General features: G+C 48.8%; 1 long non-coding RNA gene across 1 annotated transcript; it reads left to right on the plus strand.

The window, feature by feature from the left end:
• Positions 1-8,191: 8,191 nt before the first annotated feature.
• On the plus strand, positions 8,192-22,912 carry LOC113875120. The gene is made up of 4 exons (XR_003506173.1): positions 8,192-8,431; positions 17,819-18,014; positions 19,275-19,438; positions 21,944-22,912. It is a non-coding gene; the product is annotated as an uncharacterized LOC113875120 (long non-coding RNA).
• Positions 22,913-72,089: the final 49,177 nt, after the last annotated feature.

A 72,089-nucleotide genomic window follows, 5' to 3' on the forward strand; every position in this document is an offset into this window, starting at 1 on the left:
CATAAAATATCTCTGCAACCACTAATCTGACTGGGGCTAAAAGAACAGCATTAGGTTGTGGGGAGAGTGTGGGGTGGGGACTGCATCTCCTCTGCAGGGAGAGTAAGTGGGCACTTTCTGGGGGTGACTTAGCAACGCCGACCCAAGTCCCTGCAATTACACCTCACCTTTGACAGTAAAACCATGCCTAGCAATTTGTCCTTCCAAAATGTGAACAGAGACAGGTATGCAAGGAGATTGTAGTGTTGTTTCAGGATGGGGTGGGGACCCCTTTTTTATCAGATATGTGTATATGTGTTTGAGTGGGCGGTGTGTGTATGTGGGGGGCGTATTGAGTGTGGAGGTATGTTGTATGTGCTTGCACACACATGTGGTGTGTGTGATTGTGTGTGCGCATACCTGTGTGCCTCCCTCTCATGGTGAGGACCTGACTGATTCAGCAGGAGTGGGCAGCGCTGCCAGGTAAGCAGGGGAAATGCTGGTTTGCACAGATCACCAAATCTGCTTTGCAGAAAGGAAGGCCAGAGTCAGAGGCCGTGAGGCCCCAGCGCACCATCTCGGGGTCAAAGCCTGATGTTTGGGTTGATCTGGGTTCTTCTGAGCACAGAGGATGGGCGCCATGCCTGGGCTGTGTGGAAGTGACCTCATCTGAAGCCTCCCATGCCCTGAGTAGGTACGGCTGGAGATCGGGAGCCAGGGTCCAACCATGACAGCCTGGAGGGGTCGTCGGGCCGTGGAGACGTGAAGCCTGGTCTGAAAGTGGACTCACCTCTCAGGCGGCCTGTGTTCAGGCGCATTGCTCACGTCTCCGTAATCCTGGGCTCAGGCTGCCCAGCGCCTCTCAAGGGCCCCCTGACACGAGCATCCCCCCACCCCACCCTCCCTGTGCTGCCATCATGCAGTCTATGTCTATCCCAGGGTGGCTGTGACCGCCCCCCACACAGGTCATCTGAGTGCAGAAGCCCTAGCCTTGCCTGAGGAGCCATGGGGGCCCCAGCACCAGCAGAGGGGGCCCAGCCCCTCACTGAACCAGATACAGACCCCGCCACCCCCCCCCCAACCCAACCCTACGCCCACCACTGCTCGACCCTCAGAAGCTGGAGACGCAGCCTCAGTCACACAGAACATCGGATCCAGCGCGGAGGGAAGAGCTGGTGACTGTGCACAGCAGAGGGGATCTGAGTAGATGGCGGGGGCCCCCAGCTCCCTGGAGGAAGAGGCAGAACAGGGGACCCTGACAGGTGAAGAAGGTAAGGGTCATCCCAGGAGGGCTCAGTGAGGACGGGTGCTACGTGGGGTCAGGGAACCTTCTGGTACCAGAACAGGCTGGAGCAGATGAGCCTCCACAAGAAAGGGATAAGGGGCGTTCGGGACAAGGTAGGGAAGCCAGACATGTGAGGCCCATGGCAGGGCTTGAATGTGTCCTGGATGGGAGGGGCACGTTCTAATCATGAAAGATCAGGCTTTCTGCGGTGCAGCAGGTGGTCCAGGGGGCGGGGAGCAGAGTGAGAGCTCATCAAAGGAGGAGAAACCTGGGCGTTTTCTGTGTGGCTGGGGAGTGTTCCACGGAGAGGTTGGACTTGCAGGAGAGCTAAGAGAGGGTGGAGGTGCTGCCAGAGGGTGGGGCTTCCGAAGCCAGGAGGAGTCTCCCTGGCAGGGGACGCTGGGTGGCCCCCCAGTAGAGGAAGGAGGCAAGGGCAGGGCTGGGTTTGGTGGCAGGAACTGCGGGGGTTGTGCTTCAGGTTTCTCCCTGGAAGAGGTGCACACTCATGTCCAGGAAGAAGGGGCGGAGGGGGGCCTTGTTGTTCTCCTGGGGATTCGGGTGACCCGGAGCCTAGACCGGGAGCAGGGGTAGGGGGAAGACATGGCTTCTCCTCTGAAGCCTCTGCACTGCCTTCCAGGGGCCTTACTGAAGTGGGAGAACGAGATGGGGGGCAGCCTGGGGCCCAGTGGCCTCTGACTGCAGTGGGCTGAATGGCAGCCCCCCAAAGGCATGTCCACGTGCCAACCCCGGGGGCCTGTGGTGACAACTTCTGGAGACAGATTCTTTGCAGATGGAGTGAGGATCTTGAGATGAATCATCTTGGGTTAGGGTGGGCCTTGCAGCTGCAGCAACTCCCTAAGAGAGGAGAGAAAGCGGGACGGGGCCCACAGGAGGGAGGCCAGGAGAGTCCAGAGCAGAGACCAGAGTGTGTGGTGCAAAGACCCAGGACCACGCCCACTCCAGAAACACTCAGAGCCCCGGGAGGAACCAGCCCTCTGACACCCAGGTCTTGGCTTTGAAGATGAGAGGATAAAACTCCGGTGGTTTTCAGCCCTCAGGAAACACGTATGCAGACTTTAAAACACGCTTCAAATATAAACAGTAACAGTTGACATCAGAATAAATGAAGGAAGTCTTGTTTTCCTGTATAGTCTATGGTGGTCCCTGCCATCATGAGATTAGACAGGGAATGTCTGCAGGGGTGGGAGGAGGGGAGTGACTTTATTTCATTTGATTTTTTTTTTGGTTGTGCTGGGTCTTCCTTGCTGCATGAGGGCTTTCTCTACTTGTGGCAAGCGGGAGCTGCTCTCTAGTTATGCTGTGCGGGCTTCTTATTGCAGTGGCTTCTCTTGTTGCAGAGCACAGGCTCTAGGCACTCGGGCTTCAGTGGTTGTGGCACAGGCGCTTAATTGCTCCAGAGCACGTGGAATCCTCCCAAAGCAGGGATCAAACTCATATTCCCTATTGGCGGGTGGATTCTCATCCACTGTACCACCAGGGAAGTCCCTCACTTGGTGTTTATATGGTCCTCGCTAGCGCCAGGGATTCACAAATCTCATGGCTGGCCAATTGTGGCCCCAGTGTTGTCAGAGCTTCCAAAGTTTTCAAGAAAACTAGAAGTTTCGAATTCCACGTGGAATTTCTCAATGTTTAAGTGTCAGCAAGAAGCAGCATGTGTTTAAATGCTGGGTGTTGACATTGTGTCTGAGACACCCGGGGCAGCTTCTCCAGAGACCCCACGGGGCTCATGCCTGCTCTTCACCTGGAGAAGCTGCCCAGTAAGTGGGAATACACTCAGGCCAGGAGCCAATCACTCAGTTCTCAGGACTCTGGGAGCTGGCTGACATCACACTGGGGGGCTTGAAACTGGTCACGGCAGTAGTGTTCACACCACAGACACCGGCAGAGGCTACAGATCCGGCTGCCCAACCTCAACCCCACAAGGGCCCCTTGTTAACCCCTTGCTCCCCATCACACCAGCATTCAGGCCCCAGATGCCCTCCCCACTATGGCCAGCATGGCCCTTTCTTCCCCAGAAACAAGGCCCTTTTCCATGCAATGACCACAAGAAGGTGGGCTAATGTCAGACTCTCCCTACCTGTAATCCATGGGCCCAGAAACCAGAACCCAGATCACATGGGCTGACTCACTTTCTGTCTGGGATGCGGCGGGATGCCCGCCTGGCTGTGGCTGGAGAGCTGCCTGCACTTTCTGTCTCTGCTGGGGTCACTAAGAAAATGAGATGTCCATCTGGAGGTCCTGCCAGCAATTCCAGAAGGGAGCCTGCCTGTGAATATAATCAGCACCCAGGGCAGCAGAACCGAGGGCTGGAGGGAGGGGGAGGAGGAGGGAAATAAACACAAACAAACACAGAGTGTAAGTAACCCATGCATCATGCATTCATCCACATGCATGCATTCACTCCCCGCAGCTGAAGGATTCTGTACTTGCAAATGTGCCTGCCTGGTAGAATCCATCTATCAATACCATCTATCAATCCACAATCAATACCCATGGTTCTTACTAGTCACTCAGAACGTGACTGAGCAGGAGAGATGTGACTGGCCCCGACGTGCATGTTCCTGGCAGGGGTGAAGCCAGGTGACGCTGCTATTTTGTGTCAGCTCTGGGACTGTAAGCAAGTGCTCTTTGTGTCTGTTTATGGCCATGCTTTTTCCATTTTTGTGCTTTTTGTGAGTGAGTTCACTGTTTAAAACAGCCCCAAGCACAGGGTTGAAGTGTCATCCGGTGTCTTAAGGATAAGAAGGCTGTGACATGCCACTGAGAAAATGCATATTAGATGGATTTTGTTCTGGAGTGATTACAGCCTGTGAACACCAGGCCCGTGTTCTGGAATAAACAACACAGATTAAAGTATCTTTAACACCAGTGGTGAAGAAGCTGCCTGCCAATGCAGGAGATATAAGAGATGCAGATGTAAGAGATCCCTGGGTCGGGAAGATCCCCTGGAGGAGGGCAGGGCAACCCACTCCAGTGTTCTTGCCTGGAGAATCGCATGGACAGAGGAGCCTGGTGGGCTACAGACCATAGTGTCACCAAGAGTTGGACACAACTGAAGCAACTTAGTGCACAAACAGAAACATATATAAGTAAGGTTATGCATTGATTAGTTGATGAAATGCTAAGCCCAGAAGTTCACAGGAACCTAACTCTGTTTTACCCCTAAGAACAATAGTTCAGATCTACTAATTCAGTATTTGCAATGGCTTTATAGAATATAACTACTGAGAATAATGATAATAGACTACACACACACACACACACACACACACACACACACATGTGTAAATTGTAACGACATCATTTAAGCCCCTGGATCCAGCTATTCCTGAAGCCCTGGTTCCATCATACAACCCGTGGTTATATAAATCAGTACCTTTCCTGTTTTGATTAGGCTTGTTGGACTGCGACTGGAGCTTGTTAACAAAATTTTTCTTATACAAACCCAGCTGTATTGTGATTCCAAGAGGTGATTTCTTAGTTCTAAGAGAGAGTCTCCCCAGGAATCACAAAAGGACCTTTACTTCCCAAGCACTTTGTCCAAGCTGGTGGCAGGAAGGCTCAGGACTGTTGGTGACATTGAGGAGCCATGCAGTGGGAGTCGGGGTAGGAGGTGGGCTCCCCTGCAAGCTCTGCCATTCCTCTCCCCTCTGGGCAGTCTCCCCAACTCTGTTTTCCCCAAGATAGGCCAGAGAACAGAGCCATCAGCTGGAGGATTTACGACCGTGGTCTGTACATGTGTGTGCTCTTGGACACCGTGCCCCAGCCACTGCCTTTCATTTCATTTAGTGTGAAGGAGTGACCTGGTCCCAAATGCTTGTATGCATTGCTCATAAATCAGACATCTCTGAGCGCCTTCCGGGACAGCCAGCTCTGGGCAGGTGCTGTCATTGTCACTGCCCTGCTTCTGGCTTTCTTCTCGCCAACTGGAACAGTCCCAAGAACCAGTGGATGGGGAGAATACTTCCAAAGTGCAGAGGTGGGTGTCAATGCACCTTCTGTGGTGCATAAAGGGAGGAAGAATGCTTGAGTGGGAGTCTACATCCCCACAAGCTATTCGTCTTGTTTGTCTCAGAGGCCTAGCTCCAGGAGCCCTTGAGCTGCTGACCGCTGTGCATGGTGTTCATCTGACTCTCCTGTCAGGCCCCAACTCCAGTGTCCTCACCCCCAAGCATGCCCTGACCCCCATCTGAGCCCCCACAATCTGTCTCTCTCACTGTCCTTCTCTGTTCTCGTCACAGAGAAGGATCTCAGGGTCCCGGGTGTGTGTGTCTTGGCTTTTCCTCCAGCTCAGACTCTGGGCTTCCTGAGGTGGAGATAGTGCCTGGCACTTGTTTCCTGGGACAGAGGAGAGGTGAGCTACACAGTTCCTCAGAGAAGCCAGCGGACACACACACACGGGGTGGCCAGCATAGACCTGACCCCAGACCAGCACCCCTGCTGAGGATCTGAGGGTCTCTGGGGGACCCTAACAAGCTCTTGTCAGGGTAGGGACCTAGTCCTGAGGCAGGGGGCTTACCTCTGAGAAGTTGCCCTGCTGGAGTTTCGGGGTGTCTGCAAATACAGATCCAGAAAGGAGGGGAAGGGGCCAGCTTGGGATGCTGCTGAAAGTGAGCTGGCAGTGAGCTCTAATCAAACCCTCAATTACTCACTGAGTTAACAGAGAAGGGGGCGCTGGAGCAGACAGCAGAGAGAGAGTGTGGGTGGCTGAATTGTTCCAAGCCTTGAAGGACACCAGTCTTCCTGCCCTGTCATAGCTCTGAGTTAATTTTTAGGGTCAATCAATGCTTTCTTGTGCTGGAAAAGAAAACAGTTGTGCAGTTCTTCCCATTGCCCACCCAATGAGATCATATTTGGCCAAAGGGGTACCTAGGCGGGCAGCAGATGGACAAGAGGATGCTCCCAGACCTCACTTGTCCTCTGCCCACAGCAGCAGCTGCAGACATGGCCCCACACACTTGCAGACATGTGTCCCCCATGGGCTCACCCATGATGCTCCAGGCAATGGTCACTGGAACCGGCAATGTGGGCCCCAGGTCTGAGACTTTGCTGAAGGAGATCACAGCGGTGGGGGCGACCGGGGCCACCTGTATACAGAGTTACCTGTTGTCAGAAAGCTGGCCATCCAGTGTTCCCCGCGGTGGTCTCTGGATCTCCAGGGGCTCAGCCATCTGCAAGGGTGTCCTGAGAAGGTGGGAAAATAGGAAGACAGACAAACAGTGGGGGTTGCACCTGGACGCCGTCTGCTGGGTGTGCATCATAGAGTGACTGCCAACGCTGTGGTTACAGGGTGCACACACCACCGTGAGCCTTGTCATGTGACCCCCCCCAACCCGGATGTCCCGAGGCCATTCAGAAACAGGAACGCCTCTTGCATGTCATCCTACACAAGCCATCTAAAATAACCTGTAACAATTTCATTAGGGAAAAAAAAAATTTGTGCTGCTTCAAGGCTTCCGGAGCCAGGAGCGTGGGCTTCTCGATTCTGCGAGCTCCGGCCTGGGGCTTTGCCAGCTTTCACTACTATATAATTTAATCTAATTGATCAATTAAATCTAAATAATTTTTAAACAAGCTGTAATAACAGTTATATAATTTCAGTACTACATATAATTTTCTTAACGACTTTATCAAAGGAAATTGCTCACTGGGACTTGCTCTGCGTGTGGAAACCGTCATCTCCACAACTCGGAGACTCACGCAGCTTTGGGGAGCAGCCAGTGCGCAGAGCTTGCTGACGGAATGGCCCACAGCCCCCTCACTGGAGGAGGTAGCTTCCTGGATGCAGAGTCTCAGGGCCGGTTCTCCGAGGCTCCCCCAGGGGTTGCGGGCAGTCCTTGATGTCCTTGGCTTGGCGCCTCATCTCCTCTGCCCCTGTCTCCATGTGGGCCTTTCCCTGGTGCACAGACACGCACCAGGGGAAACCTCCCCTTTTTCTGAAGACACCAGTCTCACGGACTAGGGCCCACCCCGCTGCAGTACGACCTCATCTTAACTCAACTAATTACATCGCAAGGATCCTATTTCCTAGTGGGCTCACATTCTGAGCCACTGGGGTTTGGGCTGTCAATGTGTGCGTTTTGGGGGGGAATACAGGTATGATGCGGACTTCCCAGGTGGCGCTAGTGGTAAAGAACCCGCCTGCCAACGCAGGAGACATAAGAGACATGGATTCAATCCCTGGGTTGGAAAGATGCCCTGGAGGAGGGCATGGCAACCCATTCCAGTATTCTTGCCTAGAGAATCCCTTGGATAGAGGAGCCTGACAGGCTACAGTCCACAGGGTCTCACAGAGTCAGACAGGACTGAAGGGACATAGCATGCAGGGGGACGCACAGTGTGACCCACGATAGCCAATGAGGAGCTCATGGCCTTGAGCGGAGCACTTCAGCTCTCGACTCCCTTTCTGGGACTGAGAAACAGAGCTTGCTTTCTACCTAATGTTGTGAGTTTTTTTAAATAGAAAAGAAACAATGTGTTTTTATTTATTTACATGTTTTTGATCAAGCTGGGTCTTTGTTGCCGCACATGGGCTTTCTCTAGTTGAGGTGAGCAGGGGCTACTATTGGTTGTGGTGTGTGAGCTTCTTATTGTGGTGGCTTCTCTTATTGCAGAGCACGGGCTCTAGGATTTCAGTAGTTGTTGCCCACGGGCTTAGTTGCTCTGGGGCATGTGGACTCTTCCTGGACCAGGGGTCTAACCTGGCAGGCGGATTCTTATCCACTGGACCACAAGGGAAGCCGAGGTTGTGAGATTTGAAGAATAAACACACGTAGGCTTTCCAGCCTAGCCAGTACCTGCAATGACTGACTTTCTCCACGCATAGTTGAGGGCACTGTGGGCCACACTGCAGGCTGCCCTCGGCCTGGAGAATTGCTTCTCCCAGGTCACAGAAGGACACAGCAAGCCGGAAGAGGAGGTCAGGAGTAGCCGAGAGCTCCTGCTATCACCCATGACCGTTGGCAGGAAGAAGGAAAAGTTCTGACTGAGGGCTCCATCAGCTCCATCCAGGTCAGCATTGCTGTGGAACAGACTGATGAGGTGGAGATTTTATGCCACAAGTTCACGTGCTTCATGACAATGTGAGCAGAGAGTGGCCGCTGTTTCTCCTCGTCTGTCAGTGCAGTGCCTGACAGAGGTGGGCAGGTGAGTCCTCCAGAATGTCCCAGCCAAGGCCTCCCGCCAGCTAAGGCTCCTCTGCTCCCACTCTCACTGTACCTTTTCTTATTCTAGTAGATCCTTCCTCCTCTAATTAAAGTCTGGGGCTACAAAAAAAAAAAAAAGAATGAATGAGTGTAAAAGGTAAATTACAGGGCTGGGCCCTTTGGAGGAACCCAGTGTGTTAATACATCAGCCATCGCTGATTACTAATCAGGATGAAAATGGAGCCCCCAGCTTCTGGCCTGTTTTATCTGCCACTTCAAGTAAACTCCAGCTCATCTGTTGCCATCTCCCTAACCCAGAGTTCCTTCCTTTATTGGCCATGGCCCAGGGAAGGGGCATTCCTCTCAGCCCAGCCCAGTGAAGATCACCTTTTAGGGCTCTGTGGGTGTGTGCTCAGTCACTCACTTGTGTCCAAATCTTTGCAGCCCCATGGACTGCAGCTGCCAGGCTCCACTGTCCATGGGATTCACCAGGCAGGAATACTGGAGTGGGTTGCCATTTCCTCCTCCAGGGGATCTTCCCAACCCAGGGACTGAACCCACATCTCTTGCGTCTCCTACATTGGCAGGTGGATTCTTTACCACTGGGCCACCTGGGAAGCCCCTTTCAGGGCTCTATGTCCTCCTTATTCTCTCAAGGGGCTGAAGTGGGAGCAGGGTGCTCTAGGAGAGCTTTGTAGTGAAACTCCCCAAAATTTTCCTGAAAACAGCAAGAGAGTTTTCCGTTATTGCTCCATAAGTGTGAGTGTTCCCACAGGCTTCCATTACAGGCTTCTGTGGAACTAAGTTTTCCCAAACACGCTCTGTTTCAGTGTGAACACCAGATTCTCCACACAGCATACTCCCATGATTCCCACCGAGGCAGGGAGAAGAGGGTGCCCTGGGGACCCTGGGGTCTGGACCCCCAAGCCTTGGAAATAAGAGGGAGATGGACTTGGGGGATCATGGAGTCCCCGGAGGCTGGAGCCCTGGGAGAGACCTTGCACTGCCTCCCCGGACTGGGGCGGTAGAGGTTAAGGGTCTTCTTGCCCCCAAAGCCCTGCTGATTTTTCTCTGCCTCCATCACTACAGCTTCATTTTAAAGAGTGCTTACAAGTGTTCTCAGCAGATCTGTTTTCTCTATTCACTAACATTTCTTCAAAAACTTGAATTATCTTGCCAATATTTGCAAATCAGAATATTTCACATTAAACAGGATTTCTGGTGTCTCTAGAAGTACTGAGAGACGTCACCACACAGGGCTCCTGTTTCCTCATGGAAAAAGTAGATGGGCCTGAGCAAGCACTGCTCCTTTTAGAAGGATGTGCAAAGTCCAGTTTGCCACAATTCCCATCTGGCCCACTTCAGTCGGTTACTTTACCTGGTTTTTGTTTTTTTTTGGTTGCAATGGTTCTTCACTGCTTTGTGTGAGCCTTTTCTAGTTGCAGAGAGCAGGGGCTAATCTTCACTGTGGTGCATGGGCTTCTCATTGTGGTGACTTCTTCTACTGCAGAGCACAAGCTCTAGGTTCATGGGCTTCAGTAGTTGTGGTGCACGGGCTTAGTTGCTCTGAGGCATGTGGAATCTTCCTGGAGAAGGGTTTGAACCTCCATGTCCCCTGTATGGCAGGAGGATTCTTATCCACTGCGCCACCAGGGAAGTCTGTTACTTTACCTTTTAAATTTTGGATCACCTTTATAGAACCCTTACCCCTTTTCAAATCTGCTTTACCAAGAGCAAAATTGTTACCACCACCATCACCACCACCATCACCACCACCATCATCATCACATCCGCCATCACCACCACCACCATTACCCACCACCACCATCATAACTAACACCATCACCACCACCACCATCATAACTAATACCATCACCACCACCACCATCACCACCACCATCATCATAACTAACACCATCACCACCACCACCACCATCATCATAACTAACACCATCACCACCACCAACATCACCACCATCACCACCATCACCATCATTACCATCATCATCACCATCACCACCACCACCATCATCACCACTATCATCATCACCACCATCACCACCACCACCACCATCATCATAACCAACACCATCACCAACACCACCATCACCCACCACCATCACCATCATCACCATCAACATCACCATCACCATCATCACCATCAACATCACCATCACCACCACCATCACCATCATTACCCACCACCACCATCATAACTAACACCATCACCACCATCACCACCACCACCACCATCATCATAACTAACACCATCACCACCACCACCATCACCACCACCACCATCACCATCATCACCACCAACATCACCACCATCACCACCATCACCATCATTACCATCATCATCACCATCACCATCATCATCACCACTATCATCATCACCACCATCACCACCACCACCACCATCATCATAACCAACACCATCACCAACACCACCATCACCCACCACCATCACCATCATCACCATCAACATCACCATCACCACCACCATCACCGTCATTACCATCATCATCACCATCACCACTATCATCATCACAACCATCACCACCACCATCACCACCATCACCATCATTACCATCACCACCACCATCACCACCATCACCATCATTACCATCAACATCACCACCATCACCACCACCTTCACCATCATCATCACCACCAACACCACCATCACCAACATTGTCATCACCACTATCGTTATCACCATCACCATCATCATCATTATCCCATTATCACCATTAGCATCACTATCTCTGTCACCATCATTGTCATCATTACCATCACCATCATCATCTCCACCTCCTCCACCAATCTACATACACATAGGCGTGTGTACACACACAGAGGGACTCTCTTTTTCTTTCACCAGATTCATTTCTTTACCTCTGACCTGTTCGGAGCTCCTTCAATGTATCCAAGTGTTGCTGGCTCATGCATGTACTAGTTAATGCAACTGGGTCAGAGCTGGTGGGGTGGGTGAGAGCAATGGTGGGTGAGGGTGGAGTTGGAATACTGTGTTAAGAACGCCCATCTTGCACAGACCTCGGAAAGATATGTTGGTGAAATTTGCTCACATGGTGCATCTCACTTAGGCTCCATGTCTGGCTATGGAAGGATATTCATTGCCATTGTTTTCTGTAATAGCTGTCTGGTACTGACTGGGCATCCAAGATTTCTTCAAGGAATCACCAATTCTCAATCCACTGAGAGGTGAGGTAGACCCCACTTCCAGCTCCAAACAGTCCAGGGTCCCTCCAGTCAGTCAATATATTCCATGCCCTTGGCCCAGGGGCTTGTTGGAAGGTGGACACTGAGCGCACAACAGGTCAGCACAACTCAATTCTTGGACTTGCTTGTGGAAGACTGGCTAATGGTGCTTTTTGCCCAAGGAGTTTGCACATCTGATGGGCTAAGGGTAAGGAGCGGCTGGGGATCATCTTCACAGCAACTGGGGAGCCTGGCTGAGAGTAAAGAGCTCAGCAGGGGAAGGCAGGGGATGGGCAGGGGAGGAGGCCCCAGGGCCCTATACTGAGTCATCCCTGAATCCACTCTCATGACCAATAAATCTGCTCTTCTGCCATTTTGAGTTGGGTTTCTGTCACTTAACGTCAAAATAGCTTTAGGGGGGCCTCCCTAGTGGTCCAGTGGTTAAGAATCCGCCTTGCAGTGCAGGAGATGCAGGTTCGATCCCTGGTCAGGGAACTAAGATTCTACATGCCATGGTAAAACTAAGCCCCCGATCCACAACTGCTGAGCCCAAGCACCACAACTAGAGAGAATAAGCACTGCAACAAAAGACCATGCATCATGCACGAAGATTCCACAAGCCACAGCTAAGACCTGGGGGAGCCAAATCAATCAATCAATCAATATTTGTTTAAAAATCAAAACAGCCTTGAAATATTCCATTCCTTTCCTTCAAGATGTTTCTGGAAATGTTCCAGCCCAGCCTGGCTTCTGCAGGGTTCAAAGGTCACCTTATCCTCTCAGCTTCAAGTTCCTGCCCCAAGAAATGGGTGTTCTTACTCTGAACAGCACAAGCTGTCACCCAAGTTGTCTCTTCAACATCTGTAGGAGGTGGACACTCTGGGGTCTGGGCACTGCCTTGCCCCCACCCACTGAGCTCTGGTTGGGGTTCCTGAGCAAAATGGGGTTCCTGAGCAAGCCAGCATGTTCTCCTGACCCTGGGCCCCACCTCACCATGCGGAGGTCTGTCCTCCAGGATTCTCAGCTAAGCCGACTCTGCCCCTCTGGGGGTGAGCACTGATTCCTTGGGTGTTAAGGCTGGGAAAGCTTGGTGGCCCCCCAGACATGCTGACACAACCCTAGAGGCAGCCATGGGAGTGAGATTACAGGACCATTTCAGTCCCTCTGCCCCAGGGAGTCATATAAAAACCCAAGACCCCTGCCCCTCATGCCAAGGAGCCCTCCGGGACCAAGGTATCATCGTAAGACGGTCAGCTCCCCAGGTACTGTGTTTTTTCTGTTGTTGTTTCAGAAGTACTGGTCCCAGAAACAAATGTCAGATTTTCTCATCTGTAAAATGGATGTTAAAAGTCTGAAGGTGAAAAGATAAGAGAGAGAGTTTGGACCTGCTTCCCATATGCAGTTCACACACACTGGCCACGACAGAAATCGCTCGAGATGTACGAGTGGGAGAGAAGAAGCAGGGGGATTTCACTACAGAGCTCACTTCTTTTGAGGGTCTCAGTTGCTATAATAGATAAATATGGTGGTGGGTGTGCTAAGTGGCTTCAGTTGTATCTGACTTTTTGCGACCCTATGGACTGTAGGCTCCTCTGTCCATGGGATTCTCCAGGCAAGAATGCTTAAGAGGGTTGCCATGCCCTCCTCCAGGGGATCTTCTCCACTCAGGGATCGAACCCATGTCTCTTATGTCTCCTGCATTGGCAGGTGGATTTTTTACCACTGAGCCACCTGGGAAGCCCAGATAAGGTGGAGATTCCAGTAATTTCATAGGTGAAACTGGCACCAAGAGACTGACTGACTTACAGACACTGAAAATAATGAGAAGCAGATGTAAAAACAGTGTAGGTACACCAACTGTCTTGCTGCATCATGAGTGAGACCCCCTCAGACTCCTACCTGCCTTGCCCCGAGTCTCCAAGCCAAGAACCAAGGGTCCCCATCCCTCCCCTGACCCTGTCCAATGCCCAGGAATGCCCCCTCTTCTTCCTTCCTCTCTCCTCCATGGACCTCCCCACGGCCCCCAGGACTAGACTCTGTGTCCCTGCAGGAAGGAGGATCAGGGATGGTGACTGAACCAGTACCGTATGTTCCTTCCCAAAGAAACTCTTTCTCAAGCAGATGAATGTAAATCTCCACTCCTCCTGCCAGTATCCCCACGCCTAGCAGTTCCAGAGCTGCTTCAGGTCCTGAGCTAGCGCAGGAGGGAAGAAGGAAGTGAGGCAGGAATAGAAATACAGAAACCGACATATGCGAGAAGTGAGTCTGTGAGTGGGCTTGGGCCTCAGACTCTGTGTTATTCTGATTATTATCCTTTCACGTTTTCTGGACCAGCCTAGAGAAAGAGATGGAATTTCTGCAAACTGGCTTCTAAAGCTAGCTAGCCGCAAAGAAAACAGGACTCCCAAAGGGTCATCATCAAGCAGCTCAGGCTCTGAAATGACTGCTAAGTTTCTCTCCCTCTCCAGGCAGCCATGAACGTCCTCAATAACGCAAACAAGTCTGCCTCCACCACTCCACTTGGAAATATTTGATCTATCGGCTTATCAGTGGGAACAGCTTCCCTTTGATGTGTGCCTCGAATGTTTTCCACAAAAACGTGACCAGATTTTTTCAGAACCTTCCACGTGCCTCTGTTAGTCTAAGAATGCCCCAGGTGTGGAATGCTACGTAATAAGGGTTGAATGGTGAGAAATTTGGGGCAGGTCAGCTAGACATACGGGTTGAGAAGGGGCAGGAGGTATGTTCAGCTTGTGTCAAGGAACAAACCCACAAATGGGCAGATCAAGGGGGAGGATATTGCCTTCTCTCCTCCTCTACCTGGACACACAGCTGAACTATGTTTCCCATACTCCCCTGATGCCAGGTGTAGCTATGTGACTGAGTTCTGACCAATGGTGTGTGAGCAGATAGCTATGTGACTGAGTTCTGACCAATGGTGTGTGAGCAGAGACAATGCACTTCCCTTCCAGGCCTGGACCTGATCCTGGCTCTGTCCCACCTCTGATTGAATGAAGAAGATTCAGAGGTCAGAGGACAGAGCTGGACATGGGAGGGTCCTGGGTCTCTCCATGACCACTCAGGATCAAGCCACCCCTGCCAACCAGCCCCTGGTGACCTACTCTGGATAATAACAGGAACTTTTTTTTTTTAAACCATTTTTTTAAATTGAAGTATAGTTGATTTATAATGTGTTAGTTTCTGGTGTACAGCTAAGTGATTCAGTTATTTATATATATAGACATGTAGGGGCTTCACAGGTGATGCTAGTGGTAAAAAACCTGTCTGCCAGTGCAGGAGACATAATATGTGCAGGTTTGATCCCTGGGTCAGGAAGATTCCCTGGAGGAGGGCTCAGCAACCCACTCCGGTATTTTTCCCTGAAGAATCCCATGGACAGAGGAGCCTGATGGGCTACAGCCCACAGGTTGAAGAGTCAGACACAACTGAAGCAACTTTGCATGCATGCATGCACATATATATTTATTAATATATATACATATATATATGGACTTCCCTGGTGGCTCAGACGGTAAAGCATCTGTCTACAATGCGGGAGACCTGGATTCCATCACTGGGTCGGGAAGATCCGCTGGAGAAGGAAATGGCAATCCACTCCAGTACTATTGCCTGGAAAATCCCATGGACAGAGGAATTATTTTTTATATTCTTTTCTATTATGCTTTATTACAGGATATTAACTATATTTCCTGGTGCTATTCAGTATGACCTTGTTGTTTATCTATTTTATATACAGTAGTGTGTACTGCGAATCCCAAACTTACCCCTGCTCTAGCTCCTTTCTGCTTTGGTAACTACAGTTTTGCTTTCTATGTCTAGAGTCTGTTCTGTATCTTAGATAAGCTCATTTGTGTCATGTTTTAGATTCCACATATAAGTAATATCATACAGCAATTTGCCTTTCCCTGTTTGACTTACTTCACTTAGTGTAATAATCATTAGGTCCATCCATGTTGCTGCAAATGGCATTATTTCACTTTTTATGGCTAATATTCCATTGTCTATAGAGAGACATGAGCTTTTAATGCAGTAAATGTTTTTGTATTAAGCTTCTGAGAATTCATAGTGTAACTCTCCCAGCAGCTAGCATGTTTGGCATTTGCTGATGTGATGCTCTGAGGCAGTATTTGGTGAGTTGGTCAGAACTATTATATATTTGGCTATGCCAGGTCTCAGTTGCGGCACATGGGATTGTTGATTCTCATTGCAGCATGTGGGATCTTTAGTTGTGATGTGAAGTATTAGTTGCAGCATGTGAAATCTAGTTCCCCTCCCAAGGATTGAACCTGGGCTCCCTGCATTGGGAGTACAGAGTCCTAGCCACTGGAACACAAGGGAAGTTCCTGGTCAGAACTTCATCTGTGACAAATAACAGAAAACCCAAGTTGGAGGGGCTTGAGCAGAGTAAATGAAATTTATGAGCTCCTGTAACTGAGAAGTGAGAGGCATGTGGGGTTCAGGCATGGATTGATCAAGGACCCAAAAATAGTAACAGGAGCACACATCTCTCTCAGCACAGCTCCTCCACACTGGCTTCAGGTTGGCCAAGCTCACCTCTGTGGGGCTGGAAATGCCTGGCCAAGCCCAGCAGGGACTGTCATCCCAGAGTCCTCTTCTCTAGAGGGGTCACATATGTAGGGGAACACAACCTCTAATTGTCCAGGCTGAGGCACACTGATCCTTTAGCTCAGAGTCATGAATGGAGATGGGGCACAATCACTGGAGAAGCCTGGAACAACTATGATTGGTTTCAGGAAAGACCATGGTGCCCCAGCCAGCAGATGCAGGCACTAGGGAGGGTAGTGGGGCAGAGCAGATGTTGGATGCAAGAAAGCCCACCTGCTTCCCTTGGGGACTCCCTCCGTCCCACCAAATGGCCCCAGAGCAGCCTCCACCTCCACACATAACTCATGCAGATTGACCCAGCCCAGCATAAGTGCTCTCCTGAGGATTTTATTCCATGGCGGGGGAGTGGGGGGAGTACGGGGTTGGGGGGAGGGGCAGAGACCAGAGTGAGCCTCTAGACCGTGAGGGCACTGAGACTGGGGTTGTTAGCCTGTCCTCCCGGGGAGGGAGCCCCTTGTAGTGAAGGATCAGAGCTGAAGGCTGCACTGGGAGAGCCAGAGTCCTGCCATCTGTCCCTGCCTGGGTCCCCGAGGCAGCCTTCAACACATCCCTTCCTTTTGCCAAAGGTAGTTCAAGTCTATTTTTCACCACTCAAAGCTAAAGGAACCTGAAAACACAGACTTTTACAGACATCTTCCTTCTCTATCGTGTGTGATGAAACTTTCGATTTACCTGAAGTCCTTTCAGTTAGTCTGTGACCTACACATGTGAGACCTACACACGCCCGGGGATGGACCCCTGCATGCCATCTGGGACCAAGCCATCTCAAGAATTCCCAAAGTCTGGCCTTGTGATGCTGCCAAGGGTCCTCAGATCCCTCACACAACCCCCCATCAACATCCTAAACCTGCTCCCAGTAAACATAACAATGGGATCGAAACCTGACGCGAACTATTGACATTTCATCGGTGTTAAATGTTCTCAATCTTACATAAAAGTAGCTTTAGAAAAAGTGTCTGGTTCCATTGGTCTCTAACATATAATGCCCAGGTGATCTCCCCACATATTTAAAAGCAGACAGAGCCCCTGCACCCTAAGGTCAACTGAAAAAATTCACAGTCTAAAAGTTGAGACTATGTTTTATTTAGCTGACAAAACTGAGGACACAAGCCCAGGACACAGCCTCTCAGAAAATTCTGAAGCGGCAAGGGAGGGGCCAGGATATGTAAGAGTTTTTGCAACAAAGATCTGGTAGTGGGAACATCAAAAGAGTACTGTTAATTAAGGAAAACCAGATATCTCAAGTTAAGGGATTTAGCACTTTTCCATGTATGGGAAGATGCAAAGTCTGGGCTCACTGAAATCATTCCTCTGATATGCACTTCAGCTATCTGAGGCCAGTATCCTGTGTTTTCTCATCCTGAGTACTCTCAGGGTGCACCATCAGGGTGGCAACAGCTGTTGGCTGCTAGATGGGAGTCATCCTGCCTCCATCCTGAGTTCCCTCAGGGTTTGCTGTTGGGGAGCCTGTAATGTGATGGCTTGATGGCTGCAACATCATTTGTTTATTGATATGCAGGAAATATCTTTCATTTACCCTACCCTGTGGGTGCCCTGGAGCTACCAGATCTCCGAGGACTCTGGAACCATCTCAACTTTGATCACAGGAAAACTTCGTGAGCTGGAAGAAGTTAGTGGGTCCACAGTCCCCACTCACCAGCAGCCCCTGAGCGGATGGAATTTTGGAAACTTGGTGATCCTGCATGAACCTGCAGGTGGGAATCCAGCCAGGACCATTCTGTGGCCCACAGATTCTCACTCAACCTCACTTCCTTCATAGGAAGAACCACCCAGCCCCAGGCACCCATATTTCATGTCCCCAAGGAGGCAGGAATGCTGGAGGTTGGATCTGAGTCTCATGGTCCTTCTCTGCTTCTGTTGGACTCTTGGGGAGACATTCAGAGAAGAGGAAGGAGAATAGAGGTGGGAGCTCCCCAGGCACTGCAGCGAGTGACTCAGGAGCCTTCTGTTCAGTGGGGAATGTTCCAACTTCCAAGGGAGCCAGTCCCACCAATTCAGCCCCACCATCTGGAACATTCCATCTCAGATCCATTGGTGTTTACTTTCTAAAACTTTGCATTCCTGGGGTCTGAGATTGGGAGCAACTGTGTGTGGAAAATACATGCTTCCTTTCATATGTTCCTGTGACACATAACAGCTTGCTTTCAGTCCTTTAAAAACACAAACCAAAAAAAGAAGAAAAGAAACAAAGAAAAGCTTTCATCAAACACTCTCCCCAAAGAGAAGGAAACTTGCAGATTCTAGAACAGAAAGGGCTCTGAGAGGTGAAGACAGGTGTGACTCTGAGGTACCAGGTTGGTGCAGAGGAAGGTAACATGTGAGGGTCAGGTAAAGGGCCTTTTGAAAGGGATGAGCAGAGTCCAGACTGGCAGGACCCACCGTGGGAATTCCACAAAGCAGCCTGGGACATCAGACTGGGGTGGGGAGGTGGGGAAGCTGCAGAGTCACAGAGGAGGGTGCAGGGCCTCAGCTCTGGGCTAATCCTTTGGCCCCACGTGCTGTTCAGGCTGTTTCTGGTAAGTGGAAGAAACCCCACTTGAACTCATTTAGTTGGATGCAGTATGTATTACCTCATGAACTGTAACTTGGAGAAGAATGGAGTGAACCTTGGGTCATGGAAACCAGAGTTGTGGGTCCTGCCAAGCCCCTCTCCATCTCATACCCTGGCTTCTTTGACTTTCTCTGCCAACTTTCTCCTCTCCCTGCTTCCTTCATGTCAAACCCCCAAACGCACACTCCACAGACTGGGTCTCTATGGCAAAGTCTGAGAGCAGTTCATTTTCCAAATCTCTCCTCTGGGTCCCCTACCTAGTGACAGAACCCAGATAAAAACTACATTTCCCAGCCTCCCTTGCAGCAAAGCATGGTCATGTGACACATCCTGCCAATCATCTGTGACAGAGTGATGCCTGCTCTCCCAGGCAGATGTCCAACAGGAAGTCCTCTCTTCCCAGGTGGAAGGTGCACTTGGTGGAAAGCCATCCTTAGAACAACACAAGTGGAGACAGAGAAGACACATCTAACAAAGGAAGAAGAATGTGCTGGGAGACATGTTTGGCCTTCATAGGTCTTGGACAAATAAATCATGGTTGACCTGAGAATGGCCCATGGATCACAGGTAAACCAAAGAACAGTCATCCTAGCATCAGTTGTCCCCACGTTGTGACAGCCCAGAGCTCAGGGACCCTGAAGGCTTGGCATGGAATACAGATCCGACCCAGCTATCCTCTCTGCCTGAGCCCTGTCTAGCTGCTGGTGTCCTCTTCTCTCCAGACCAAACCTTCACCCCCTGGGCTGACCTCTCTGGAGCCCTGCTTCCCACTGGGTGATGATTTGGGTCCCTGGGAACCTGTCAAGTTCTGTCTCCCTCCTCTCAGGTAACCCAGTGACCTGCTTCATGAGAAAGCCCCTGTGTTTGTTTAGTGGGTGCCGAGGGAGTGATGGGTCCCTGGGTAATCCAGGCAGGTGGTCTCCTCAGGTGTGGCCACTGGATGAAGAGCCTTCCCTAACTCACACCTCCACTTCCCCCCTCATCTGCAGAATCACTCCAGTCCTGCTGTTTCTGCCATCACATCTTCTGGAGAGCCATCCCTGTGGATGGAGAAGCAGCAGAGCTCCTAAGAGCCCAGTGTTCTCGAGAGTGTACCTTGAGGTTCAGCTGAGTATATCTCACACTCTCCAGGCTCCCCTACCCCTCTGTCCTCATGGGACTTCTTATCCACATGGTTGCTTCTGGCGGCAACAGTCCTAGCAGCCCCCACTGCTTTGAGGATAATATCCATGTCCTTGCCATTCTCCCCAAGAGGCCGGGGGTCCAGGCCTGCTGCCCTCACCTCAACTTGTTGCCACCCAAAAGCTTGGCCTTCTCTGCCCACTGAAGCTGAATGAAACATATGGAAACAGAGTTTGGGGGAAATAGAAAGATGGCTTTTATTCTTAGCTGGTGGAGAGGGGAACATGGTAGGCTCATGCCTCAAGAACTGTGCCCCCACTCCATGAGGAGTCTAGGGGTTTATATAAGGCAAGGGCTCACAGTCAGGAGTCAGTGATGAGGAACAAAGGTGAGAGGATCTTGATTTCTTCCTCTTGCATAGTTTCAAAGACCATCATAAACTGGCTTCAGTAACCTAGTCATTGAGTCTGGCAGTTTGGTGGCTCTGCACCCTTCTTCCTGATATATAACTATAAGGAGAATGGTGTTGTAAGGGAAAACACCAGATACTGGATGTATTTAGCATAGAATCAAAGGAAAAAATGTGAACTGTATCTCCTGCCAAGTTAGGGGCAGAAAAGCAAACTTAGTTACAGAATGCAAAGTTAGGAGCAATTAAAGTTTAAAAAAAAAACACAAAACTAGGAATATTCAGGCCTGCTTACTGTTCTCTTTATCTTCTTTGTTCTCAGGAAAGGGAAAGAGAAAAACTCATTCCTCCTTTTTCCTTTTCAGTGCAACAATCTTGCACTTCTTCCCCCTTCTCACTGTACTCCGACTGCCCGGTCCTCCCGTGGTTCCGTGGACGTGGTTCCTTGGACGTGGCTCCTCTCCTGCCTCAGGGCCTTTGCACTTGCTGTTCCCTCTGCTCCATCTGCTTCCCTTCCATCACCTTAACTGCTGCTCATCTTTCAGAGCTTAGCCTCCCTCCCAGCATGTCAGGATTTCCTATTTTTCTCTCTGTAGTCCCATGTGCTTTCCTTCAGAGCATTTAGCAAAGAGTACAGAAATGTAATCATGTCCTTATTCGATTAGCATCTGCCTCTCCTGCTACAGTGGAAGGCCACTTGGACATCCCCACCCACCACTGCATCTTCAGAATACAAATGTTTGTTGAATAAATGAAAGATGGAAGGTCACACACAGGCCACGTGGACACAGATGACACAGATGGGCTCTTTGTGGTTTCCTCCGTGGGGACTGATCTCCAAACAAGGAATTCACTCCCAAATCAGAGAAATTGTCAAAGTGGGCATGTTACCCTTCCAGAAGCTTCCGTCTGTGATCTTGACACTGTGCTGGATATACAATCATTTTTAATTCAACCCAAATTGCCCATATGGAAGAGCCAGGAAGCTTGGCTTCAAGGAAGGATTCATCAGACAGATGTATCCTTTTATGTCACCTAAGACAAAGCAGTTTAATTGTTTCCATTATCTTCGAGCTTTTATTACCCTGGTTATTGATCTTCCCTTTTAATGAAGCCCATAATTAAGCAACTAGGAGGCTATGCTTGGTCTTAATGAGTATGCTGTCAGGCTAGGCTCTGCCAAGGAGCCCCCATAGCCATGAAGGAGAATCACCTTCTCCTCCCATCTCTTGACCTCTTCTGTTCCTTGACTACATGAAGTGCAAAGGTAAGGGGGCCCCAAGGACTTTCCTGGGGACATTGTCATTAGTAGTATAAGCAGGAGCCCTCAGCCGACACACAGAAGGGCCTGGTCCCACCCCGTTGGGACCAAAGCATCAGGAAGGAGGAGAAACAGGGGTAGAGGTGGACATGGACTCTTCCCACCTCTGGTGTCTGGCAGTTGGAGCAGGAAGCCCTGTTTCCAACAAGAGAGAAGTGGCAGCAATGACCATCTACCAGTGCAGAAAACAGAAAATGACATATCTTCCCTTTGTTTCCAGCTAACCATCCATCAGGCAGCTGACCTCATTCCTTGTGCGACGGACACCTGTGTCTCATCCTCCCAGAATTCAGTGCCCCTCCTGAGGGGGCCAGCAGCACAGCTTCCTGGGGGGAGTCACCCCCAGCTCTCAGTACCCAGGCTGTGAGAGTGAAGTCAGCCTCACTATCTGCTTCCAGCATTGTCTCCTGGCCAATCCACACATTGCACCCCTTGGCCCAGGGATTGGTTCAAGAAAGAGGACACAACCCAGTCAGGCAAGGTCAGATGCATCCGGAGGATCTTTGCCATAGCTATTGAGAGAGAAAGACCTCCAGAGGCCACTTCATGGAGAGAGCCTGCCTAAGGATGAAGCCAAACCCAGAGAGGACAGAGCTGGGGAGAGAAGACTCCTGACAGCATGATTTCCGTGCCTGGATAAAGCTATGCCTGAAGCTCCATCTGTCCTTCAGTTACATGAATCTTCAGTTACATGAGCCGTCTGGGACTGGATCCCACCCAGCTGAACTGAGGTTCTGCAAGTTCGGATTGATATATGATTCACTGTGGTCACAGTAAGTCTGTTGTATCTCTCTGGAGGCTTTCCCAGCTGCCGCAAACCACAGTGGTAGTAGGGGGTGGGAAGTCAGCTCAAAGGAGCAAAGCCCTGTTTCCAAATGCTGGACAGACGAGAGCGCAGGTGGGATAGGGCCTAGTGCCACCAGGTGGCACTGTTGAATGCTAGTCCTGCGCAGTCCTGTGGATGCTGCAGGGCGCTGGTCCAGGCCTGCAGAGGCTCTGGGCTCTGTATTGTGGTCCAGACAGTTGGCCCCCAGCCATGACGCCATGCTAGTTTGGAAGGCAGCTAAGGAGATTCCCAATCCTGCCACCAAGTATGCTGGAAGGAGCCCTGTCCCTTGTTATCCAAGCTCCCAGTCCCTGCCCTCGATTCCTCCATCTGAGGCCTCCTTGGGGGCTGCTGCATATCTAATAAACCACTTAACAGCATACAGTGATAGCAACCATCTATTTTGCTCACAAACATGCATTTGGGCCTGGATTGGTAGGGAGGGCTCATCTCTGTCCCACAGGGCATCAGTTGGATGGCTTGGCACGAACTGGGAGATTGGTGAGCTAGAGCTGGCTGTTGGCTGGGGCCTCAGTTTGAACCCATGTGGCCTCTCTGTGCACAGCTTGGTCTTCCTCACAGTGGGAAGGTAAATGTTCTGAGACCATGTACCTCAGAGACAAGTCTCACCTGCATGACCTAGCCCCAGGAGCCACATGACATCACTTCTACCTAGGGTGGGGACTGGAACCCCACCTCTCAATGGCAGCAATGGACAATGGGAGTGCTGTTTGTGTCCTTAAGAAAAATAGGATGGAGTCCTACCCCAGTCAATGCTGCATATTGTCTCCCTGCTTATTTAACTTCTATGCAGAGTACATCATGAGAAACGCCGGGCTGGGTGAAGCACAAGCTGGAATCAAGATTGCTGGGAGAAATATGAATAACCTCAGATATGCAGATGACACCACCCTTATGGCAGAAAGCAAAGAGGAACTAAACAGCCTTCTGATGAAAGTGAAAGAGGAGAGTGAAAAGGCTGACTTTAAACTCAACATTCAAAAACCAAAGATCATAGCATCAGGTCCCATCACTTCATGGCAAATAGATGGGGCAAGAATGGAAACAGTGACAGACTTTATTTTCTTGAGCTCCAAAATCACTGCAGATAGTGACTGCAGCCATGAAATTAAAAGATGCTTTCTCCTTAGAAGAAAAACTATGACAAACCTAGACAGCATATTAAAAAGCAAAGACATCACTTAGTTAACAAAGGTCCGTATAGTCAAAGCTATGGTTTTTCCAGTAATCATTATGGATGTGAGAGTTGGATCATAAAGAAGGCTGAGCACCGAAGAACTGATGTTTTTGCAATGTGCTGTTGGAGAAGACTCTTAAGAGTCCCCTGGACTGCAAGGAGATCAAACCTGTCAACCCTAAAGGGAATCAGTCCTGAATATTCATTGGAAGGACTGATCCTGAAGCTGAAGCTACAATAATTTGGCCACCTGATGCGAAGAGCTAACTCATTAGAAAAGACCCTGATGCTGGGAAAGATTGAGGGCAGGAGGAGAAGGGGACAACAGAGGGTGAGATTGTTGGATGGCATCACCGACTCAATGGACATGAGTTTGAGCAAGCTCCAGGAATTGGTGCAGGACAGGGAAGCCTGGTGTGCTGCAGTTCATGGGGTTGCAAAGGATCGGACACAACTGAGCGACTGAACAACAACCTCCCTAATAGGTCAGATGTGACCTTATTTGGAGGTAGGGCCTTTGTCGATGATCCAGTTAAGATGAGGGTGGGCCCTGATCCAATACAACAGTGTCCTTATTAGAAGAGACTAGGTCATGGGGACAACCACGTGTGCACACAGGGAAAGACGGCTGTGTACACACCAAGGAGAGTGACCTCAGGAGACAGAGGCCCTGCAGACACTTCGATGTCAGACTTCCAGCCTCCAGAATTGAGAGAGATTCTCAATGTAGGTTGTTTAAGTCACTCAGTCTGTAGTGCTTTGTGACCACAGCCAAAGAGGCTGATCCAAGGAGATGCATTGCAGCCATCTATGGAAAATGCCTCCCACCAGAGCAGGTGTGATAGCCTTGAGTATTAAAAGAGAAAGGGGGCAGAAGCCGGAAAAACCAACATATACGAGATATACAAGGCATGGCTCTGCCCAGGGAGCTCAGGGTCTGGGGGCAGGGAGGGGAAGGGGATGCACTTTGGCTGGTGGGGAAGTAGTGACAAAAACAGTGACGTCACCAGGTTCGACCCCTGATTGGTTCACCTTGCACATTTGTCCAGCAAGATGCATTTGCTGTCATGTGCTTCCTCTATACCTTCTCATTCAAGTTTCCCAAAACAAGTTATCTCGGCAAATTTCTAAAGAGAGTCCAAGTCCGAAAAATGGGCCCGGCAGTACATGTTCTCCCAGAACCGCCCTCATCCTCAAGATTCCAGGCTCCATGCATCTGTCGCCACTTCCCTGGAGGCGGTGCTGTCCTGCCCACCCTCAAGCCTCTGGAGCCCGCACACTCACAGCCCCATCACAACCAGAGGCCACCTCGGTGAGCACTCCCCGCAACACGAGGGCTGCTCCAAGTGATTGTCTGCCCAAGGTGATCGTTCTGGCCACCTGAAGAGGGAAGAGCTCCTACTGCAAATGGGATGTGGCACTCAGCCAGGTGCCCAGGCGATGTGCACGTGAAGGCAGCCCACGGGACCGGGAGAACAGAATGCTTGGCCAGATCTGGGGATGGGTGGTGGGGGCAGGCAGGTCTGGCAGTGCCATAAAGTCCAGACCTAGGAAACGCCCCCAGAAGGTCCCACAGGATGGCACTGAGAAGCGCTGCTCCACCTCCTCCTCAACCCAGCACAGTACCCGCATGCACTCCCCGGCGCCTCCCAGAAGAACCTCTCAGGTTCTTTGGGAGTCTGGGACTCCCTGCAGTAAGAGATGGTGCATCTGTCTAAGTCGCTACTGCAAATTGCAAGGCGAGTACATGATTACTTCCCTCCTCAAATTATGGGTAATTACACCTGGACTAAGTGTAATAATTGCAGACAAAGCGCTGTTGATGCAACTGTCAGGTACAATGTTTACTCAGCAAACCCGGCCCTGCCTTGGAGAATGAACAGGCATATTGGAGCAGCAGAAGAGAAGAATAAAACTGCATCTGAAATATTTCTGTTCTCCACCTCTGCCTAAGAGAGAACAGGCTGTGACATCCCTCTGTTGGGCAGGGCTGGCTTGCTCTGCCTGGTGACTGCTTCCTGACGAGTGAGTGGGTGGGTGGGTGGGCCATGAGATGGGCTCCCCTTCCACCCCAGGTTCCCTCTACCCCAGCAGAACTGGAAGCTGCAGAACCACGAGGAGAGGGCTGACTGGGTCCCAAGCTGGCAACACTTTCAACTCCTCAGATCTTGCAGGGCCATCTCAGGCTCAGGGCACATCCTCTGTCCCTGCTAACCCCACCTCCACCTCCACAGGGGTCTCACTCCTTCAGTTCTGCACAGAGCAAGGACTCCAGGTTCAAGCTTGGATCAGCCAGACTGAAATCTAATCCTGGGTAACCAGTTGGGCCTGGGTTCACATAGTCCACACCTCAGTGCCTCAGTTTCCTCTCTTGTGAACTGAGCACAACCTTCCTTGTGGGTTTATTATTATTGTTTATTTTTGTTTGCTCTGGGTCTTCGTTGGGGCAAGAGGGCTTTCTCTAGTTGCGGTGAGTGGGGGCTACTCTTTGTTGTGGTGCACAGGCTTCTCATTGCAGTGGCTTCTCTTATTGTGGAGCACGGGCTCTAAGCACTCGGGCTTCAATATTGCAACATGCAGGCTGAGTAGTTGTGGCATGCGGGGTCCAGTAGTTGTGGCTCAAGGGCTCTAGAAGCAAATGGAATCTTCCCAGACCAGGGATGGAACCCGTGCCCCCTGCATTGGCAGGCAGATTCTTATTCACTGTACCACCAGGGAAGTCCCCTCATGGAGTTTTATGAGGATTAAATAAACAGAGTTAGCTCCGGTCCAGGCAGGGCAGTGAAACTCTTCTGTACGACGCTATGATGGCAGAGACATGACACCATGCTTTTGTCAAAACCTATAGAATGTACAGGGCTTCCCTGGTGGCTCAGTGGTAAAGAATCCACCTGCCAATGCAAGAGACAAAGGTTCAATCCCTGGGTTGGGAAGGTCCCCCAGAGAAGGAAATGCCAACCCACTCCAGTATTCTTGCCTGGAAAATTCCACGGACAGAGGAGCCTGGCAGGCTACAGGCCATGGGGTCACAAAGAGTCAGACACAACCGAGCAACTAACACTTTCACTTCACTTTCATAGAACGTACAGCACAAGGTGAACCCTAGTATGGACTACAGACTTTAGTTAATAATCGTGTATTTGTTCATTAGTTGTAACAGATGTACCCACTAAAGTAAGATGTTAATAAGAAGACAAATTGTGGGGAAGGGCTATGTGGGAACTCTGTACTCTCCCCTCATCTTTCTGTAAGCCTAAAGCTGCTCTAAGAAATAAGGTCTATTAACTTTTTATAATGAACCAAAAAATATCCATTTGCACTTTTTACTATTGTTCCTCTCATGCTGGCCTCCCGACTTTATGTCTAATGCCCCCTCTCCACCTGGCCCCTTTCAATGGAAAACTTGGTTTCATGGTCTGATCCAGCCTGATATAGTTTCTCCTCAAAGTGTGTGTGGTAGCAGCAGCCAGGTGTCTACCTAGATCCACTTTCCCCTCCTAATAGAACCCCAGTTTGGTCTGGGGGGCAGTGGAACAGCTTTAGAAAACTACATTTCCCAGGTGCCCTTGCAGTGAGGCAAGGCCATGAGGCAGAGTTTGGGCCAATGAGCAGAGATCTCCTGGGTATTTCTGGGAAAGCTTTTCTTTCTGACTTGATGTGTCCATCCCCTTTTCCTTCTTCCTGTTTTGAATGTAGACATAATGCTTGGAGGTGCAGCAGCCATTTTGTAGCCATGAGGTGAAAAAAAACACAAAGACTAATTATGGTGGAGAAGGAAGTGAAGCTGAGTCCTCTGACATCCTCAAGTGGTTGTTCGAGCCCTACACTACTTTTATGTCCCTATTTGCTTAACCGAGTTTCTGTTAGGTACGGCCGAACATAATCCCAATTGCTATGTGCTGCCTGTGAGACCAGCCCCCTCAGGTCTACACACCATGGCACAGAGGCAAGTGGTCCTACACTCATATGTGAAACAGATCGCCAGTCCAGGTTTGATGCATGAGACAGGGTGCTCAGGGCTGGCACACTGGGATGACCCAGAGGGATGGGATGGGGAGGGAGGAGGGAGGGGGGTTCAGGATGGGGGACACATGTACACCCATGGCTGATCCATGTCAATTATAGCAAAACCACTACAATATTGTAAAGTAATCCCAGGCCTTTACCAGTGACCAGGTTAGCGCCAAGGAAACCTGATGACACAGGCTTCCAACCAAATAATGAGAAGTGCCAAGTAATCGGGACTCAACACAAGAGAAAGACAGGCTTTCTCTGGTGGGAGATCTCTCTAGAGCTGGGGCACAAGCAAGCATCGAGGTGGCCCTCGATGGGCCTCAGCCAGCATGAGAAGGGGGGAAGCTGCTCACTCCAGCTTGACCCAGAAACTCTCCTGCTCAGCCTGGGGGACAAATAGACCTGAGGAGCCAGGCCACCACTTCCAGGTCATCTGAGAAGGTGGCAGACAGAGCTGAGGAGGGTCTTCCTCTGAGAGCAGCACAGATGCCGTCAGCCTGGGCACCACAGGACAGGTCCCTGTCTCGGGCAGCACAGTGAGGAGGGAGATGCTCCCGTGGGTGCCAAGGATGTGCCAGCAGACAGGCATCGGCCCCACTTCCTCTTAATTTGCATAATTCAAACAAAAGGAACTTTTGCATTTTCTCTGAACATTTGCGCATCTCAGCCCGCCCCCTCCCCCGCTGCTGGGCCCAGAAGCCCAACAACATAACGGGTTCTCAGCACAGACTTCTCACTTTCCTTCTCAGATGAAACCTCTTATTTCAGAGCAGCTCACAGGTCAGGGAGGGGGAGGGCAGAGGCCAGCCCTGATCTTGAGGTTTTGAAGCCAGTTCTGCAAAAATGACTTCAAGAAACTGTGCCTGCCTTTGAACCAGTCGTGAGGTGAGGGCTCCCATATTCTTCCTGAAGCCGCCGGGGGATGGAGGAGGGGCCGTCCAAGGTTATTCGTCAGTGGCAGCAGGTTGCTGCTTCCTCCCCCTGGGAGGGCCCAGCCTCCCACCAGCTATGAGGAGAGACTGTCCACGGCATTTGCATGCTCCCGGGGGTGCAGATGTGGGTGGAAGCACCAGCCTCTGTAGGCCAGCAGGGCACGGAGCAGGGGCTCAAGGAGGCATAATTCTGCCTCCAGTTCCACCACTGGCTCACCATGAGGCCCTGGACAACAGGCTTCTCTTCCCTGAAGTTCAGGTTCTCATATTAAAATGGAGTAAGTGGGACTTCCCTAGCGGCCTGGTGGTTAAGACTATGCCTTTCAATGCAGAGGATATGGTTTCGATCCCTGGCCAGGGAGCTAAGACCTCACATGCCTCGTGGCCAAAAAAACAAAACATAAAACAGAAACGATATTGTAACAAATTCAATAAAGACTTTAAAAAAGGTCCACATCAATTAAAAAGGTTTAAAAAATAAGAAAAATATTTTTTAAATAAATAAACCCATATAGTATCATCAGCAGGGCTTATTCAGTCACTATAACTGGCAGTCACACCCAACTGAACATGGCTTAAATCAGAAAAGAGAATATATTGGTACATATGGCCAAATGGGGTATCATGAACTTCAGGCACATCTTGATCCAGGTGCCCCACCAATGTCATAGAGACCAAGTCTCTCCTGACTCTGATTCCACTGCACTGGCTCTGTGTCCCTCCCACCTCTCCCCTCCTGGTGACCAGATGCCACCAGCAGTGTCCAAGCACTTGGGACAGAAGAAGCCTCTGATGGAGAGCTCTGATTGGTTCAGACTGGGTCACATGGCTTTCCCTAAACCAATTGTTCAGAGGAAGCTGAAGCTCTGATTGGCCAGGCTGGATCACATGCTCAACTGTGGGTTCAGGGATGATGTCACCTGAAACACCAAGCCGGAAGAGGGAGAGAAGGGGCCCTCACAGGAGATCCAGGGTGCTGTTAGCAGAAGGGGCAATGCTGGGCACTGGTCTCCTCATTGCTGACCCTTTCTGACTTGGTGGACACGATGCCCTCAGTCTTGAAGATCACAACTGGCAGCACTCCAAGGTATTATGGGCACAAATACCTGCCCAGGTGGGTGAGGCTGGCCCTGGCAGCCCCCTAGGCTGCCAGTCTCAGATGCCTGTGCAGTGACCACAGGGAAAGGGAAGGGCAGGCTCACAGGCCATTCAAACCTTGACACCCAAAGCAGTTATGGCCGAAGAAGGAATTTGCAAATGAGTCTCCAGGGGTACAGAGAAAGTGTCCGGCAAGGCCTGAAATCCACCGGTAGGTATGCCTTGTTCAGCTGTGGGCAGCCAAGGCCTTGCCTGTAAAGAAGAGAATTTTCATTTTATTCACACCATCCCTGAAAAGGAAAAGAATGAAGCTCTCATGGACTCCTTTGATGAGGCCAGCATCTGTTCAGTAGGAAAGTGGACAAAGTGATATGCCTTCAAGTTAGGAATCCTTAACTCTGGACTGTGTGTAAAATTCTACACGAGATGTTCTCTGTCCCTGGACCCATTTGAATTTTCTCAGCTGGAACAGAAAACCAACTGAAAAGCCCCTAAAGAATGAGGGATTAATTATCTCTTATCCAAGCACTGTAAAAGCCGGCTGGTTGTGGGCGGGTCCATCTGTGTGGCTTAATGAAGATTTCTTGGGACTGCACAGCCTCCTCCAAGTTCCAGGCAGCCCATCCTCATGTGTCAGCATCTAAATCCTCCAAGTGTGAGTCACCCAAACGTGTCTGACTCTTTGCAAACCCATGGACTGTAGCCCGTCAGGCTCCTCTGTCCATGGAATTCTCCCAGCAAGAATACTAGAGTGGGTTGCCATTGCCTTCTCCAGGGGATCTTTCCAAATCAGGGATCAAACCCAGGTTTCCTTCATTGCAGGCAGATTCTTTAACCTCTGAGCCACCAGGGAAGCTTCCAGGAGCCAGTCTTTTCCTTGTGTCCTTTTTAAGAGTGCAGTCAATTTCCCAGCAGCTCCTGGCAGACTCTCCCTGAGTCCCATTGGCACAGTGGGCTGTTGGGTCGCTTCCGGGCTCTCCAATCCCAGCGTGGCCAAATGAATTATATGACTAGCTGCATCCGCTGAAGACCAGGCTGGTGTGGCACCGCCTCCCCCAAGCGCATTGTTGCTGCCCGAAGCCTGAGCAAAACTAGGGCTTGCTTAGCCAGGGGGAAGGTTGCCTGGCAACCAACAGTGTCAGCCACCTTTTCACCAACTACTGTTGGTTTGGTTGGACACTGCCTTCAAGGGGCAAGGCCAGGCCTGGGGCAGCATGGTGGCCCCACCAGGAGGGTGGGCGGCCACTCCCAATGAAGCCTTCCTGGGCACCCAGGGCCCAAGTCCATCCAGCTTGGTGCCATTACCACTCACTCTTTCTGTCCCAAAGAGCAGAACCTCCACAAGATCCTGAGATGGACCCCTGGGGATGGCTTCCATCTTCCCTGAATGCCAACACACCCGCCTCTGCAGTTAAGAAGAGCGAGGCCAGGCCCAGGGCCCCATCCAAACACAGAGGGCTGTCCTGATGGTTTACCCTGGTCTGCGCAGGAACAGGTTGAAGTGGAGCAAGAGGAGAGTTGCATTCAGTAAATACCTGCTGGACAGGTGCACACACACACACATACACACACAACACATACACACACGCACACATGATACCATGCAGGGCCCTGTGGGGCTCCTGGGCACGAGGCCTTTCTGTATCCCCCAGTTTTTTAATTTAATTTACTTTATTTATTTGTTTTTGGCTGTGCTGGGTCTTTGTTGCTGCATGCTGGCTTTCTTTAGTTGCAGTAAGAAGGGGCTGCTCTCTAGTTGCAGTGAGCAGGCTTCTCATTGAGGTGGCTTCTCTTGTTGCAGAACTCAGGCTCTACGGCAAGCAGGCTTCAGTAGTTCCAGCTCCCGGGCTCTAGAGCATAGGCTTAATAGTTGTGGCACATGGGCTTAGTTGCCTGGCGGCATGTGGGAATCTTCCTGGACTAGGGATCAAACCCTCGTCTCCTTCATTGGCAGGCAAGATGCTTTACCTCTGAGCCAACAGGGAAGCCCTCTACCACTTCTTTGATTATAGGAAACAGCCTTCATTCACCCTCCATGACCTTCCTTGAGTTCCAATGTGCAGATTCAAGCAGTTGTTAATTGGGGTAGGGAGAGGATGCAAGACCCAGGGGAAATAGACCGTCAAGTGTAGCCTTGGGGCAAGGTCCTATTTCCCCATCAACAGATCACACAACGGTATCTCTGAGCTATTTTGCAGATATTGAAACCCCCTCCAGGTGGGCGAATTAATGGTATGCTGCCCATAAGCATATAGACTCCACACCAGTTAAACCTGAAGGTTAGTGTTGTTGCCTCCTACCCTGCTTACCTCACCACCAACCCATCCGAAAATGTCCATGAGCCAGTCACACTCTCTTTTTCTACAAAACTTGTCACTATCGTCTCCAAGTGGGGACACGGGTTTTGAGGGCATTAGCCCACTGTGGCCCCCTTTGCCTGGCAAAGCAGTAAAGCTATTCTGTTCTACTTCACCCAAAACTCTGTCTCAGAGACTTGATTCGGCCCTAGTGTACAGAGAAGCTGCTGAGCTTTCAGAATCACATACACATGTGCATACACACACATGTAAACCTGTGCATGTACCCACACACTCACACGTGCAGAAGCACATACACAGTACACATACCCCGCCCTCACCTTTGGATCCAGCCCCACAAAAGAAGCAGCTAATTTATGTTTCCAACTATAATTACATTTCTGAATGCATTAGCGTGACTATTCCACAAACGCATGACTCACCATGTGGCAAACAGAGATGAAATTCGTGATTGCAGTTGAGCCAGTGCTGGGAATCTCAATTTTTATTTTACTTGAAATTCAACACCAAATAATAACAGCGCCACTTGGATGGAACACATTTCCACATTCAATTAAAAGAGAAGCGATCCTTCTTAGCGGAACCCCTGAGGCAGTAGGCGCGGAGGTTGCAAAGCGGAGAGATGGTGAGGGAAGGGGCCCAGGTTCGCCTGTCAGGAAGAAATCTCTGAGGATGGGAGAGGGTGGGCATCGGGAGTGGAGCACAGGCGTGTGGCCGTGGTTGAGTGTTGGTTGGGACAGGTTTCTGGGGGCAACCATGTCCACCAGCACCTGGCTTTTCAATGCCTCCCACTGGCCCAAGAAACAAAAGACAGGCCTCAGGATGCTGTCCCCCTGGAGGAAGCCAAGACCACGGGCTGTGGCTCCCTGAGAGTCAGCTCCTGGAGTCATGGTCACTGGTCCCTAGGGCTCACCTTCTGTAGGTGGTGGGGGAAGGCTCGCAGCCCACTGGGACCTGCCCTCCCACCATGCCCTCTTCTCCCCTCTCACTGGGTCGCCTCCAGTCCCCTCTAGCCTTGTGGGGATGACAGGACCAGACTTGTCAAGGTGAGTCTTACTTAAACCTTTCCCAGAGAGAGTAGACAGAACTGTGCAAGGGTGTGGGATTTCAGCCATGTCAGCACAAGGATGTGCCCACCTCCCACGGGGGGCTGGCCAGTGTTTCAGGGGGTCTTTATGTGCCTGCTCCACCCTTGGGTTTGGCTGCTCAGCACTGACCTCTCCAGTTTTGGTGGTGTGGTTTAGTCGCTAAGTCATGTCCAACTCCTACGACCCCATAGACAGTAGCCTGCCAGGTTCCTTTGTCCATGGGATTATCCACACAAGAATACTGAAGTGGGTTGCCATTTCCTTCTCCAGGGGATCTTCCCGACCCAGGAATCAAGACTGGGTCTCCTACATTGCAGGCAGATTCTTTACGGACTGATCTATAAGAGAAGCTGTAACTGAACCCAACTTCCTTTCTACGCATCTGACCCTTCTCCATCTCTGCATACTCAGTTTTTGGTCAAAACCAGTCAAGTTGTTGCTAGAAAGATATTTTTTTAGATGTGATTAGCATTTTTTAAAATTGTGGTTAAAAAAGCACATAATGTAAAATTTACCATTTTAACCACTTTTATGTGTGCAGTTCAGAAGTATTAATTACATTCATAAGGTGCAGCTATTACCATCGTCATCTCCAGAAAGTTTTCATCTTCCAAACTGAACCTCTGTCCCCACTAAACACCAACTCCCCATCCTCCAGCCCTTGGAGCCCACCATTCTACTTTCTGTCTCCATGGATTTGTGCGCTTTAGGGACCCCAGATACATGGAGTCATGCAGGATTTGTCCTTTCGCAGCTGAATTATTTCCCTGAGCCTGTCCTCAAGGTTCATCTGTGTTGCAGGAAGTGTCAGAATTTCCTTCCTTTTCTAGGGTGAATAATATTCTCTTGTGTGTGTATACCACATTTGGCTTGTCCATTTATCTGACTATGGACATTTGGGTTGCTCCTGTTGTTGTTATTCAGTCGCTCAGCATGTCCAACTCTTTGCAACCCGGTGGACTGCAGTACACCAGGCTTCCCTGTCCTTCACTATCTCCTGGAGTTTGCTCAGATTCATGTCCATTGAGTCAGTGATGCTATCTAACCATCTCATCCTCAGCCACGCCCTTCTCCTTTTGCCAGTCTTTCCCAGCATCAAGGTCTTTTCCAATGAGTCTGTTGTTTGCATCAGGTGGCCAAAGTGTTGGAGTTTCAGCTTCTGCACCCATCCTTCCAATGAATATTCAGGGGTGATTTCCTTTAGGATTGACTGGCTTTATCTCCTTGTAGTCCAAGGGACTCTCAAGAATGTTCTCCAACACCACAGTTCAAAAGCATCAATTCTTTGACTCTCAGCCTTCTTTACGGTCCAGCTCTCACATCCAAACATAACTACTGGAAAGAGACCACAGCTTTGACTACACAGACCTTTGTTGGCAAAGTGACGTCTTTGCTTTTTAATATGCTGTCTAGGTTTGTCATAGCTTTCCTTCCAAGGAAAGCTCCTATGTTTTAGCTATTGTGAACAAATGTGGCTGTGAATAATAGTGAACATGGTTGTGCAAATGTCTCTTCAACCCTCCTTTCAATTCTTTGGGATTTATACACACAAGTGGAACTACTGGATGACATGGGAGTTCTATTTCCCATTTTTTAAAGAACCACCATATTATTTCCCACAGAGGTTGTGCCATTTTACCTCCCACCAACACTGCCCAAGGATTTCAGTTTCTCCACTTTCTCCCCACCATTTATTGTCTTTTTGAGAGTGGCAGTCTTAATGGGTATGAGGTGGCATCTCATTGTAGTTTTGATTTATCTTTCCCTAACGCTGGGCTGGAAGAAGCACAAGCTGGAATCAAGATTGCCAGGAGAAATATCTATAACCTCAGATATGCAGATGACACCACCCTTATGGGAGAACGTGAAGAGGAACTAAAAAGCCTCTTGATGAAAGTGAAAGAAGAGAGTGAAAAAGTTGGCTTAAAGCTCAACATTCAGAAAACTAAGATCATGGCATCTGGTCCCATCACTTCATGGGAAATAGATGGGGAAACAGTGGAAACAGTGTCAGACTTTATTTCTTGGGACTGCAGATGGTGACTGCAGCCATGAAATTAAAAGACGCTTACTCCTTGGAAGGAAAGTTATGACCAACCTAGATAGCATATTCAAAAGCAGAGACATTACTTTGCCAATGAAGGTTCATCTAGTCAAGGCTATGGTTTTTCCAGTAGTCATGTATGGATATGAGAGTTGGACTGTGAAGAAGGCTGAGCACCGAAGAATTGATGCTTTTGAACTGCGGTGTTGGAGAAGACTCTTGAGAGTCCCTTGGACTGTAAGGAGATCCAACTAGTCCATTCTAAAGGAGATCAGTCCTGGGTGTTCTTTGGAAGGAATGATGCTAAAGCTGAAACTCCAGTACTTTGGCCACCTCATGTGAAGAGTTGACTCGTTGGAAAAGACTCTGATGCTGGGAGGGATTGGGGGCAGGAGGAGAAGGGGACGACAGAGGATGAGATGCCTGGATGGCATCACTGACTCCATGGACGTGAGTCTGAGTGAACTCCGGGAGTTGGTGATGGACAGGGAGGCCTGGTGTGCTGCGATTCATGGGGTCACAAAGAGTCAGACACGACTGAGCAACTGAACTGAACTGAACCGACCATTTGAATATCTTTTTTGGATAAATAGCTTTTCAAGCTCTTTGTCCATTTTTCAATCAGCTTGTCTGTAGTTTTCAGTTAAGTTTTAGAAGTTCTTGCTATATTCTGGACGCTAATCTATATAACTTACAAATATTTCTCCCATTTTGTGAGTTGTCTTTTCACCCTCTCGATAGTATCCTATCACTCTCAAAATGTACAAAAGGTTTTTTTTTTTTTTATAAAGTCCTACTTCTCTATCCTATAATCATATGGAATCTCAATGAACACTGACTAGCCAAAGTAAAACATCTTGAAAAAGAGGAACAAAGTTGGAGACTTGGAGTAAAGCAGATTACCCTCCATAAAGTCAGTTCACCTATGGCAAGACAGGAGCATCTCTCACTGTTGCTCATGAGTTGAAAGGGAGGAAGGAGAGGGAAGAGGAGAGGGATGCAAGGCAGAGGTGGGTGGATGGGGAGAGGATATGGAGAAGAAGGAGGAAAGATGGACACCAGCTGAGTTCACTACCTTGCCTGGCAAGAAAGAAGGAGCCAGTGAGGAAATCCTGAGTAGTCATTTGAAGGGAAAATTTGTGGATTTGGGGCTTTTGAAAGAGGGGTTCATATGAGGGACTGATGGCCAACACTACAGATGGATGGAGGAGGGAAGCTTTTATGTGATTGGACAAGACAAGCTCCCGCTCACTGGTCAGTCTTCTCAGGGTCTGGCATCCTGGGTCACTCTGCATTCACCATCAGTCCTCAGCTTCAATGACTGAATCAATTGGCATGAAACTCAACCGTGGTGTCCAGCCTCCTGTGTGGCCCCAGAAAGTCCCACTCCTGCTGGTCGTGTCCTGGGAAACACCTCCCATGTTAAATCAGGTCGATGTGTGACACCAATAGCATCTGGGAGAAACAGTGGAGCATGACTTCCGAAAGCAGGTCATAAAAGATGTGGCAGCTTCCCCCACATTCCATATCCTGTGGGACTGCTCACTCTGGGTGGAAGGAAGCGGCCCCATGGAGCCCCGTGAGAGCATCATCTTGGAAGTGGATCAGCCTCAGTCATTCTTCAAAGGATGCAGTCCCTGCTATCAACTTGAGTGTAACCTCAGGAAAGACCCTGAGCTTGGACACCCTGCCAAGCCTCTCCTGAATTTCTGATGCAAAAAAAAAAACAAAAAATGTGCAGGATAGTAATTATGATTTAGGCTGCTAGTTTGGCGGGGGTGTGTATGCACTAAGTCGTTTCAGTCATGTCTGACTCTTTGCAACCCTATGCACTGTAGCCTGCCAGGCTTCTCTGTCCATAGCATTCTCCAGGCAAGAGTACTGGAGTGGGTTGCCATGCCCTCCTCCAGGGGATCTTCCTGACCCAGGAATCGAACCTGTAGCAGGTGGATTCTTTACCACTAACACCACCTGGGAAGCCCTTTGGCTTGCGGGAGAGGGAGGAATTTAATTTGTTACACACTGTTGATATAGTTCCTAAGCATTCACAACCACAAGAGAAAATATTTTCTTTTATATGCTTCTGAGTTACCCTTGATCAGAGGGGTCCCAAAACAGGATGGCATGTGCCCCAGTGTTTCCCAGTGTGATGAGGAGCAGGAAAATTTCTTATTTACAGTCTTTTGTGGGTTGGATTGTGTCCTCTCAAAATTCATATGTTGGAGTCCTAACCCATAGAAACTCAGAAGGTGACCTTGTTTGGAAATAGGGTCATGGCAGATATAATTGGTTAAGATGAAGGTGTTCTGGTCATCCTAATCTAATACAGCTGTGTTCTTATTAAAAGAGAGATTTGGGGACTTCTCTAGTGGTCCAGTGGTTGAGAATCCACCTTGTAATGCAAGGGATACAAGTTCAATCCCTGGTCCGGGAAGATTCCACATGCCACCAAGCCACTAAGTCCCTGAACCATAACTATTGACCCCAAGCGCTTAGGAGCCCATGTGTGTTACAAAAGACCCATCACGATGAACAAAGATCTAGTGTGCCAAAATGAAGACCCGATAGCCAAATAAATATTTTTAATTGAAAAAATAAATGAAAGATAAATTTGGACATAGAGACACACACAGGGAGAAGCCGTGTGGCCACAGAGGCTGAGGCTGGAGGAATGTGGCCACAAGCCCAGGGATGCCAAGAGTTGCTGGACCCAACCAGAAGCTAGGAGGGGCAAGAAAGGCCCCCATTAGAGCGCAGACCTGCAGACACCTTGACTTCAGACGTCCAGGTTCCAGAACCGTGGAAGAATAAACATCTGCTATGTTGAGCCCACTCTGTGCTGCTGTGTGGTGGCAGCCCCAAGACGCTGGCACAGGTGGCACAATGAATCTACACAAGGGTGCGTGTCACCGTGCTCTTTATAACGGGGTAGATTGCATGACTGTCCCCAGGTATTTCCTGGCCCTCTATGAGGAGTTACATATCTCTGTCTCCTGATGGCAGGCTCTGGTATGGTCTCACCTGGGGCAATGCGATGTGAACGGAAGCTTCCAGAGCCCTTGAGTGGCAGAACCCACTCCCCTCTACCATGCCACCATCTATGGCCTGGTCAGGCCTTGCTGCTCAGCACACTGGGCCCAGAGACAAGTGTGAAATGGCCCTTTTTTGTTGTAGCTGTTCGTCTTTAGGACAGCTGCCCATAGGAACACATCACTGAGACTCACTCAGCACTAAAACCATAGGAGAAAGGAGAGTCCAGGAATAAGAGGCTGCCCAAATCAGCGGGACCCATTTCACAAAGGAATACGTTTTGACCATTAAAATCAGGTTGTAAGAAATGCAATGTTCAGGACATATTGCGTTTTTTAATTATTTATTTATACTTATTTTTGGCTGCACTGGGTCTTCGTTGCTGTGCGCGGGCTTTCTCCAGCTGCAATGAGCAGGGTCCACTCTCTAGTTGCAGAGCACGGGCTCCAGGGCACGAGGGCGTCAGTAGTTGCCGCTCACAGGCTCAGTACTTGTGGCACAGGGGCTTAGTTGCCCCACGGCATGTGGGATCTTCCCAGATCAGGGATTGAACCCATGTCCCCGGTGTTGGGAGGTGGATTGTTAACCACTGGACCACCAGGGAAGTCCTAGATTGCATTTTTAAAGAAAACATGTCATGTGGAATTTGGGCTGGATTTTGTTAATGCAAGGAGCACTGTTTGCACTGAAATGCAAATGGAATCTCTGCTGAGTTATAGCCTTACAGGCAGCACACATTCTCTTATTCACACTTCTATTCATTTTACAAATCATCCACAATAAAGCTAAGTTTATTGTAACCTGATCAGGGAAAAGAACGCTTTACTTCTGCACGTATTAAAACACAAAGAATGGCCAAAATGTCAGAAGTAATGTACCTCTTTACACACCACATATTTAAACAGCAGACCCTTTAGCCTTTCTGCCAGCCTTCCGGCAGCTCTCCTCCTGAGCTGGGCAGCTCACCCCTTCCTGGGACCACATCTCAGCAAATGTTTGTCAGGACTATTGAAGTTTCACTGGAAACCAAGAGGTTCATCTTTATTTCTAGGCAATTTATTTAAGAGCCTCCTAAAATCTACTAACTTCCAGGATGAAAATCATTATGCCTGCTGCCTCCCCCAGTCACTCGAAGCTGGACTACCACCTATGGAGCAGAGTCTCCTGAGTCTGTCCTCATGGCAAGAGATGCTTTACAAGTGCCTGCAGAGTGAAAGTGACCACATGATCCCACTGGACTCCTCAGTGCCTCCCAAGCCTCACTGTGCACACCCCACAGGCCACCTGAGGTCAACTCCCCAACATCAGCCCCCTCTGACTCTGCCTTGGGCAGTCAGTTAGCTTCTGCCACAGTCATCTTCCTAACAAGTCACCCTAAAACAGTGGTTTTCAGCAAGTATTCATTTGGCTCACCTGTCGGCAGATCCATGAGTAAACTGGGCTCTGTGTGTGAGGGGGGGGTGGTTCTCCTGGTCCAGCCTGAGCCCCTTCTCTCTTCGGGGGTGAGATGGCTACTGGTTGGTCTAGACTGGTCTAGGCTGGGATGGCTGGGCCCTGCTTCATGTCTCTCATCCTGCAACTGCAGCCCTGGATGTTGTCATGGTGATGGTGGGGGGAGGGAAGAAAGCAGAAGTGTAGGCACTTCTCCCAGACTCTGCAATGTCCTATCTACAGTCATTCTATTGACCAGAGCAAGTCCCACCTCTCTATGGGATCACCTCTGGACAGGATGGGCAGTCCAGTCAATGGCAAAGGAGGGTAGGGTCCCGGGCCTACAACACAGCTTGTCCCAGGCACTGACCGCTGTGCTCTGGGACCTGGCCGAGTGTGTCCCTCCTCATGACATGGCTCAGGCCGAGCCCTTGTCCCAGGCCACTCTTACCACCTCCTCCAATCACATGTGACACTCAGGTCAGGACTACTTCCTTGGTGAAGCCTCTATGCACACCCCAGACCTAGAGGCGCCCCTGGTCTGCACCCTCCCACTCACTTTGACCCCTTCCCTCTAGCTCTTCCACAGTGTAGAACAGCAGACAATGTTTTGATGAGCCACCCTTGGCCAGAAGCACAATGAAGATGAAAGCCACGTCCATGAGGGGACTTCCCTGGTGGTCCAATGGTTAAGAATCTGCCTGCCAGTGCAGAGGACACTGGTTTGATCCCCAGTCCAGGAAGATTCCACACACCATAGGGCAACTAACCCCATGTGCCACAACTACTGAAGTCCATGCACCCTGGAACCCGTGTTCTGCAGCAAGAGAAGCCACCACAGTGAGAGGCCCGCACACCTCAACAAAGAGTAGCCCCTGCTTGCTGCAACTAGAGAAAAGCCTGAGCACAGCAATGAAGACCCAGAACAGCCAGAAATAAATAATTAAACATTTTAAAACAAAAAGTCCTCAAGACTTTTATCATGTTTATTCCCAGCACAGAGGGCGATGTGGCCAGTGCTCACTGGCCAGTGGGTGACCAGATGAATGAGCAGAGTTAAGACTCCTGTGGCTTTGTTAGGTAGGAAGTTAGAGCAACCAGGGGAGGCCTGGCTGAAAGGAATGCAGGCCCATCTCTAAACTCCATCCCAGACACACCCAGGAGAGCTCACAGATATACTACAAAATAGCCACAGAGACTTTTTCAACTCCTGCACATGCCCCCTAGGCATACAGTGGGTACAAAATGACCACAGGGGCTTCCCCAAGTAACCTTAGGCAGTTAGGAACCCATTAAGGGCTCGGGAATATTCTACATCTAATTATAACAGATGGAATTATGGGAAGACATAAACAATGCAGCTTGCTGTTATATCACCTACAATTGCCTATCGTCCTTGAGCATATATCCATTTGCATTCTCTTTCATTGATTGGGGGTGGATACAAGCCCTATTTTGCACCAGGCATAACCAAAAGGAGGAGACTGGAAGTATAAAATGGAGAAGCCAAGCAGGATCAATAAAAAAGATGAGGAGGACTCCTTTGGGAGTGTTGGACTAATAAAAGATCTGTCTGCTTGAGCTGAGCTGAGCTGTAACTGGTCTGTTCTACACGCTTTGGTCCCTTGTTCCGAATTTTTGTTATGATGAGACAAAACCGAGGAAAAGAAATAAACCAACCTGACAACTTGAAAGGGCCAAAGTGACTAATTGCATATTTGGGTGGCTTGCTGTATTTGGTTTAAGCCTCAACAATGGGTGTGGTGATATCCTTGTCCCTTTCCTTCTTCCCAGGGGAGGAGACTGTCCAGAGAATTAAGCGTGGACCTCTCTGACTGCACAGCTGTCTTCCCTGAGCCATCTCAGCACATGTCTGATGGATTCGACTCATAACCCAGTCTTGTGCTTGTGCTTAGTTACTCAGTCATGTTTGACTCTTTGTGACCCCTCATAGACTGTATGTAGCCCTCCAGGCTCCTCTGTCCATGTGGATTCTCCAGGCAAAAACACTGGAATGGGTTGCCATGCCCTCCTCCAGGGGATCTTCCCAACCCAGGGATTGAACCCAGGTCGCCTACATTGCAGGTAGGTTCTTTACTGTCTGAGCCACCAGGGAAGCCCCAACCAGTCACAGAGACTTGATTTGTGGCCCTGTTCTTCTCTCCCTCCAGCTAACACTGAGAATCTCTGCAAAGCAAAGACAGGCATCTTTGTCCAGTCTGAGAGTAGCAGCTGGTCCTTCCAGACGGCATGGGCTCACTACCAAGACCAATGCGCCAGAGGGAAACTGAATGATGGGGACAAATTATATGTGCTCAAAAAGATAAATGGGTGGTGATAACTCACTGTAGCAGCTTCAGAGCAACACCCTCCAATTTTCCATTGTCATTTTGATACTAAAATAAATTATTTTAAAGAGGAAGACTAGTGAGTTAGCAAAACCCCAAGACTTCTCATAAACATTTCCAATCTGGAAAGCAGCAAATACTAGGACTTTTTCTGTTTCTTCCTTCTTCTAGCTGAGATCTGAAGAAATGATGGCCAGTGACACAGGTGAGACTGGGGGATCGTGGCGGTGAGATGGAACTAAAGCTCCAGGACCCCACACAGAGCCCATAGCCCAAGTGAAATGAAACCTGCAGGGAACTCACTCTATGGCAGGAGGTGACAGCAGAGCCCACACACTTTGCAGGAGTGTGCCTTCAGCTGTGAGTACCAGAAACGTGATGGAACAGTGCCTTAACACTGGCTACTCATAGTGTGGCCCGTGCTGGCAGCGCCAGTAGCGTCCATGAGCTTGGTGATACAGATGCCCAGGCCCCTCCCTGGACCTGCTGAGCCAGAATCCACATTTCAACCTGATCTCTAGAGAGCTCATACATACAGTAAGGGATCTAGAGGTGCGCAGTTGCTTGGCCTCGCTTTGATGGTCTTAGAATGTCATAACTGAGATTTCTGCAAGAGAATGTCTTTGATCTCCACATGGTTGCAAGATGGATGCTGTAGCTCCAGCCATCAAACTATGTTTCAGGAAGAAAGGAGAAAGAGAAAGGAGTAGAGAGAAGGATAGCACTTGGATCTGTAAAGAAAACTACCCATAAATTTGCACAGATCAGAACCATGTCACATGGCAACCCTTGCCTACAGAGGAAGCTATGGATAAGAGTCTATTTTTAGCTGAGCATGTTGCTTCCCTGAACAAAATCAAGGTTTTGTAAGAAAAGAGAAAGATGAGAGTAAATATGTGATAGTCGTGTAGTGACAACTGCTACATCAAATATGCTGTAAAAGGGTGCACTGTCCTTCCATAACTCCATCTCCCCAGAAGAGCAAATCTCCAAATTGAAGCTGGAGACCAGGGGCATCACATCAGACAAAACTGAGGGTTTGGGGACTATTGGCCTGGATACCTGGGTCAAGTTAAGCCCAACACACTACAGGGGACACAGAGGGAACGCATGCAAAAGACAGGCGGGGACGAGCACAAAGAGGAAAAACTAACCTAATTCAAGAATTGGAGGAAGTTTCTCATAATTTTTTTCATGGGAGAACAACGGTAACACAAATTCAACAAGCAGAATTAAGGGTTTAAGATGAGATAATAAAATAATAAAGTGATTTGAAAAGAGAGACTGCAGATCTAAGGAGACAAATTGAGGACCAAAATAACACCATTATGGGTCCAATAAGTAAGCTAAAAGTAGTAAAAGATATAATAATAATACTGAAAATTGATTTTCTTTCAGAATTTCATACCCTATTTTTATTTGTTAAATAACCCTTTTATTATTATAGTAGTAGAAGGCAATGGCACCTCACTCCAGTACTCTTGCCTGGAAAATCCCATGGACGGAGGAGCCTGGTGGGCTGCAGTCCATGGGGTCGTGAAGAGTCACACACAACTGAACGACTTCACTTTCACTTTTGGCTTTCACGCATTGGAGAAGGAAATGGCAACTCACTCCAGTGTTCTTGCCTGGAGGATCCCAGGGACAGGGGAGCCTGGTGGGCTGCCGTCTATGGGGTCACACAGAGTCGGACACAACTGAAGCGACTTAGCAGCAGCAGCAGCAGATATGTACAGTAGAACATTAGGAAACACAAGCAAAAATTTTAAAAACTGAACTTCACATATCCATCATCCAGCTATCTCTATTTTTTACACCTATAGTATCTCTTTCCTTCTACGAAATACCAAACTGAGGCCATTCTGTACTCTGTCACCTGCTTTTATCGGTCAGTGGTTTCCATCTTTCCATTTCACTATCTGTATTTTAATCTCATTGAATACCCAGACCATTTTTAAACTTTCTGAGTTGACCTAAAATTATCCCATTCAGCTGGTTGAAACCAGTATCAAGAGCTACATATCACACTGGGTTGTCATGTTCTTGATTTTTTTTTAATCTAGCAGAGTCCCTTGTTGAAGAGACTCAGGACATTTGTTCTGCAGAATGCCTTAACTTCCGTATTTCTGATTGCTTTCTGAAACTTAGCTCTTTCCTCTATCTCTGGTGTTATCTATAAGCTGAAAGTTGCATCATGCTGTGGATGAAGAATATCACCTGCCATATCAGTTTAAAAAAAAAAAAAGGATGGTGCAGCCTTCAAGCCAGCAGCCACTGCAGCTGCAGCACCCTTAGGGGATTCTGGATGGAGAAACCAGGACACTGGCCCTAGATAGTTAAGTGAAAGCAAAAGTCGCTCGGTCGTATCGACTCTTTGCAACCCCAAAGACTATACAGTCCATGGAATTCTGCAGGCCGAATATTGGAGTGGTAGCCATTCCCTTCTCCAGGGGATCTTCTCAACCCAGGGATCAAACCCAGGTCTTCTGAATTGCAGGCAGATTCTTTACCAGCTAAGGTGCATATCAAAGGAATGGTTTCAATAAAGCCAGAGTTTTGAAACTCTCCACACACACTAAATTCTTTAACCTGAGATGTCTGATCTTTTTTAATTAACAGTGATTTTTTGGTATTCCAACTACCTGTTTTTTGTTTTTTTGTAAAACTCCCATATATCCTGGCTTCTCCCTTACCTCTTCAGAGCAGTCCCTCAGAGTTCTCTGAGAGGCTGTCTCCAGGCTTAAGTCCTTAGCTGTTGTTGTTGTTCAGTCGCTTAGTCGTGTCTGACTCTTTGCAACCCCATGGACTGCAGCACGCCAGGCTTCCCTGTCCTTCATCATCTCCCAGAGCTTGCTCAAACTCATGTCCATTGAGTGATGCCATCCAACCATCTCATCCTCTGTCGTCCCCTTCTCCTCCTGCCTTCAATCTTTCCCAGCATGCCCGCCAAATGAAACTTAATTCTCAACCTTTGGATTGTGCTTTTTTTTTTCAGTCGATGATGCATTCAAATGAAAAGTCTGGTGTGTTCCTATGCCATAGACTATTTTGTGTATTTCTTGTTAAATCACAGGGTAAAGTCCTACAGTTAGAGAGGTGGAGATTAACCCCTGATTTCAGACTACAATCTGAGCCTTCCCTTTTCACTTACTCTTCAAGCTCCCATTCAGAATGTATTCTTTATGGTGTTACTTGGCCACTTTATGACTACACAGCTCCTCACTAATCATTCACTGAGTCATTTTAACGCCATTTTATAATCCTTGCCTGGAGTCATAATTTTATTAGAGTCTACTAATGAGACAGAGCAGCATCCTGTGAGGCTTCTGGATACAAATCCTCTTTCCATGTCTCCTGCTTTTTGTTTGTAGTAAATAGGCTTCATCCATCCTCCTTGACCTTCCCTGAGTTCCAAAGGGTAGACTCAAACACTAGCTAATCAGGAAAGGGAGGGGTTGCAGTAACAAAGGTTGTTGTTCAATCACTAAGTCATGTCCACCTCTTTGCTACCCCATAGACTGCAGCATATCAGGCTCCTCTGTCTTCCACTATCTCCCAGAGTTTGCTCAAATTCATGTCCATTGAGTCCAAGATGCTATCTAACCATCTCATCTTCTGCTGCGCCTTTCTTCTTTCTTCTTTCTTTCTTCAATCTTTCCCAACATCAGGACATTTTCCAATGAATCAGTTCTTCCCATCATGTGACCAAAGTATTGAAGCTTCAGTTTCAGCTTCAGCATCAGTCCTTCTAATGAATTTTAAGGATTGATTTCCTTTAGGACTGACTGGTTTCATCTCCTCTCTGTCCAAGGGGCTCTCAAGAGTCTTCTCAGTTTAGTTCAGTTCAGTCACTCAGTTATGTCCGACTCTTTGTGACCCTATGGACTGTAGCATGCCAGGCTTCCCTGTCTATCACCAACTCCCAGAGCTTGCTCTAACTCATGTCCATCACGTTGGTGATGCCATCCAACCATCTCATCCTCTGTCATCCCCTTCTCTTTCTGTCTTCAATCTTTCCCAGCACCAGAATCTTTTCTAATGAGTCAGTTCTTCGCCTCAGGTGGCCAAAGGATTGGAGCTTCAGCTTCATCATCAGTCCTTCCAATGAATATTCAGGACTGATGTCCTTTAGGATTGACTGGCTTGATCTCCTTGCTGCCAAGGGATTCTCAAGAGTCTTCTATAGCACCACAATTCAAAAGCATCAATTATTCGGTGCTCAGCCTTGTTTATGATCCAACTCTCACATCCATACATGACTATTGGAAAAAACATAGCTTTGACTATACGGACCTTTGTCAGCAAAGTGATGTTTCTGCTTTTTAATACAATGTCTAGGTTTGTCATAGCTTTCCTTTCAAGGAGCAAGCGTATTTTAATTTCATGGCTGCAGTCACCATCCGAAGTGATTTGGGAGCACAAGAAAAAAAATCTGTCACTGCTTCCACTTTTTCCCCTTCCATTTGCTATGATCTTAGTTTGTTTCATGTGAGTTTCAAGTCAGTTTTTTCATTCTTGTGTTTCACCATCATCAAGAGGATCTTTAGTTCCTCTTCACCTTATGCCATAAGAGTGGTAGCATCTGCATATCAAAGGTTGTTGATATTTCTCCTGGCAATCTTGAGTCCACCTTGTGATTCATCCAGCCTGGCATTTCACATGATGTATTCTGCACATAATTTAAATAAGCAGAGTGATAATATACAGCCTTAACCTACTCCTTTCCCAATTTGAAACCAGCCCGTTGTTCCATGTCTGGTTGCAACTGTTGCTTCTTGACCTGTATACAGGTTTCTCAGCAGACAGGTAAGGTGGTCTGGTATTCCCATCTCTTTGAGAATTTTCCACAGTTTGTTGTGATCCATAATTAAAGGTTTTAGCATAGTCAATGAATAAGAAGTAGATGTTTTTCTGCAATTCCCTTGATTTTTCTATAATCCAATGAACATTGGCGTTTTGAGCTCTGATTCTTCTGCCTTTTCTTCTAAACCCAACTTGTACATCTGGAAGTTCTCAGTTCATATACTGCTGAAGTCTACCTTAATGATTTTGAACATAACCTTATTAGCAGGTAAAATGAGCACAGTTGTACAGCAATCTGAATGTTCTTTGGCATTGCTCTTCTTTGAGGTTGGAATGAAAACTGACCTTTTCCAGTCCTTTGGCCACTGCTGAGTTTTCCAAATTTTCTGACATACTGAGTGCAGCACTTTAACAGCATCATCTTTTAATGACCTGAATAATCATATAGCTCAGCCTGAAATTCCATCACCTCTAGTAGTTCTGTTCATAGTAATGCTTCTTAAGGCCCACTTAACTTCACACTCCAGGATGTCTGGTTCTAGGTGAGTGACCACACCATTGTGGGTATCTGGCTCATTAAGCCTGTTTTGTATAGTTCTTCTGTGTATTCTTGCCACCTCTTCTTAATCTCTTCTGCTTCTGTTAAGTCCTTACTGTTTCTGTCCTTTATTGTGCCCATCTTTGCATGAAATATTCCCTTGATATTTCCAATTTTTTCAGAGATCTCTAGTTTTTCTCATTCTATTGTTTTCCTCTGTTTTTTTGCACTGTTCACTTAAGAAGGCTTTCTTACCTCTCCTTGTTATTCTCTAGAACTCTGCATTCAAACCTCTCCTTGTTATTCTCTAGAACTCTGCATTCAGTTGGGTATATCTTTCCCTTTCTTCTTCTTTTTTTTTACTTCTCTTCTTTCCTCAGCTATTTGTATAGCCTCCTCAGACAACCACTTTGCTGTTTTGCATTTTTTTCCCTTGGGGATGATTTTGGTCACTGCCAGCTGTACAATGTAGAAGAACCCCCTAGTTCTTCAAGCAATCTGTATACCAGATCTAATCCCTGGAATCTATTTGTCACCTCTACTGTATAATCATAAGGGATTTTATTTAGGTCATACCTAAATGGCCTAGCAGTTTTCCCTACTTTCTTCAATTAAGCCTGAATTTTTCAATAAGGAGCTCATGATCTGAGTCACAGTCAGCTCCATATCTTGTTTTTGCTGACTGTTTTTTCTTCTCCATCTTCAGCTGCAAAGAATATAATCAATCTGATTTCAGTATTGACCATTTGGTGATGTCAATGTGTAGAGTCACCTCTTGTGTTGTTGGAAAGGGGTGTTTTCTATGACCAGTGCGTTCTCTTGACAGAACTCTTTTAGCCTTTGCCCTGCCTAATGCAGGGACTTGGGTTCCATCCCTGACCTGGGAACTAAGATTCCCACATACAGTGGGCCAAGTAAGCCCACACATGCCACAACTACTGAAGCCCGCTGTGCTCCAGGGCCGGAGCTTTGCAACAAGAGAAGCCACTGCAATGAGAAGACCACACACTTCAATAAAGAGTAGCCCCCACTCACCACACTAGAGAGAGAAAAAAAAGCCCACACCCACCAGTGAAGACCCAGTGCAGCCAAAAATAATTTAAAAAAAAAAGACAATTAAGAGAGAAGCTAATCAATATGGAACATGTACAAAGAAAATTCAATATAAGGAAAATTGATTTCCCTGAAGGCAAGAACCCAACATGTGGACGACATAATGTTTTCAAAGACAGAACCCAAGAAATTGCCCTGAGATAATAGTCGTGAACCACACTGGACTGGCAGATCTAAAGAGGATATTGTTTCCCAGGAAATTCTGATAGGAAGTAGCCCAAACTGCAACATATCTTATTAATAGTTAAGCTAAAGAACACCAAGGGTAAAGAAGAGTCTTTTAGGCAGTAAAAAATAAATCATTTACAGAAAAAAGAAAAGAAAAGTCAAAATTGCCTCAGAGGGTCCCGTCAACCTTTAGCCAAAAGACAGCAGGAAAACCATGACTAAGGCTGTAGGACCCACGGAAGTCACACCCATGAGATATACCCAAGCACACAGGCAGAAGCATCCACTCCCCAACATGAAGAACTGAAGCACCCACAAACCCTTCCTGAGAACACAGATCCTCCCCACCAATGCAATCCAGAGTGGAGCCAAATCTCAGCAATAAAATAGCTGCAGCAACTGTGTTTGTGGTGAGCATTGGAGTCACTGAAAGACATACCTGTTAGCGGAAACATTGGCTGAAACTGTCCACACTGGCCAGGCCAGATAGTAATGATTTGCATGAGTTCTCTCACAACAGGAAGTCCTGGTAAGAAATGCGGAACTAACTGCTGCTGCTGCTGCTAAGTCACGTCAGTCGTGTCCGACTCTGTGCGACCCCATAGACAGCAGCCCACCAGGCTCCCCCGTCCCTGGGATTCTCCAGGCAAGAACACTGGAGTGGGTTGCCATTTCCTTCTCCAATGCATGAAAGTGAAAAGTGAAAGTGAAGTCGTTCAGTTGTGTCTGACTCTTAGCGACCCCATGGACTGCAGCCTACCACGCTCCTCTGCCCATGGGATTTTCCAGGCAAGAGTACTGGAGTGGGGTGCCATTGCCTTCTCCTAGCTACCACCAAATGGAAGAATTCAAGAAAGGTCAAAGAGAGGAGACATCAGTCCATGTGATACTGAGTAACTCAGATTGGGACTTGAAGCCACTGTCTTTTAACTGAGATCACATACCTGGTTTCAGGACTTAATGAAGCTCTGATAATTTTTTTTTTTCAGCTAAGACAGCAAAAGAGATACTTTATTGTATACGTTACAATCAGCCACAACTGAGAAGAGAACTAGACCATATTATCACAGGTCCAGGGCAAAGAACCAAAAGGGACCGCTTTGATACAAGCAAGGTGAGTCTCTCCAAGGTGGTCGAGGTGATCAGAATGGCCATAGATGCTCCAGATCCACTGAGACAAGTTCTAGTTTGTAGGCATGCAGTCCAACAATTTGTACCAGCGTCCCTGGCCTCTGGCTTCCCTTCTTTCTGCTTCTGTGGCTTCCGTGGGTGTACAAGTTTACTTGGACCTCTGCCTCATCTTTCTTCTTTTGCACTTGAGCCCGCACACTTGCTTTTCCCTCCTCTTTGCTCTCATGGCACGGAGGTTTCTCAAAAGACTGTGGTAAGGCTGAGAGTGAAGCTCAGATTCTTGATGTCTCATTGCAGAAAGAATTCAGTGAGAGACAAAATGATAGGTAAGAAGTGGATCTATTTAGAGAGGAACTCACTCCACACATGAAGTGTGGGCCATCTCAGAAGTTGAGAGTGGCTCCAAAACATGATGTGGATAGGTTTTAGGAGCTGGGTCATCTCATAAGCTAATGAGTGGGAGGATTCGTCCAGCTATTTCAGGGAAGGGGCGAGGGTTTCTGGGAATTGGGCCACCGCCCATTTTTTGATCTTTGATGGCCAGCCTTGAAACTGTTACGGGACTGATGCGTGTGTCATGTAGCTTGCTGATATGTTACAATGAGTATATATTGAGGTTCCAGATGTAGGGGAAGTTGACTCATCTGCCACCTTGAACCTATTTGGCTCTACTCAATTTAAACTTGTCCTCAGACTATGTCTTTCTGTTTGTGCCCTGCTTCCTTCCCTCCTGTTTCACATATGTCTTACCAACCTCCCAGAACTCTTTTCGCTGGAGTCCATCTTGGCTGAGTAATGCACGCAACAGCAGGAAAGACCCTGAATCTGAATGACTGGCCAGAAACCAATTCCATTACTGTAAAACCCAAGATGGGAGCCACGTGGCAGAGCAGTCTTCTTTGGTTCCCTTATCTTGTTGTTCGCCACGTGGGTGCCTGTTTGCAATAAAATCTCTTGCTTTGTCAGCTCCTGTGTCTCCCTAGACATTCAATTACAAGTGTTAGACAAAGGCCCATTCTCATGCCCTGGAAGGGGCCCCCCTTCCTGGAGCATTCCAATCAAAAGTTATCTTGGAATTATCATTACAGAACAGAATATCAGTGTTATAAAGTAGAGCCTTCCCAGGTGGCTCAGTGGTAAAGAACCTGCCTGCCAATACAGGAAATGCAGGTTTGATCTCTGGATAGGAAAGATGTCCTAAAAGAGGAAATGCCAACCCACTCCAGTATTCTTGCCTGGGAAATCCCACGGACAGAAGAGCCTACTGGGCTACAGTCCAGGGGGTTGTAAAGAGTTGGACACGACTGAGAGACTATGTGTGCATGAAAAGTGGGCCACATAAAAATGAGAATATAACCAACAAAAGTAGAAGGTGGAAGGCCACAAGACAGGAAGAAGACTGTTCTCTAATGAAAGAAAAACTGTTCCTTCTGTTCCTTAGCCTCTCCAGGCACCACCTCCCAGCACCTGGACTGTTCACCCACCTGGGAGCTCTCCAATCCTTTCCTTTGGCAATTTTTTTTTTTTTTTTTTGGAGGCTTTGGGCTTCCCTGGTGGCTCAGATGGTAAAGAATCTGCCTGCAATGTGGTAGACCTGGGTTCGATCCCTGGGTCGAGAAGAACCGCTGGAGAAGGGAATGGCTACACATTCCAGTATTCTTGCCTGGAAAATTCCATGGACAGAGGAGCCTGGCAGGCTACAGTTCATAGGGTCACATGGTCATGACTGACAGACTAACATTTTCTGTCTTTTCTCTTTTCATTATGTAGACATGATTGGTTACATTATCAGCCATTGGTGACTGAACTCAATCCATCTCTAGCCCTCTCCCCAACCCAGGGCTTGGCGGGTGGGGCTGAACAGTCCAGTCCTGTAGTCATGTGGTTGCTCCCAAGCCACCTGGTCCATCCAGAGGCTCTCAGGAGTCCCCAGCCGCTGGTCATCCTATTAATACACAAAAGACACTCATCATTGCAGAGGTCTCAAGGGATGTTTTAGCAAGGACTCAATATATATATTGCCTGGAAAATCCCATGGACGGAGGAGCCTGGTGGGCTGCAGTCCATGGGGTTGCTAAGAGTCGGACACAACGGAAGCAACTTAGCAGCAGCAGCAGCAGTATATATACATTTCTTGTTATGTCACACTAATTCTTCATATGTTACAGCCACATCATCTAACACTAAGCCGTGTATTTCTAAAAGAGGATGCAAAGCTTTGACTGTTCTTCATAAACTTTTTATTTTAATTTAAAATTTTTAGTATTTATTTTTCTGGAGGTGCCGGGTCTTAGCTGTGGCATGCAGGGTCTTTGATCTACCTTGTGACATGAGGGCTTTTTAGTTGCAGTATATGAAACCGTTAGTTACGGCAGGTGGGATCTAGTTCCCCAACGGGAATCAAACCCAGGTCCCCTAAATCAGGAGTGCAGAGTCTTAACCATTGCACCACTGGGGAAGTCCCCCTCATAAACTCTTTAAAACTGAAAAGAGAGATCTTTCAAGTAACAGTTGGCAAAGAAAGAAATATTTATTTGCATTTCAAAAACTCCTTAATTCCCATTTCTGTCCTTAAATTCAAGTGCATGAAACTCAGCTCTTACTGAGAATAATATCTGCAGTCGAGTCACACTTGCACCAGTTCTATTTGTCTCTCTCTCCACACAGGACCTACCTGGAGTAACCATCACTGAATATTAACGATATTAATGGCAGATTTTCCTTAGCAAAGGCACTTGGAGTGAGTTTTTGCATTTTTATCTTTGTACTTTCTGCATTGATTAAATTCTTTGTAATGCACAAACCTTCCTTTTACATAGAATACCTTTTTGCAAACCAGTCAATCCTAAAGGAAATCAACCCTGAATATTCATTGGAAGGACTGAAGCTGAAGCTCCAATACTTCGGCCGCCTTATGGGAAGAGCTGACTCCTTGGAAAAGACCCTGATGCCGGGAAAGATTGAGGGCAGGAGAAGGGGATGACAGAAGATGAGATGGTTGGATAGCATCACAAACTCATCAGACCTGAGTTTAAGCAAACTCCAGGACATAGGGAAGGACAGGGAAGCCTGGTATGCTGCAGTCCGAGGGGGTCGCAAACAGTCGGACACAACTTAGCAACTGAACAACAACCACCACCTTTCTGCAAAAGACAAATGCAGAAAGCCTAAGGAACACTAGCCAAGCTTTGAGCAGTTGTTAATGCGATTCATGGGGTCACAAAGAGTCGGACACGACTGAGCGACTGATCTGATCTGATAATGCTGGATTACAACCTCCTGAATCTCCGTGTATTATTCTATCCTTTCAAATTTTCAGACGGCAAAGGGGATTGCATCTGGGTCCTTCAGACTGTTGTCCGTTGATTCTCATTTTGATGGATTTCACCTCAATCCAGGAGTCTGCTGCAGCAGTGTGGGAATCACCCCGCCCCAGAAAGAGGGACCATCTGAAGCTGCCCTTCCAGGTGCTCCACTGACCTCCACACACTGGGGTGGCCTGGGTAGCATGGAGGCAAATCAGCGAGGCCATGAGGGTCCTTCAGGGAGTTCTGGGCCTGGGGGTCTCCATCGCCATGGCTGGGAAGCGGAGGGGGAGATTCTGTCTGGCAGGTAGACCCAAGGTTCAGCCACCTCTGGGCACCAGGCCCCAGCCTGGATGGACTAGCATGCAGAGGGGGTGGGTGGAGGAAAGGAGAGAGGATGTCGGGGTAACAAGCAAGGCTCTGCCGCCCGTGATGTGGAGTCTGGGAAAGCCTGTTTCTTCCCAGAGCCAAGGCTGCACCTTCGCCTCCTTTCTCTCTGTTCCCCCTTCCTCCCCGGCTGCCCACTGTGGACAGACGGACCAGCAGGAGGAAGCGGTGGGCACTGCCACCATGGAAGCAAACCCACGGACATGATTCCTAAAGCTGGAGGAATGTAGGAGGCCCCGACCTTGATCCTACACAGCCTCTAAATGAGGCCTCTAAGTGAAACCTGGTGGCTGGGCTGGACAGGACAGCAAAGGAACCTCCCAAAGCCCCGCGATACATCTCAGGCTCTTGGCAGTGTTTCGTTCTCATGTTTTGCGGGTTCCCGGGTGGCCATGGCCCTGTGGCCCGGCGGCCCCCAGAAGGGACCTTGCCCTGTGGTTCTGGAAAACCAGCTGCCACCCAAGTAAATTGCTTTATAATGGATGTGTGAGAACAATGGCAATTCAGGCGACTGTTCTCTGTCCACAAGTTGAGATTTGATTACTTTTTTATCACTAAATTAAATTCTTTCTCTTGCTTGTCTCGTTACATTAAATCTCTTTAAATCTTAATAGACTACAGCTTCTTCCTGCAGCTTCAGGCGCTGATAACCTTGTGGGGGCCCTGGAGCCAGTAGGCGGGGAGGGAGGGGGTAGGCTGGGGAGAATGGAGGAGTGGGAGATGCTGGGGGCCCCTGGGAGACAGACGGTACAAGGGCTCGGAGTTCCTCATATCCAGACAGTTCTTGCCTCTCAGAATAGCTACAGCCAGGTGATAAGCCCAAGCCTTGGGACTCTCTGGGGTCTAAAAGGAACAGCTGGCCCCACAGAAATGGCTGCGGGTTCTGAACCATCCTCCTGCCTGACTCCACAGCCCTGCATACGGCTTCCTGACAGCTGCCCCTGAGCCAACTCAGCTGAGCAGAGTCCACTTCCCTGCTCCACAGTCAGGGGCACCTCTGATGAGACATCCCGAGGGCCATCTGGCTGCACAGGAGCTTAGGAATCCCCCCACGAGGGTGGCTGGAGTGGGGGTCTTGGGAGCTCACTGCAGGCATTGACAATGAAACAGAATCCCATCTGGAAATTTGAAGTGTTTCCCCTGACAAGTGACAGGCCAGGCAGTGATGGGAACCGAGCCTGTTTCTCAGCGCCCCTCCTTCTTGTCACTGAGCTCAGAACTTCTACACTGCATCCCGGAAGCCAAGCCTGCCCTGGGCTCACGCGCATGAAGGAACCCATGAACATGTGTGCCTTCATCTCCACGACAAGGACTGCATGCCTCCGGAGTGTTTGCTGGCCTCTTCAAAGCCTCAACAGTTTCAGGAAGAGTGTCAGCTGAGTGGGCTGAGCTGCTCTGCAGCTGCAGTAAATCCCAAATCCCGGTCGCTCCAAACTGCACGGTTTCTTTCCTCCTTGCACTGCATGTCCATTGCGGCTCAGGCCTTGATCTCACTCCAGGGACGGGACGTGGGTGGTGCCAAGCCAAAACTCTGCAGTCCCGGCAGGGGAGAGATGGGCTGACACCAGCATTGGGAATCGTACGCACTGGAGATGATCCACATCACCTCACGACTCCCTAGCTGTTCTGGCTGCATGGCCCCATCCAACTACGAGGACACATCTGGCTGCTCACTGAGGGTGTTGGTGAAATCAAGTACTGGGAAGTCAAACACAGAGGGATGTTTTGAGCTGCTTGCTGGCTGGGTCCATGCGGACCTCCAACCGTGAAGGTGTGGCTGGGAATGTTTGTCTCCTGGAGGTTCTGCAAGAGATGACCACCTGAACTCCAAACCACTGCCAGTTTCAAAAGACAAGAAAGGAATTTTCCTGGGAGGATTCAAACCCACAATGTCATTTCCACTTCCAGCCATGTTGGAATCCCTAGAACGAATGTGTCCGTGGCCATCGACAACCAGAGAACCAGACAACGTATATGAGACAACTATCTTCAGACCTCAAGCTAGAGGCACTGGGCATGCTCTCCAGGGAGCCACACAGAGTGCGGCTGGCTGGCTGTGTTGGGGAGACAGAGATTGGAGAGGGAGGCAGGATTTGTAAGATGAGTGGAGAGAAAGGGCTCCTGAAACCTGCACAGGGCTCCCCTTGAGTCTGGCTGAAAACCAACTCCTGTATGTGGGAGGGGACACCCTACAGGGATGGGCCAGGAATTGAGCAACCAGGGAGCTGAAGCTGACAAATCCAGTCACTGACTGCACACCACCACGATGCCTAGCATCTGATCACAAATTAGTAGACATGCAAAGAAGCAGGAGTACATACCACTGAACCTAGAGAAAAACCGGGGACTAGAAACTTGTCCCCAGGAAGCAGTGGTGCAGCAGGTGGCCATGGGCCCTGGGGATGGGCAGCTGTGTGTTGGGACCTTTGGGGTCTGAGTGGGGTCAGCAGAACCCAGAAAGTCACACAGTCACGCTGACATGAATAATGCCTGGATACGGGACTCCCGTCCACCAAGTAACTCTGAGTTTCAGCACCAGTAGTCGTCTTCCCTCAGCAGCAACTCTGACCTCAGGACTCCAGTCACTAAAAATTTAGCTTCACTAATGGAAATGACTTCTGTGCCTGTCTAAAAATAAGTGAGGGCCAATTTCTTTCTGAGATGAGTTTCCAAGGTTTCCTCTCCCACAAGGGTTCCTCTGCTTTGGCTGGCTGCTTGCACACTGTATGTCAGAACAGAGCAAAGAGGCTGAACTTTGCACAGTGCCAGCGGGTCCAGAAGCAATGGGGTGTGGTTTATGTCTCTGGGGCCCCTGTCGCTGTGACTGTGGGTAGGAAACAGGCAGTCTTGAGACAAAGACTAGTTGTAAGTTGTTTTGTTACTCAGAGGTGGCTATTTGCTGAAACATCAAACCCCAAGTCTCAGGGTTTAACAATAAAAGGTTATATCTTGCTCATGCAAAGCCCTTTACGGATGTTCTCAGTTAGGTGGTATACTGGTTTTCTAGGATGACCGTAAAGTACCTCATCCTGAAGGACCTGAAACAGCAAGAAGGTATTCTCTCACAGTCTGGAGGTCAGAAGTCTGGAGATCCAAGTGTTGGCAGGGCGAATGTTGTAGACTAAACTGTGTCCCTCAAAATTCACAGGTTGAGATCCTAACCCCCAGCAACTCAGTATGTGATGATACTTGGAAATTGGATATTTACAGAGATAATCAAGGTAAACGAGGTCATACGGGTGGGCCCTAATCCAGTGTGACTGGTGTCCTTATAAGAAGAGGAGATCATGGGACTTCCCTGACGGTCCAGTGGTTAAGAACCCACCTTCCAATGCAGGGCATGTGGGTTTGATCCCTGGTCAGGGAACTAGGATCCCACATGCCACGGGGCAACTAAACCAAAACGAAGAATCCACATGCTGCGATGAAAGATCCCCCATGCAGCAGTGAAGATTTGGGGTACTGCAACTAAGATACGATGCAGCCAAATAAATAAATCTTTTTTAAAGAAAGAAGAGGAGGAGAAGATTGAGATGCAGATACACATAAAGAAAGCAAATGAGGTCACAGCAAGGAGATGGCCATCTATACACCAACCAGAGAGGCTTCAGAGGGAACCAGCCTTGCGACACCTTGATCTTGGACTCCCAGCCTCCAAGACATGAGACTCCAAGTGTCTACTGTTGAGGCCACCCCATCTGTGTGTGTGTTGTGCAGGCCCAGGGCACCAGCAGGGCCTTGGGGAATCTGGGTGTTTCTAGTTTGTGACGTCATCATCGTCACAGTGCCACCCCCATTGTCACAGTGCCACCCAGGCTGGCGTTAGTCAGGACTCACTTGGCACTTCTGGTGCATGTCCTTCTGGAGCCCTGAGTACAGCAGCTCCCACCAGGAAGGAGAGGAGACAGAGCGTGCTTTCCTGCAGGCTGAGACGAGAGCTACTTTGACAAATATATATTTTTTCCTTCACTTTTCTCTGGTGTTTTTACTCTGTGGATTTATTTTAGCCTCTTTTTCCAACAAAGTAGGTCAGGAAAAAAAAAACTGATTCTTATGTGAGAGCTGGAAAATCCTCAGTGCCAACAAACAAAAATGACAACTGGAGGAGCTCTGGTCCCTCAGGAACACAGCCTGTGTATAGACGGGGGAAGCCCTGTGTGCTGGTCACAGGTCTTTCTGGAAGGTCAGGCCCTTGCTCTCCCGCCCACCACCAGCCTCGAGCTTATGTGACAGTGGTCCCCAAACTACAGGAGGTGTACGGGAGGGGAGAAATGGGCTTAGTCATCCTCATCAGTGACTTCATGCCTAGTTGAAAGACATCCTCAGTGGGAGTCTAGGTCTGGGATCAGAGCTCATGGAGGAGCTGACGTTTGAGATGGGATTGGAGGGCTGAGCGGGGTTGGCTCTGCAATGTGGGAACAAATGGGACATTCAGACAGGGGAAGCATGTGCAAAGCTGTATGTGGTGGGAGTGAACAGGGACCTGGAGGTTAGGGGGTGATAAGAGGCCAGGAGTAGGAGTCAACCTGTTCAAAATGTGGACTGTGAAGGGCTGGAGAAACGGCCCTTCTCCACGGGGGCGCTGAATGAGGATGACTAAGCATGGTGCAGCTAGACACAGATGGAGCAACAGAAAGGAGGGAAACAGGGAGAAAGGCCCTGAAAAGACAGCAGGGCTGAGATCCAGGGCCAGGAAGTGTGCCTGCTGACAGGAGAGTTACCTTTTCCATCATAGCAGGAGAGAAGGCAGAATTCCCTGCAGCCACCACTCTCCTTCTTCCTTGCAAATAACCCCAATTTTGTCCAGGACAGCAAATGTCAGGACCTGTGGAGTAAATTATAGTTTATTTAAGCATTAATTAACATCATTAAAATAAGAATCCATTTCCCATTGATGAATATGAACTATTTCAAATTTTGTTTGCAGCTGAGCATTGCTGTACTGTGCTTAGTTGTTCAGTCATTTCTGACTCTTTGTGACCCCATGGACTGCAGCATGACAGGCTCCTCTGTCCATGGGGATTCTTCAGGCAAGAACACTGAAGTGGGTAGCCATGCCCTCCTTCAGGGGATCTACCCAACCCAAGGATCAAACTGAGGTCTCCTGAATTGCAGGCAGATTCTTTATCTTCTAAGCCACCAGGGAAGCCCAAGAATACTGGAATGGGTAGCCTATCCCTTCTCCAGGGGATCTTCCTGACCCAGGAATTGAATTGGGGTCTCCTGCATTGCCAGTGGATTCTTTACAAGCTGAGCTACCAGAGAAGCCCAAGCATTACTAGTTATGTTCAATTGAACCTACAAAGAAGTCTGTTGGAGGATTCTAGAAGAATATTTAACCTGAGGGTAAACCTCCTTTTCCATTTGGCCCCCTTCTCCTGCCTTAAATGTCTTTGAATGAGAATGTGACCTTAGGAGCCATGGCAACTATTTTGTGTTCATGAGGCAAGCACACTGAGAATGAGGAAATGAAAATAGACATGTGACAGTAATTGGGCTGCCTCGCCAAACTTAGAATTGCTTCCCTTTAGACTTGTGATGATATCAAAGTTTTCATTCAGTGACATTTCAGGGTGAGGAGAAACATGTCCTATGTGAGGGTGATGAGGTGTTCATTTCCTGGAGGGAACTGGATACTAATCATCAGTTCATTCAGTCACTCAGTTATGTCCAACTCTTTGCAACCCCATGGACTGCAGCACACCAGACTTCCCTGTCCTTCACCATCTCCTGGAGCTTGCTCAGACTCATGCCCATTGAAACAGTGATGCCATCCAACCATCTCATCCTGTCATCCCCTTCCCCTCCTGCCTTCAATCTTGCCCAGCATCAAGGTATTTTCAAATGAGTCAGTTCTTCGAATCAGGTGGCCAAAGTACTGGAGTTTCCGTTTCAGCATCAATCCTTCCAATGAATATTCAGGACTGATTTCCTTTAGAATTGACTGGTTGGATCTCCTTGCAGTCCAAGGGACTCTCAAGAGTCTTCTCCAGCACCACAGTCAAAAGCATCAATTCTTCAGTGCTCAGCTTCCTTTCTAGTACAGCTCTCACATCCATACATGACTACTGGAAAAACCATAGCTTTGACTAGACTGACTGCTGAGGTCCAGCCCCGGCTGATCCAGGGAGTTCGAAGGGGAGATGGCTTCGGTGATCAGGATAGGATAGCTTTAATTAAATATTAATTAGAGATATAAAGAGTAATAGAATGAGGATAGCTCAATAGGAAAATTCAGTGAAGAAAAGAGGCTGAGTAGCTTGGTTTATGCGGGAAACCAATAAAACTTCAAGACAAGAAGTTTGCACCACTTACGTAGTCCGCAGGCGTCCTTCCGTTCTCCCGAAGGAGAGGAGACACTGAGGCCTCCCCAGTCGGATCTTAGAAACCCAGGCATAATTAGTAAGCATGGCGGGCTCCACGCTCCAGATGGAAACTCAGCCAGAGTTTGAGAGAGAGAACGACATGGGGAGACCAGTCTTTTGAGGAACTGATCCCAATTCTTTATTTTCCAGGGTCTGTTTTTATACACTGAGATGTTATACAGAAGTCACGCAGGGTCAGCAGTCCTGACTTTTATTAAAGTCAGGTGCTTCATACAGATGTATACAGAGGTCTTAGGGGTGTTACATCATCTTCTGGCCAGGGGGGCCTGCTGACAATTTATGACCCTCTCCTTGTGACAGCTGTCAGTCAACCAGAACACTTATTTCTCCAAGGGTGATTATTTTTGAAACAGACACCACCTTCCGAAGGTACCAGATAAAGTTACATTCCTATAGGGTGAGGGTGTAGTGGGTTTTAATTAAGGAAAGAATTTACTTAGCCTAAGGTCCAGTGTGATTAATATCAAAGGTTAATACTTATTTCTTCTATATATTCATTAATGTGTATAAGGGCAGAGGATGTGGAGACTTAGCAGCGAACATTGGCTCAACAAATGAAAAACCCTTCACCAATACAATGTCTAATCAGCCCACTATACTATACTAATAGTTTTCTAACTTCCCTAAAGAACCTGTTTTTAGAAGGTTTAAAGCATCTCGTGCCTCTCATGGTTGGGAGGCTGTGAGCAATCACATGTGGCCGGACAAGCCTGTCAGGCAGGCTAGAGAACCTTCAGAGGAGTTTGTAAGTTTGGAACACTCCTGTCACGCCCAGGAATTATTATTAACTGGAGCTCTAAGTTAACTCCTTCTCTGAAAGAGGTGGTGGGGGACAGCCCTCCGTAAAGTCAGAGGTGTAGGTGAGAGCACAAAGTAGTAAAGTAGGCAGGCTCTGGTTATGGGGGCAGATGCTCAAGAATTTCCAGGGGGACTCCTCGGCTCAATCCCGCCTTTGCGTATATCGAGCCTCCTTCCTCATGACCTTTGCCATGGGTGGAGGTCCTCACGCCGGCCCCCGGCAACTGACCTTTGTTGGCAAAGTAATGTCTCTGTTTTTCAATATACTGTCTAGGTTGGTCATAGCTTTTCTTCCAAGGAGCAAGTATCTTTTAATTTCATGGCTGCAGTCACCATCTGCAGTGATTTTGGAGTCCCCCAAAATGAAGTCTGTCACTGTTTCCATTGTTTCCCCATCTATTTGCCATGAAGTGATGGGACCAGCTGCCATGATCTTAGTTTTCTGAATGTTGAGTTTTAAGCCAACTTTTTCAATCTCCTCTTTCATTTTCATCAAGAAGCCCTTAAGTTCTTCTTTGCTTTCTGCCATAAGGGTGGTTTCATCCGCATATCTGAGGTTATTCATATTTCTCCCAGCAATCTTGATTCCAGCTTGCGCTTCATCCACCTTGTCTTAATATCTTCTGCTTCTGTTAGGTCCATACCATTTCTGTCCTTTATTGTCCCCATCTTTGCATGAAATGTCCCTTTGGTATCTCTGATTTTCTCTTCAGATCTCTAGTCTTTCCCATTCTATTGTTTTCTTCTATTTGTTTGCATTGATCATTGAGGAAGGCTTTCTTATCTCTACTTGCTATTCTTTGGAACTCTGCATTCAAATGGGTATATCTTTCCTTTTCTCCTTTGCCTTTAGCTTCTCTTCTTTTCTCAGCTATTTGTAAGGCCTCGTTAGACAACCATTTTGCCTTTTGCATTTCTTTTTCTTGTGGATGGTCTTGATCACTGCCTCCTGTACAATGTCACAAACCTCCGTCCATAGTTCTTCAGGCACTCTATCAGATCTAATTCCTTGAATCCATTTGTCACTTCCACTGTATAATCATAAGGGATTTGATTTAGGTCATACCTGAATGGTCTGGTGTTTTTTCCTACTTTCTTCTTTTTAAGTCTGAATTTTGCAATAAAAAGTTCATGATCTGAGCCACAGTCAGCTCCCAGTCTTGTTTTTGCTGACTATATAGAGTTTCTCCATCTTTGGCTTCAAAGAATATAATCAATCTGATTTCGGTATTAACCACCAGGTGATGTCCATGTGTAGAGTCGTCTCTGGTATTGTTGGAAAAGGGTGTTTGCTGTGACCAATGAGTTCTCTTGGCAAAACTCTGTTAGCCTTTGCCCTGCTTCATTTTGTACTCCAAGGCTAAATTTGCCTATTACTCCAGGTATCTCTTGACTTCCTGTGATGAAAAGGACATCCTTTTTGGGTATTATTTCTAGAAGGTCTTGTAGGTCTTCATGGAACCGTTTGACTTCAGCTTCTTCAGCATTCCTGGTTGGGGCATAGACTTTGATTATTGTGATATTGAATGGTTTGCCTTGGAAATGAATGGTTTGCCTGTCGTTTTTGAAATCGCATCCAAGAACTGCATTTCAGATTCTTTTGTTGACTATGAGGGCTATTCCATTTCTCCTAAGGGATTCTTGCCCACAGTAGTAGATATAATGGTCTTCTGAGTTAAATTCACCCATTCCAGTCCATTTTAGTTCACTGATTCCTAAGATGTCAATGTTCACTCTTGCCATCTCCTGTCTGACCACTTCCAATGTACCTTGATTCATGGACCTAACATTTCAGGTTCCTATGCAATATTAATCATAAGACTGAGTAAAAGTCAGCCTACTTATTGTTATAATTATGCACAGCTATATACACTGCCAATGATGTGCAGCACACCCTCCCTTTCAGGACAGACCGTTCCCAACCTCATGCCCTGGTACACCACTAGTTTTAATGGTTACATCACTGTTAGCTAGGTTTCTGTTCTGTGCAGCTGAACCCACTCTCATTGATGCCTTTTCCATCTTAGAGGTTTAATCCTTTCAGTAACGTGGGAGGGGTCACCCGCTGAGAGTGAGCAGGAATAGGGGTGTGTATTGAGGGTCTTGAGGAGAGAAGAGATGTGAGATCATCCCTGTGAGTTGGACTGAAGTGCCCAGAGCCCTTACCATCAGCAATTATGAGTTTAGGGCAGGTCAAGTCTACATTCCACATGACTTTTTCCTGCCCTCCTGCGTCCCTGGGGCAGAGAAGATGATTAGCAGAAGTGCATCAGTACTGGTCTGTCGGTTCATGAAGGCTGAGGTGTGGGGTACTGTTTCCAGATCTACCAGGGGCATCTCAAAGCCTTGAGGGTGGTAGGGCCAGCCTTACAGTGCAGACTAAGATTACAACCCAGAGGTCACCAGGAGTGAAGAGCTGAGGGACTCATGGAGGAAGTCTTATGGGGAACAACAGATGAGAGAGAGACACAGCCTCCCCTCACCCCGGGCGGTGAGATCAGGGACAGAGCTGGCCCATTACAGGGGCAGTCAGGTCAGAGTTGGCCCATGGCTGGAGGAGGTCAGGGGCAGAGCTAGTCCTCTTGCAAGGTGAGCCCCCATCCTGCTGAGTCCCTGCCCCCTGACCCAGAGGCATCTCCCATATACGTGGGCAGCCTGCATGCAGGATCTGGCCGATAACAAAGCACTGTTCTCCAGAGGCAGCTTGGATTTATTGTGCACGAAGTATTGATTGTGAGAAATACTTCTCCCTCTTGTGGAGTTCTCGAGGTATTAGCCTGAAAAATGTGGGATTTTTATAAGGCTCATTAAATTCTTACTCTTCACTTTCAGGGACTCCTGGGCCTTCCCTCTATCGAGATAGTTTTCTCAGGCTTTCTTTTCAGAAACTAGTTCCTAGACCATCTCGACCTCACCCTACACTCAGAGGCTGTGCACCCCACCCGCCCCTCCCCTGGCAGCAGTGACCATGACCAATATGCAAATTTGAGGCAGTTAGAAGTTTGGAACCACACCTGTTGTCTTTTGCATCTCATCAATGGACAGAGGGGCCCACAAGGCCCAGCTTACACCCCTGGAGGAGAGGAGGAGCCCGGATCGAAGGCCTCTTCCTCTGAAATGTGTATAGGGGGAGGCCCCAAGGATGCCTTTGCAGCGTGATGAATCTGCAGAGGGGCCTGGCCACGTGGGGAGCTGGGGAGCTCTGCCCACCTCCGCCTCCCAACCCAGCCCAGGGCTTCAGAGGGTTGCGGGAGAATGTCAAGGCCACTCGTGACCAGTTGCCAGCTCCAACCACCACCTTGATCCCATACCAGCCATCCCTAATGTAGTGTCCCTTCATCTACCCTACAGCCCCCCTGCCCTGTGAGTCAGGGGGCTCCCAACGGTCACCCCGGAAATCAGACTGGCTCACTCTCACAGCATTCCTGGGTGGAATCAAGCCTCTGGCCCCAGATGTCTCAAGTGCCTCTGTAAATATCAGAAGGAGTTCTGCCATTGTCTCCATACAGATTTCTTTCCTGTTGAGATGAACAATCTCCTGGGATCCTCCTCCCACCCCACCACATGATCCCTGTGTCACCAGGGACCCCAGTCTGTGCTCAGGCCCCTTGGTGCTGGGAGCTGTGGGACATGACCATCTGGAGGGAGGCATTCCCAGAACACATTTGCCCGCGGGCTGCTCTCCACCCATCACCTGCCGCATCTGGCCCCACAGCACCCTGTTCTCACGGGTCAGGGACCCTGTGGAGTGCCTAACCTGTGGGGATGAAGTCACCAGAGGGGTTTAGGTTTGCCGTTGAATACCAATTGCTGTCCTTCCCAGGCCAGGGCACAGCACCTGCCCAGCAAGAGCCAAGACACAGGACCAAGGGCACCTGGGAGGCGGGACCTCGGTGTGAATCTTCAAACAGCCCGAGGGGTCCAGGTAAAATGGGTCTGAATCCACCATTCTTTTCTTTCTTCATTTATTATTTATACAGCATCTATTTCCAATAAGAATTTGAGATCGATGAAAAATGGGATGGAGGACAATGTTTGGGGAGCTCTCTGATGGGTTTCCCAGGTGACACCAGTGGTAAAGAACCTGCCTGCCAATGCGGGAGACATAAGAAACGTGGGTTCGATCCCTGGGTTGGGAAGATCCCCCGGAGGGGGCCACGGCAACCACTCCAGTATTCTTGCTTGGAGAGTCCCATAGGCAGAGGAGCCTAGTGTGCTACAGTCCACAGGGTCACAGAGAGCCGGACGCAACTGAGGCGATTAGGCGTGCACGCACGGACTGAAACAGGACTTTTGAACTGACAATTCAGACAGAGGTTTGGAGGTGCTTTTCCTCCCCCAGCTCCTCTTCTTGATAAAATTTCCTCTTTTACTTTGTCCTTACTTCCCCTCCCCTCAAACTTCTTTCTTTTTTTAAGTTTTTAATTGGAGGATCATTGCTTTACAATGTTGTGTTGGTTTCAGCTGTAGAACACAAACCAGACACGCCCTCCCTCTTGAGCCTCCCTCTCCCCATTCCCCTCGAATCCATCACTCTGGATGCACATGATCTGGAACAAGTAAGTGCAGGTGGGGAAGATGAGGAAGAGGGGGCCCTCGTGGCCCCACACAGAAGCCACCTTCCTGGGACCAGCGGGGCAGCGGGACTCACCATCGTGAGGAGCAGCGTGTCCATGGGGATCGCATCTTCTCCCCTGTGCTGCCCTGACGAGGGGGGCACACTTTGCACAGTCATCACCCTTTCTCCCAGCAACAGCCCCCATTTCCCTCTAGGGTTTGCTTCTCCCTCACTGGGCTGTGTGGTCCCAGCTTGACGCTTACCCTAGAGGCTGGTCACGTGACCCAGCTTGGAGCGTCTTCCGCTGGTCACATGACCCACTGGAGCACTGTGGACTGGTTCACAGTGGCTGATGCCCTCGGCTGGTCCAATGTGACTTTTCAGGAAACGAGAGGACAGAGCCTTCCACAAGAGGAGGAAATCTGGCTGCTCCTGCGGCCGTCGGTGGCAGCCTGGGACAGCCGGGAGCGGCCTCGAGAACGCAGAACTGAGAGGTGGTTTCAAGATACATCAGAAAGTTCCAGGGCACCCTCCCTGCAAGAGGCAAGATCCAGGGAGCTGTGCTGTGGCCACATCCCACAGACTAGGAGGGCAGAGAGGGAGCTGTCAGACTTCTGGTGGCCCCTGAGGGGTCTGTGGCTTCAGGCCCTCTGCACAGCACCAGGCCTGTGCATCACCCCTAAAGCGGCAGGGCCTGGCACTGACCCTCTGAGTCAGAATTGGGTATTTTCCAGCTGCTGCCCACACAGGGTGTGCCCTTTGTGATCGCTGCTTATAGACCTGTCTGACTTTGCCAAGGCCTGCTGAACCAGCAAGAAACAGGGAGGGAGGGGGAGGGGGAGGGGCACGCCCCAGGAGACACCTGCCTGCTCAGCCTTTCTGTCCTGATGAGTCCTGACCCCATGGTCCAGGGAAGGGCAAGAAGAAGGAGCAGGAAGGAGGGATTCTGGCTTCTCTTTCTGGAGAAGCCATTTCACCGAGTTGAGGTGAAAGTCATTAAAAATATTAGCAGACTGAAAAAAGAGAAAATGGTATGGACCTAACAGAAGCAGAAGATATTAAGAAGAGGTGGCAAGAATACACAGAAGAACTGTACAAAAAATATCTTCATGACCCAGATAACCACAATGGTGTGATCACTCACCTAGAGCCAGACATCCTGGAATGCAAAGTCAAGTGGGCCTTAGGAAGCATCACTACGAACAAAGCTAGTGGAGGTGATGGAATTCCAGTTGAGTTATTTCAAATCCTAAAAGATAATGATGTGAGAGTGTTGCACTCAATATTCCAGCAAATTTGGAAAACTTAGCAGTGGCCACAAGACTGGAAAAGGTCAGTTTTCATTCTAATCCCAAAGAAAGGCAATGCCAAAAAATGCTCAAACTACCACACAATTGCACTCATCTCACATGCTAGCAAAGTAATGCTCAAAATTCTCCAAGCCAGGCTTCAACAGTACACGAATCATGAACTTCCAGATATTCAAGCTGGATTTAGAAAAGGCAGAGGAACCAGTGATCAAATTGCCAACATCCATTGGATCATAGAAAAAGCAAAAGAGTTTCAGAAAAACATCTACTTCTGCTTTATTATCTATGCCAAAGCCTTTGAATGTGTGGATCACAACAAACTATGGAAAATTCTTCAAGAGATGGGAATACCAGACCTCCTGACCTGCTTACTGAGAAATCTGTATGCAGGTCAAGAAGCAATAGCTAGAACTGGACATAGAACAACAGACTGCTTCCAAATAGGGAAAGGAATACAGCAAGGATGTATATTGTCACCCTGCTTATTTAACTTCTATGCAGAGTACATCATGCAAAATGCCTGGCTGGGTGAAGCACAAGCTGGAATCAAGATTGCCAGGAGAAATATCAATAACCTCAGATATGCAGATGACACAACCCTTATGGCAGAAAGCAAAGAAGAACTAAAGGGCCTCTTGATGAAAGTGGATGAGGAGAGTGAAAAAGTTGGCTTAAAACTCAACATTCAGAAAACTAAGATCATGGCATCTGGTCCCATCACTTCATGGTAAATAGGTGGGGAAACAATGGAAACAGTGGCAGACTTTATTTTTGGGGGCCCCAAAATCACTACAGATGGTGACTGCAGCCATGAAATTAAAAGTCCCTTGCTCCTTGGAAGAAAAGCTATGACCAGCCTAGACAGTATATTAAAAAGAAGAGACATTACTTTGGCAACAAAGGTCAGTCTAGTCAAAGCTATGGCTTTTCCAGTAGTCATGTATGAATGTGAGAGTTAGCCTAGAAAGAAAGCTGAGCACTGAAGAATTGATGCTTTTGAACTGTGGTGCTGGAGAGAGTCGCTTGGACTGCAAGGAGATCCAACCAGTCAATCCTAAAGGAAATCAGTACTGAAAGCTCCTTGGAAGGACTGATGCTGAAGCTGAAACTCCAATACTTTGGCCACCTGATGCGAAGAACTGACTCATTTGAAAAGACCCTGATGCTGGGAAAGATTGAGGGCAGGAGGAGAAGGGGACAACAGAGGATGAGATGGTTGGATGGCATCACCGACTGGATGGATGATGGACATGATTCTGAGCAAACTCCAGGAAACAGTGAAAGACAGCGAAGCCTAGTGTGCTGCAGTCCATGAAGTCTCAAAAAGTCAGACACAACTGAGCAACTGAACTGAACTGAAAAAAGAGGAGGGGGTCTTTGCTGGTGGCTCAGTGGCTAAGGTTGCACTCTCACAATGCAGGGGGCCTGGGTTTGGGAACTAGATCCAAATCCCTGGTCAGGGAATTAGATCTGGTATGCCCCAACTAAGACCCAGCACAGCCAAATAACTAAATAAATAAATATTTTTTAAAGAATAAAATAAGAAAAGGGGAGGTCGAAGGTCTCCTTTTCAGCCCTGCCCCCTCCCATGTCCATAACCTCTCCTCTTTGTATACGGAGTCACACAGAGGCATCGGTGCTCAGATTTCTGCCGGTTGCAAACTCACAACCTTTGAGAACAAAGGAGGGCGTGGGGAAATGCATGGCAAACTGCTCTCCCCAAAGACTGTGTCAGAGAGCATCAGGGCACAGTCAAAGGATGTCGTCAGATGCCGGGGCCTCGGGATTCTGCTTTTGAGAAATTCTCCTTCTTAACGTTTGCTCAGAAAGCTGGAATCATTGTTTCTTTATTCCTGATTTTCCTGTTTCGTATTTCAGAGTGAAATGCTTGTCTTAATAAAAGCCCCCTTTTCAATGAAAGAAAAAAGAAAGTGGTATCAATTGCAATGTTAGGAATGCAAATTCAGAGTGGGAAAAAACACCCAGCGCTACGAAAGATGAGAATTGCAGCGAGTGCAAATAACGAGATGACAGCAGGTGAGTGCAGATCATCACCCAGAACCATGAGCATGGCATTCTTGGCACAGGCCATGGGGTGAAATGTTGCCAAGAAGGCTTTGCTGACTCACCCATCGCTCCTGCAGTAGATCAGCCATCCTACTCACCAAGGCCGGCGTCTGGCTGCAGGATGGGAGGGACTGAGGAGGGGTCCACCCCCCACTTGAACCACTGGTTTGAATTAGTCACCTGGGGCACACCTGGGTTTGGGAGGGGCTAGAAGGTGGGAGTCAGAGGGTTTGTGACTGTGGAGGAAAAGAGGATGGAGACTGGGGACTCTCCACCACAGCCTTCTCAGAAGATGGGGGTGATTCATTACACACAAGCAGAAAGCGAGCTGGGATCATGTCTGCTATAACAGCTGCTATAACAAAACACCACAGACCGAGTGGCTTATAAAATACCGGACAGTTATTTCTCACTGTTATGGAGGCTGAGAGATCAACGCACCTGTAGATTCAGCATCTGATGAGAGGCTGCTTATAGCTGGTCCTCACTTGGTGAAAGGGGCAATGAGCCAGTTCCCTGGGGCCTCTTTAATAAGGGCACTAACTCCATCCATGAGGGCTGCACCCTCCTCACCTAGTCACCTCCCAAGGGCCTCTTCCTCTAGCACCATCACTTTAAGGGGTAAGTTACAACATCATTTGTTGCACAGCAGACCAGACTCTGAAGGAGATCACTGTGCTGGAGTAAGCCTGAGCCTGAGGGTGGAATGGTACTTGAGACCCTAGAGAGAGAATCCAGAAAGTTTAAGCCATCTCCTCTGTAAGCCCCTGGACTAAGCAGGTCATGGTTGAGGTCCTGCAGCCTCGGACATCCCCAGATGTCACTTGAGGGACAACACTCCTGTGTCCTCTCTTGCATCTACTTCCACAGCTGAGAGACTCCCACTGCCCCAAAAACAGTTGTTCAGAGTAAGTTAGCTAATTGTGATTTACGAATGCAAAACAGAGTTTTGAACACAGCGTTTCATTTCCTGCCCTTTGACCAAGCTCTCCTAATGTGACAGCACAAACCTAAGCCCAGGTGCATCCAGGTGAGAGTTACCTGCTGCCTGCCTGCCCAGCATCCCTCCTCCCTGCAGCAGCTCCCTGGCTTCCAAGCCACTCTTGTCCTGCAGCTCTGGGATGGCCACTGAATCCAGGCCAGGCTAATCAAAGTCACAGTGTTGACTTGAAGATGGACAGGATCGTGGTCTGAAGCCACTGGAGTCATCCCGGGACTGTTGCTGAAACTGCGGGGAGCACGGACTTCCTGCTGTGAGGCTGTAACCTGCGGGGACCATGTGCACCACCATCCACAGCTTGCTGGGAGAGAAGCCACCCCAGAAGAAGAAACTCCACACTCCATGAGGGCCTGAACCAGTCCTCCAAAATCCTGCGGACTTTGATTGCTCACTCGCTCAGTTGTGTCTGACTTTTGAGATCCCACGGACTGTAGCCTGCCAGGCTCCTCTGTCCATGGAATTCCCCCGGCAGAATACTGGAGCAGGTTGCCATTCCCTTCTCCAGGGGATCTTCCTGACCCAGAATCGAACCTGCTTCTCCTGTGTCTCCTGCATTGGTAGGCGGATTCTTTACCACTGAACCACCTGGGAAGCCTGGACTTTAATTACCTACTCAAATAAATTAACCCTTATTTCTTTTTTACTTAAACCACTCTGAGCTATATTTCTGTCCCTTGTAATTAAAAGACATCTGGTGGATTCTAATGGCTCTGTGACCTCAAGAACTTAATACCTGTGTGATGACAGAGAAATCCTCCCGTTTATGGAAGACACCCTGCACCTGGAGAGTGGGGCCAGCATCACAAAAGATGCTCTAGGGTTTAAAACATGGAGACAGCAGGCGGGCACCCAGAGCACAGGCTCCGATGGGACCTGGAGACTTCGGCTGGAGCTGAGCGAGGAGACTCACTCTGCACATACAGGCAGCATGTGTGGGAGGAAAGGGTTCGTTTAAGATGCTCATGTTATGAGAAGTTCAAGATGGTGCCTGAAGCTCCCTTGGGAGGAACCTGCTCACTTGGGCCCCAAACCACAGCACAAAGGCCAGGTGACTTATCAGATAGGTCCATCCTCACTGCTAGAGGCAGGAACCTTCTCTTAAGCTGGTCTAAGTAAAACAAGGGAAGTCATGGGCCTGTGCGGATGCAAGTCCACAGGTGGTGTGGAGGCAGGGCCTCGTTCACCAAAAGCAGGAGGGGGCCACCAGATGTCTTTTAATTACAAGGGACAGAAATATGGATCAGAGTGCTTTAAGTAAAAAAGAAATAAGGATTAATTTATTTGAGTAGGTAATTAAAGTCCAGGCTTCCCAGACGATTCTGTTCTCTAGCTCCAAGGTCCAGCCAGGGTCCTGCTATTGGTGCTTATTGATCATTGTCTGCTGCCCTTTGACACTCACATCCTGGATGATGGAATGGACTCGGGAGGTCAGGGCTGGAGCGTGATGATCACCAGAGGTGCCCCCAAAATGCTGGTCTGGGTGGGAAAGCTGGACAGATCTCACCCACTCCTCAAGACTTCGTGGACCCTCCTCCTCCTTGGGCCCATTCCTCTCGCATCAACTCTGCTGAATGGGAACGTGGGCATGTCATTGGCATCTCCGGTTTTGCCTGACACCTCCATGCTCATCTCCCCTCAACTAGTCCACCAGCCCTCCCTTCTCCCGGTCATTCTGTCCCACCTGCCTCAGACCTCAGGACCGAGAGGGCTCAGGGAAGATGCTGAGGAGAAGCAGGGACATGTGGTTAACCAGCCTCGTTCCCCCCATGCCCTTGGGGCTAAGGCTGAGGGCACTTTCCAGAGCAACAGGGCACCCCTGATACAAGCAAGACCAGTAGAGGGGGAAGGGTGTGGGGCTGGTACGGGTGGAGGACACCTCAGGCTCTTCCTAACCTCTGGTTACCCTGAACACACACACACACACACACAGTGCAGCAAATCAAGTGACTTCCCAGAACAAAGAAAATCCACTCGAAGATAATTTGCTGCCAATGTTTCAAAGCAGCTGGCAATTTTCAGACGGCAGCTTCCTTTAATTACAAACAAAACTAGAGAGCTGCCAGACTGCCCAGCTCTGCCCCAGGCAGGTGCCCTGGCTTATGGAAGGCAGTATGGATGAATCACTCAGCCAGGATGGAACACCATCCACCCAGGAACTGGGCTTTGTCTTGAGGCTTTGTCAGCCAGAGATTAGGGGCCAGGGGGCATCAGACAGGGGTCAGGGACAACAGTCGTGGGTCTGGAGATGTTGGACCAATCACACATGGGCTTCTCGGCAAGGCTGCTCAGCATGTCTCAGGGACGAGTCAGAAGTGTCGCAAAGGCACAAGTACCAGGGCCTGGGTTCTGACCCAGAGACCATGGCCAGGGCCAGTGCTGGAGCTGGGACACAGCAGGGCCCTCAGCCTGTGGAGATTTCAGCTGAACCCCATGAAATAATTAAGACATTGGCGGTCAAGTGGCAAAATGAGGACC

This window comes from Bos indicus x Bos taurus, chromosome 17, assembly GCF_003369695.1.
Source record: "Bos indicus x Bos taurus breed Angus x Brahman F1 hybrid chromosome 17, Bos_hybrid_MaternalHap_v2.0, whole genome shotgun sequence".
In the NCBI taxonomy this organism is placed as follows: Eukaryota; Metazoa; Chordata; class Mammalia; order Artiodactyla; family Bovidae; genus Bos; species Bos indicus x Bos taurus.